General features: G+C 51.9%; 1 protein-coding gene and 1 long non-coding RNA gene across 2 annotated transcripts; one reads left to right on the forward strand and one right to left on the reverse strand.

Annotated features, from left to right (window-relative positions):
• Positions 1-777: 777 nt before the first annotated feature.
• On the forward strand, positions 778-3,760 carry LOC113892198. Its single transcript, XR_003510993.1, has 2 exons — positions 778-2,039; positions 2,420-3,760. It is a non-coding gene; the product is annotated as an uncharacterized LOC113892198 (long non-coding RNA).
• Positions 3,761-8,474: 4,714 nt separating this feature from the next.
• FAM83F (family with sequence similarity 83 member F) lies at positions 8,475-43,191 on the reverse strand. Its single transcript, XM_027540723.1, has 5 exons — positions 42,630-43,191; positions 18,633-18,800; positions 17,998-18,119; positions 16,464-17,155; positions 8,475-8,770 (listed from the first exon to the last, which is right to left on the reverse strand). The coding sequence occupies exons 1-5, from the start codon at positions 43,116-43,118 to the stop codon at positions 8,721-8,723; spliced, it is 1,521 nt and encodes a 506-aa protein (XP_027396524.1). The 5' UTR covers positions 43,119-43,191; the 3' UTR covers positions 8,475-8,720.
• Between the last annotated feature and the right edge of the window lie 17,757 nt (positions 43,192-60,948).

Consider the following 60,948-nt stretch of genomic DNA (forward strand, 5'->3'; position numbering starts at 1 on the left):
GAGCCCTCAAGTTGCATGCTCATGAAGCTGGCCCCAGTGCCAAGCACTGCTGTGTAATTATAGAGGTACTAACTTATTCAGTCCTCATAGCGACCTTATGAGGTCGGTACGGAGGAGGAAACCAAGGCAGAGAGAGGTTAAGTAACTGTCCAAGGTCACGGTTTTTAATTGGTGGGGCTGAGGAAACTTACACCTGTTGGTTGAGGTGGTTGGGAGACCCACACTGGAAGCATGGTTCCCTCCTGCAGGAGGACTTCCTGGTGGCCTCTCAGCGGGGCCACACCCATTCCTTCCTCAGTGAGCTTGTCTGCGCCGGTGCTGCTGCCTCGGTTCCCCTTTCTACCTTCCCCAGTTCTGAGGTGTACACTTCTTTCAAGGCTCAGGTCCAGCCCCTGTTCTTCCCAGGGGCTTCTGGAGCAGAGAAGCCACCCACATCGTCTTTCCCTAGATTCTCTCAGTTCCCTGTGTAGAGTCAGGCCCAGCCCAGGCCTGGCCATAGGGACTGTTCATAGCTTCAGAGCCCTGACTTAACCCTCACTTACACTCCTGAGGCTCACTGATCATACGAGGTTGGAGAGAAAACTTCTTTAAATCTCTCCCCACAACCATATGACAGCTTGTGATACAGCCTGTCTCCCCCACCAGACTGGGGAGGCCTTGAGGGCAGATACTATAACTGAAGGACATAGAGAAGATTGTCTTTGGTGTTTAAAACTCTCTTGAAAGAGTTCTTTCTAGGCTCTGGACATTTTCCTGGAATGTCTTGCCTCCGTCTCCCCTCTCTCATTCACTCTTCAAGTGTTGGTTCAGAGATCACCTCCTCCTCCAGGAAGCCTTCCATGACCTCTACCCCCAGGTTGAGTTAAGTGCTTCCTTTGGGCTGCTACACCCGCTTTTCTTCTCCATCATCACGCTTGCCTTCTGTGTCCATCTTCTACACGTGGTTATCGACACCTTGAGGGCAGAGACCAAGTCTCTCTTATTACAGTGCCTGGGACACAGGAATTTCTCAGTAAGTTTGTTTGAACTAACAGATGAACAAAAGCAAATGTTAAACCCATGTTGGTTATTATGCCCCTCAGCACAGGGCTGGGCACCTTATGTAAAAGTAAGGACACTTACACAAACTTATGAAATGAGTGAAAACCAACAACCCCAGAATTTTTGTTAGGAAGGGGGCTCAGTGGCAGCAACCTTGTTGGGGGTTGGGGAGTCCTCCTGGCGGAACAGTGGCAAAGCAGTGAAGAATCGCAGTGGTGACAGTTGGCAGTTAGAGCTGGGAAGTGGGAGGAAAGTGGCCCTGGCCAGGGGTCCACCTGACTTGCAGGCCAAATCCAGTCACTGCCTATTTTTGCACAACTCTTGAGCTGAGAATGATTTTTACATTTTTTTAAAGGGGGTGGGAAAATGAAAAGATGGGTAATATTGTGACACGCAAAAATAATACAAAATTCAAATTTCACGGTCGACAAAGTTTCCCTGGAAAGCCACCCCACTCTCAATCACAGTGCTTTCAGGCTTTACTACTGCAGCGGTTGTGGTCGTCACCGACCCCCTATCCCCCATGTCCTGAAAGCCTAGAACATCTACTCTGTGGCCATTTATAGGAAGTTTGCTGAGCCCTGGCCTCTGCCTTCTTCGTCTGCCCCAGGAGGATCGCGAGGCGCTGCGAGCGGCCGCCAGGGGTCAGCATCGCCCCGCGGAGCCTCACCCGGGAGCTGCTTCCGGACCTGCAGCCTCCCGTCCTGCGCCGCGACCCACGCCGGCCCTGGGGCTCCTCCCGGTCCATGCCCGGGAGACGCCGGCTGTTGTCGTGGCCGGCAAGTGCGCGGAAAGGGTTAGAAGGAAGCTGAGGAGGGCCAGGAGCGTCATGGAGGGTTCGGGACTGGCCCGGAGGTTCGGCGGGCCTGTCTGATGTCCTATTTCCTTGGTTTGGGTTTCATTTGTATTTTATATAGGAAGGAGTCGCCAAAAATTTTTTTAAAATTTTTACCCCAAACTAATCGGTCAAGAAAGGTTTGGGACTTTTGCACAACCAGGTAAGACGGTGGCCCTCTTGCAGGCTTGCAAGTAACAAATGCCAAGAGCTGGGGTGGGGGAGGGGTGAGAGGGCACCGAGGAGCTCTGGCCCTGAACAGAGGGTGCCACGTGGCATCTCTGGAACTTTTCTTACTTTGAGAACCTTGACCTGGAAACTTCTTCCAGGTGAACCAGCCTTTAATTCCACGTGCCAGCTGCATAGTGTGCTCACTCAGTCGTGTCTGACTCTTTTGCAGCCCCAGTAATTGTAACCCACCAGGCTCCTCTGTCCGTGGGATCTCCCAGGCACAGGAATACTGGAGTGGGTTGCCTTTTCCTCCAGAGGATTTTCCAGACCCAGGGATCCACCCTCTTCTCCTGTGTTTCCTTGCCTTGTCAGGCGGATTCTTTGCCGCTGAGGCACCTGGGAAAGCCTGTGTTGGGCCAACTACTCACCATTGAAAGTGGCCATTTTCCCAGGAGGGAGCAGGGGAAAACATCAAGAAGAGAATGTTCCATAAGGGAAATGCTCCCCCTGCCCTCCACCCTCCGAGTCACACACCACCAGAGGCATCAGCCCTTCCGGAGCTCCCCATCTATCTTGGCCATTGAGCTGAGCGCTTCACTCCGCCTGGTACCAAGAGTATCCCCGTCGTACTCGGATGGATGTGGAGCAGCTTGCTGGGTCATTTAGCTGATGCGTGCCAGAGTGGGGAAGCCTGCCCCCTCTGCTCTGTCCTCTCACTGCCAGAGCCTCAGTGAAGATGACAGCAAGCAGGATGGGTCCCCATGCTAAATCTGCGAGGGACTCCCTTGCTCATCATTCATCCTCAGGCCTGGCACGCGGTAAATATCCACTGAATGAACAGATGAATAAAGCCTTCCAGGTACCACGTGAAATGCCTTTCCTTGTCCAATCGCCCAGCTTCCAAGACTTCCAGGAGGAGATGAGCCAGGGAGTCCAGCTGCTCCTCGGGAAGTGAGGCCCCCAGGCATGGTTCTTGGCTCTTAGCGTGGGATGGGATGTGCTCTTCCCATGCTTGTGCCCAGAGGACTGTGGCCTCTGTGGCCATGCTGCCTGTTCTTGCCTTTCCTCCCTTCCTCCTCCAGGCTCCCCAGGCATTTGCTGGCTTCCGTAACAGGTCCTAGCGGGTCCATGTCGTAACATGGACATTTGTCCCTGGAGCTGCTTTCTAGTGGCTGCAGACAAGTGGCTATCAGTTGAAGAGACCATGGGATGCAGTGACAATGCCCTAGGAGGGTCTGAATAACCAGATTCGAGCCCTTCCCATGACTTGTTGGATGGCTGTGGACACATTTCCTCACCTCAAAGCCCATCTTCTTCTCTGCTTTTGTGTTAGCCTTTGCAAGAAGCACGCAGACAGGGTCATTCCTGAGCAGCCAGAGAGGCCTGGAGACCTGGGCAATTGGGAAATGAAGACTGTCCACTGAGGACACATGCTGAAAGGAGAAGCCTTCCCAGAGGCTTGGATCAGGAAGGACTCCAAAGTCCTTAAGAAATTAAATCCTGTTTGGTTTCCCTGTCCGGTCTCAGGAGTCAGGAATAAGACTGAAAGGTCAAAGGAACTTCACTGGTGGTCCAGTAGTTAAGACTTTGCTCTTCCAACACAGGGGACACAGGTTCAATCTCTGGTGGGGGAACTAAGATCCCACATGCTGTGCGTCAGAACCAAAAAAAAAGACTGAAAGGTCATGATCAACTCCAGAGCCTCTGACACCACCCACATGTATGAGCCTGACTTATTCTCTGCATCACGTGGCTGTCAAGTGTTCAATCATCAAATGAGTCGTTACTAAGGAGATACTGAGGATGTGATGGTGAGGCAGAAAGATGGTGTCCTGTCTCCAGGCACAGAATGGGTGTGTATCATTTCAGGCAGAAGCATAGAGTGGGGAGTGGGAGGCAGGGCCTCCCTCATTTCAGAGCCGGGAGGGCAGAAGCTTCACAGAGGAGGGTTGAGTCAGTCAGACCTGTCCAACTTTTCAAAGCCTTCAGGCTGATCCAGCGATGCCCTCCTCCCTGCCTCCCCACCCCCGCACCCCAGAGAACATGCTAACATCCACCCCACCACCTCCTAAGGTGCACGTCCTCTCCACCTTGGCCTGGCTCAGCTTCCTGAACCCAGGGTGCCTGTTCTGCACCACACCTCCTTCTGCTGCTGCAACAGCAGTGCAGACAATGACAGTGACAGCCGCTGGGTCCTCCAGGCGGGAAGGACGGTGGCGCACAGCCAGGCGATAAACTATACGCACAGCGCACGGCAGGGCTAATTAGCTGCTAAGGGGGCTTCGTCAGTGTTTACTCGGAACGTGTCATGGCACCCCAAGGAGCAGTCCCCACTGGCCCGTGTGGAGGAGGGTGGATGTCTCTCTGCTGTCAGCCCTGGCTGCCTTTGGAGGTGGGGATGTGGCTGGGCAACACACAGTGTCCAACGGTGCTGTCTGTGTAGGACTTTAACCGAGACTGAAGGAAGGGGGACAGATTGGGAGGAAACGTGGCAGGGTTGAGTAGAGTAAGACAGATGTGGCACACAAACACACCTGTTCTGGGGAGTCCAAGGCGGGGACAAGCTTAGTTAGGTAACTAGAATGAAGATGGAAGATGCTATTGTGTCAGTCACAGAAAGCAAAATCTTTGGCAAGTCAACCAGTCTCTCTGGGCCAAAGTGTCCTGTCAAACAAAAGGAATGGTTTTGCAGGAGGTATGCCCAGGAAAGCAGCCCAGGGAGGAGCACGTGGCCTTTTCAACTGAGCTCAAAGAGCTCTTTTTCAACTGGAACGATTTTAACCCCCAGGGATACTTGGCAACTTCGGGAGCTATCTTTTGGTGGTCTCACCTGAAGGGTGCTGTGGCTTCCCTGGTGACTCAGACAGTAGAGTCTGCCTGCAATGCGGGACACCTGGGTTCGATCCCTGGGTTGGGAAGATCCCCTGGAGGAGGTCATGGCAACCCACTCCAGTATTCTTGCCTAGAGAATGCCATGGACAGAGGAGCCCGGCGGGCTACAGTCCACGGGGTCGCAAAGAGCTGGACATGACAGAGTGACTAACACTTCCGTTGTGAAGGTGCTACTGGCGGTCAGCAGGGAGAGGCTGGGGCGCTGCTAGGCATTCTACCACGTGTAGGACAGACCCTCTCCCAGCAGAGAATCTGGGGTCCCAGGTGTCACTGGTGTTGCAGGCAGGAAGCCCTGAGCCAGAGGAGCAGACTTGGATCTGCGGTGCTGTGGGACTGTGAACAGTGTCCTCTTGGTCTGAAAAACAGAAGTGGTTAAGATCTGAATTGCTTATCACACAACTTTGTGAGGCTCAGTCTCCAGAATGGGAGGCTCCAGGCTTTGTGAGGCTCCAGGCTCAGAACGGGAAAACTTCCTGTTCACTTTGGAAAGGACCTTTCCCTGAACTTTTTCTTAGTTCGAAACCTGCGGGTGTGGGACTTCCCTGGTGGTTCAATGGCCAAGACTCTGCCATCCCAATACAGGGGGCTGGGGTTTGATCCCTGGTCAGGGAACTAGATCCCTGGTCAGGGAACTGAACTGGAGATCCTTCAGGGGGAGAAAGAAAAACAATCCTGCATGCCGCAACCAAGACCTGGCACAGCCAAATAAGTAAATAAATATAAAAAAGGAAGAACAAGACCTTTGGGTAACTGAAGCACCCAGCACAGTGACTGACATATAGGAGGTGTTCATAAGTTAAAAAGAGAAAAAAAAGTCACAGCAAAAACAAAAAACAGCCCCCACCCCCTTCTGGTCCCATTTGCTCCCTATCTCAAGGCTGCCTTCTTGGTCTAGCCTTTCTATTGGGGTCCACATAGGCACAGAGTGGTGCTGTTGGCTGAGACCATCTCAAAAGCCCCCCTGAAGGATCAGGGCTAACCAGACCCTGAGGGTGGCTGACAAGGGAGACTGGGAAGTTTCACCAAATGTCAAGGGCAAGCCCCCCCACCCCTAACCCCTGTGCAGGGGTCCCGCCTTCTCGCTCCAATGGGGCGAGGCCTCAGACCTCAAGGGCCTCTGCTCCCCCGAGGCTGGCCTCTCAGGGGGCTGTGCCGGTTGGTGGCACTCGGTCTACAGAGGCTGCACTCTGACAGTGGGCAGCTTGGCGACTGGGGTGAGGTGGGGGCCACGAAGCCAGGCCCTGCACCCAGAGCACTGTTTCTTCCCCGTTCCTCCTGGAGCCCTTCTGACGTCACCAGCCTTCTGGAAGCTGCTGTGGAGGGACCAAGGGCATGATCCATCCTTGAACTTGCCGTCCAACTGGGAAGGCCAGATGTCCCTTTGAGATTTGATGACAGAAGGGATATTTCACCAAGTGTGCACAAGTGCTGGAACCGAGAAGCTGAGAGGCAGAACGGAGGGGCTGGAGCTCAGGCAGACAAGCTGCTTTTACGACTCCAGGGTCCTCAGCCATGAGGCCAGCTCACCCGAACCTCTGTAAGGACAGGGAGAGGTGTCCCGTCACAGGCCAGCGTTCTTCCCGGGACACTGTGCTGCGTCCTCCTCAACACGTGGTCTCCCACCCCGCTTGGCTTCTCTGAAGAGAGTGAGAATCACCCTGGGCTGGCTCAGCGAGAAGCTGGGGCAGGATGGACGGCCTGGCTCAAGGCTACAGAGACTTGGGACTTCCAGTCTGGAGCCTCCTGCATGTCAGGGGAGGGGAGGGAACTGGGCCTGCTTTGGGTGGGAGACAGGAAAAAGATTTGGTGGGCTTGCTTAGCTCAGCTAGTAAAGAATCCACCTACAATGAGAGAGTCCTGGGTTCAATCCCTGGGTTGGGAAGATCCCCTGGAGGAGGAAAAGGCTACCCACTCCAATATTCTGGCCTGGAGAATTCCATGGACTGGATAGCCCATGGGGTCACAAAGAGTGGGACACGACTGAGTGACTTTCACTTTCACTTCTTCTCGTAGGGGAGGCACAGACAGCCCTTGGCACAATCACTTAGGAGCCGGTCCCTTCCTCTGGCCGCCAGAGGTGTCCACTCTGCCCACCAAGGGCACTCTCTCCACACAGACACCTTGAGCTGAGGTGTAGCCCCCTCCCCCCACCTTGTTTGCCACCTCCCCGCTCTTTTCCCCTCTAGAACAAGCAGGGCCATGTCGCCAGGCCTTGGTGCATAAGGAAACAGTTCCCAGGAAGTGTTTAATCTCACACAAGCTCAGGGAGTGGGGGGATCAGGTCCCTTGGCCCCCTACCCGCCTCGGGAACCAGGTCCTCCCTTCCTTCCCCTGCCCCTCCTCCCGCCCACCTGGGAGGCCAGGCTCCTCTCAGAGGATGCTCGGGGCTCCCCTGCTCCCACTGCCACCAAGTGCCGGTGTCCGCGCCACCGGAGCATCTGGACCCTCCCCAAGGTGCTGCCGGTGCCCAGCGTTTTGCAGAAGGAAAGAGGCGAGGACCAGAGTTTGGCTCAGAAGTAGGAGGCTGGGAGAGGCTGAGCGTGGTGCTTTCGCAGTTGCCGTAGCCCTGGGCTCTCCAGGCCCCCCAGCAACCCGGCCCGAGGCGGGGCCAGCTCAGCCCCTGTGGTCCGGCAGTTTCTCTGCTGTCCACTCCCCAGTTCTCTCTGCAGATCTGCTCAGTCACACATATGAAGAGGGGGCGGTGTGCGATTTTCAGCTGGTCTTCCTGGCCTGGCATTGTGGCATTTAGGCCAGGGCTCTTAGAAGCCAGTAAGGCTGAGGCACCTCAGTACAGTCTGGCTTTGGCAGGAGGCCAAGGCTGGTCTTTGGCCAACGTGTAACCACAGAAGGCACGTACATCCTGGCTGGTGAGGGGGACTGAGGGCAAGCCCTGGGTCCTGGGGTGGAGGGAGGGCAAGCACTCCAGAAGGTGGCCCAGCCTCCCACACCACCAGAGCATCAGCCAGGGTCTCCCTGCGTTGGGGCTGCAATCAAGGCACAAAAGGGGAGGAGGGCCTCAGGTAAAGGCACTCGGGGAACCACCACATTGGCTTGCAGCGCCCAAGGAGAACTGGACCATTCAGGATGGTGCTGCGGAGGGAAGGGAGACCCCAGCACCAGGGCTCTCAAAATGGCAGGGTCAAATTCTGCCCTTGATCCACGCAGAGTCTAGAGTAGGAGCCTGCAGGGACAGGCCAGGAAGGCCTCAGCTCCAAGCTCCAAGCCCCCAGCCCCCAGCCCCCAGCCCCCAGCCCCTAGCCATCCTCGCTGAGTCTCCCACCTTGAGTTCAGAAGCTCAAGTGAGACCGGGTTCTTGGCTCAGAGCCCTGTCCTTGTCCCTTCTATTCCACCAGACCTCTTGGGGAACCAGCAGCACCAGGAAGCCCAGGGAAGGAGAGGCCGGGGGACTGGAGCTGCTCCAGAGAGCCCATCACATTCAGGTATAAAGATGTAGGCGCACCCCACCTGGGGGCCTGCAGGGCAAGGCTAGCCCAGGGGAGGCAGCGGGCTGGGCATAAATGAGAGCAGACACTAGTGAAGCTTCCACTTCATGTAAACAAGTGGTGAGCCCGGCCTGGCCACGACAGTCTTGTGGAGGTGTGCAGTTGACTTGAGATGCTGCAGGTCCTCACATCCAGGATACAGAGTCCCTGAGGCCAGGATGGAGGCTGCTGGGTGGAAGGCCAGTAGGGTCGGATGTGCAAACTGGCGCAGAGTTTGAACTGTGTCTCCACAGGACAGGACGGGGCATCCACAGGTCCTCCGACAGCTGGCTCGTGGCTCAGGAGATCACGCAGTTGCTATTCTTGCCAGGACTGGGACTGCCTTTACCTGCAGAGACAAGGGACACAGGTGAGGGGGGTGTAGGTGAAGCACTCACTGGCTGGCCTCCAGCGCCTCTCCTGTGCACTGCCCACACCTCAAATTTGGGTGCTGGGGTCACTGTCTCCCTCCCTGGCTACTGAAACCAGCTCATAGGATCCTTAGGAAAGCAAAATGAAAGGTCCTGTCCTGATGGCCTTATGAAGACCACCTCTGGTTGGGACATCAAGGGATCTGCCATCTCTTGGCCTCAACAGGGTGGTTTGTGCATGCGTGTTCAGTCATGTCCGACTCTTTGCGACCCCGTGGACTGCAGTCTGCCAGGCTCCTCTGTCCATGGAATTCTCCAGGCAAGAATACTGGAGTGGGTTGCCATTTCCTACTCCAGGGGATCTTCCTGACCCAGGGATTGAACCTGCGTCTCCTGCATTGGCAGGTGGGTTCTTCACTGCCGAGCCACTCTGGAAGCCCCAGCAGGGGCTGGCCTGCACGGTGGCACAGACCCCAGGCTTAGAGGGCACAAGGAACACCTTTCATCAGGAGGAAAGAAGGGGGAGCAAGGCACAGCTCTCCTCTTCCCAGGCCCCTTCCATGCGCTTCCACTGCCTTTACATCCCAGGCGGAGGCCAGCTGGGTTCCTGCCCTCAGACCAGCATCCCGTTGCTGCGAGGAGCCCTCCTGGGGTACTGACTGCCTCCGTGCTTTTTCCTCTGGTTCCTCTCCACACCACCAGGGCCAGAGTCACCTCCTGGCGCTCACACCACCTTCCTGTATCACCTCAGCTGTGAATTTCATGGAGGTGGCGTTGGCCTCCTCTCCTGGGCCATTAACAAGAATGACGCTGAACAGGTCCGAGTAGAGCCCTTCCCCTGCCTAGCTGGGTGGAACCCAGGCCTTGGGACTCTCTGAGGGTCCAGCTGAGCCTCCCTGGAGGCCATCTGAGAGCAGATGGAGCACTGAGGAGGTACGAGGGGAGTCGGACAACTGTGTCCACCAGCCTGTGGCTCCAAGGGGCCCAAAGCTGGGTGGTCCTCCAGTCTCCATCCTCCTGGGTTGCTGAGGCTGCCTCTGGGGCCCTCCGTGTCACACAGTCCCATCACTTTGTCCACTGCTGCACCAGGAACTTAGGACAGTGTCTGGCACAGAGCAGACAGTGCACAGATATACATTTGCTGAAAACAATGAACAATCAGGTAGAGGCAAGCTACGTAAGTTCAGATCAGTTCAGTCGCTCAGTCGTGTCTGACTCTTTGTGACCCCATGAACTGCAGTACGCCAGGCCTCCCCGTCCATCACCAACTCCTGGAGTCCACCCAAACCCATGTCCATCGAGTCGGTGATGCCATCCCACCATCTCATCCTCTGTCATCCCCTTCTCCTCCTGCCCTCAATCTTTCCGAGCATCAGGGTCTTTTCAAATAAATCAGCTCTTCGCATGAGGTGGCCAAAGTACTGGAGTTTCAGCTTCAGCATCGGTCCTTTCAATGAATATTCAGGACTGATTTCCTTTAGGATGGACTGGTTGGATCTCCTTGCAGTCCAAGAGACTCTCAAGAGTCTTCTCCAACACCACAGTTCAAAAGCATCAATTCTTCCCTGCTCAGCTTTCTTTATAGTCCAACTCTCACATCCATAAATGACCACTGGAAAAACCATAGCCTTGACTAGACGGACCTTTGTTGGCAAAGTAATGTCTCTGCTTTTGAATATGCTGTCTAGATCGGTCATAACTTCCCTTCCAAGGAGTAAGCATCTTTTAATTTCATTGCTGCAATCACCATCTGCAGTGATTTTGGAGCCCAGAAAAATAGTCAGCCACTGTTTCCACTGTTTCCCCATCTATTTGCCATGAAGTGATGGGACCAGATGTCATGACCTTAGTTTTCTGAATGTTGAGCTTTAAGCCAACTTTTTCACTCTCCTCTTTCACTTTCATCAAGAGGCTCTTTAGTTCTTCTTCACTTTCTGCCATAAGGGTTGTGTTATCTGCATATCTGAGGTTATTGATATTTCTCCCGGCAATCTTGATTCCAACTTATGCTTCCTCCAGCCCAGCGTTTCTCATGATGTACTCTGCATATAAGTTAAATAAGCAGGGTGACAATACACAGCCTTGACGTACTCCTTTTCCTATTTGGAATCAGTCTGTTATTCTATGTCCAGTTCTAACTGTTGCTTCCTGACCTGCATATAGATTTCTCAAGAGGCAGGTCAGGTGCTCTGGTATTCCCATCTCTTTTAGAATTTTCCACAGTTTATTGTGATCCACACAGTCAAAGGCTTTGGCATAGTCAATAAAGCAGAAATAGATGTTTTTCTGGAACTCTCTTGCTTTTTCCATGATCCAGTGGATGTTGGCAATTTGATCTCTGGTTCCTCTGCCTTTTCCAAAACCAGCTTGAACATCTGGAGGTTCACGGTTCACGTATTGCTGAAGCTTGGCTTGGAGCATTTTAAGCATTACTTTACTAGCGTGTGAGATGAGTGCAATTGTGCGGTAGTTTGATCATTCTTCGGCATTGCCTTTCTTTGGGATTGGAATGAAAACTGACCTTTTCCAGTCCTGTGGCCACTGCTGAGTTTTCCAAATTTGCTGGCATATTGAGTGCAGCACTTTCACAGCATCATCTTGCAGGATTTGAAATTGCTCAACTGGAATTCCATCACCTCCACTAGCTGTGTTTGTAGTGATGCTTCCTAAGGCCCACTTGACTTCACATTCCAGGATGTCTGGCTCTAGGTGAATGATCACACCATTGTGATTATCTGGGTCATGAAGATCTTTTTTGTACAGTTCTTCTGTGTATTCTTGCCACCTCTTCTTAATATCTTCTGCTTCTGTTAGGTCCCTACCATTTCTGTCCTTTATTGAGCCCATCTTTGCATGAAATGTTCCCTTGGTATCTCTAATTTTCTTGAAGAGATCTCTAGTCTTTCCCATTCTATTGTTTTCCTCTATTTCTTTGCATTGATCACTGAGGAAGGCTTTCTTATCTCTCCTTGCTATTCTTTGGAACTCTGCATTCAAATGGGTATATCTTTCCTTTCCTCCTTTACTTTTCACTTCCTTCTTTTCACAGCTATTTGTAAGGCCTCCTCAGGCAGCCATTTTGCCTTTTTGCATTTCTTTTTCTTGGGGATGGTCTTGATTCCTGTCTCCTGTACAATGTCACGAACTTCCATCCATAGTTCATCAGGCATTCTGTCTATCAGATCTAGCCCCTTAAATCTATTTCTCACTTCTACTATATAGTCATAAAGGATTTGATTTAGGTCATACCTAAATGGTCTAGTGGTTTTCCCTACTTTCTTCAATTTCAGTCTGAATTTGGCAATAAGGAGTTCCTGATCCGAAGCTATGTAAGGGTTCATGCCAATACTAACAGCAAGAGCAACCACAGTGGCATCAGCGGATGGTGACTGGGGGACGTATGTGCCTTTACCCATGCAGATGGTGACAGAAGCCCTGGCCGGGCCCAAGAGAAACCAGCAAGGCAGGAGATTCTGACATCTGCCAACGGGACCAAGGACACCCGCTTCTTTGCTAGAGCCCAGTGGGATTAGCTCCTTGAAGGATCCTCAGTCAGCTCCCCTCGTCTGTGCCACGTGACCGAGGCCCTGGCTGGTGGTGGTGCTCAGGTTTATGGAATCAGAGTGCAGTCTGAGAACATCAGCTGAGGCCTGACCTCAGGTTTGTTGTGGTTTAGTCACTAAGTCATATCCAACTGTTTGTGACCCCACAGACTGTAGCCCGCCAGGCTTCTCTGTTCATGGGATTTTTCAGGCAAGAATACTGGAGTAGGTTGCCATTTCCTTCTCCAGGGGATCTTTCTGACTCAGGGATCAAACTTGCGTCTCCTGCCTTGGCAGGCGGATTCTCTACCTCTGAGCCACAGGGGAAGCCCTCCTGAGCTCAGGTCTGACACTGAGTGTTGAAACTCCATCTTGACAAGACAGCTGTTGAGGACGCTCACCCTGGAACTGGAGGCCTGGCCCCTTAAGGATCCCTGAACCCTGGCACTCTGAAGACTGGCATTTACCCAGCCTTCCATCCCACACAGGGGACCAGACCACCACCCGGAAAATGACACAGGCAAATCTGAAATCTGGGAGCCTAGCGAGCACAGCCCTAGGAGCCAGCCCACACTGCCAGCCAGGGTGGCCCATCCACGCGTGCATCAGGGGACCTGGGAGAGCCCTGGAAAGGGCTGACTGCACCTGCGGCTGCAGTCACGGCACGGAACTCTGGGAACAAAAGCCTGGGCTCTGGACTTCCCTGGTGGCCCACAGGTTAATTAAAACTCTGTGCTTCCAGTGCAGGGGGTGTAGATTTGATCCCTGGTGGGGGAAGCTGGGATCCCACATGCCGTGCAGTGCAACAACCAAAAATAATAATAAATTTAAAAGCCTGGGTTCAGGGGCCCTTGGAAAAGGGTGACCCAGAGGCACTCTCCTCTTCCTCTGCACCTGTGGGCACTTGGGGGAGAGTCAGCCATGTGTCCAGGCCTCTGGCCCTTCCAAACTGCCTTTAAAGACAGAGGGAAGATGCCTACCCTAACCCTCCAGAGACCACATGACTCTTTGTGTGAGGCCCTGGGAGGCTCTCCTTCATGGCCGTGGACACAGGGCCTCGCCTCTCTGCACCTCTGGGGTCTCATCTGTAAAACGACGCCATCAGGTGGGGCGGCCACGCGAGGGCGTTCAGCACCGTGTCCACCCAGCACACTCCAGGTGCCCAGCCAAAGCCTGTGCCTCCCTTCCTCCTCTTACCCTGCTGCACAAAAGTGCTGGCTGTGTCCCAGGGATTTCTCCAGGGGGACTAAGGGTGGGGGGCTTCAGGACACCACCTGGAACCTCCTCCCCTGACCCGGCAGCCCCCAAGGGCAGAGCCTTGTCACCGGATCTGCTGCTCCGAGGGCCCCTGCATGGGACAACCCTCAGACAACACTGTTTAAAATGCAGATTTCTGAGCCCAGCCCAGCGGGACCTACTCCTCTCTCTTTTCACCAGCCTTTCCAGTGACTGCGGTCCCCTGAGGTGGGGTCTCTGCCCCAGAATCCAGAGCTCCTGGATAGGCGCAGGTGGCCGGCTCAGGGAAGATGCTGACAGGCGCCAAGCGCAGGGCCAAGGAGAAAAACCGCAAGGAAAGGGCGCTTGGCTCCCACCAGTAGAGGGAGCTGTGGACCTTCAAACCACCTGGCCGCCCGCAGCCAGACCGCCAGACCCGAAGGAAGGGATTTCAGAAGGCTCTCCCGGGGGCCCGCACTTGGGTGTGCAAAACTCTGCACGCTGTTTGACAACTGTATACTTCTTATCAAGCAGTTTTACAGGCTGTCAGCTCTCAGCCTTCCTGTTTTTCTCTCTTTCACCCACTCTGTCATTGGCCCGGGCTCTCTCCCTTGACAAGAGGGCAACAGAGACAGAAAGGACGGAGTCAGAACCAGAGCTCAAAAAGGGGCCTCTGGACCAGCCTCCTCCCCAACCCCACAGGCTCAACCCCTCTCTCCTCTTCTTAACCAGGAAACAGCCCTGGGGAGGTGAAAGGATGTGTGCCGGCTTTGGGGAGCCAGGTACTGGGAGCCGACATCCATCCGATAGCTGTTCTGATGGTACTCTCAGTGTTCACAGGAGGAGAGGGGTCCGTTCCTTGGAGGGACCCTAAGGGAGCAGCTAACGTGATTTCCTCCCTGATGGCAGTTCCATGCATGCTAGGATTGCTAGTTCCAACATCAGGGACCCCCGTCTGTCGGTAACCTGACCCTCTGGCACGTGAAGTCCTGCTAATAAGCTTTTGCTGCCTGACAGGAGGCACTAAACCAGTCAAACATTTGTGAGGCTGAAGGCCACCCAAAGGGCCTTTGGGGAGGAGAATCTGTGCTTCCTGCCCTGCCTTCCAGAGGAAAGGCCTCACGAGGGGCTTGAATTCCAGGTCCTCAGGGCTGGCTGCCTGTCCAGGTATGCAGACACTGTGCTGGATGAGGCCGCCCTGCGTGTCTCCTAAGGGGCGAAGCAGGACTACTGTGATCTTGCTAGACATCCCTGGTATGGGCCGCTGCACTCTTGCCCTTCTCTGTCTGTCTCTGGTTCTCTCTCTGGGTTTCAGGCACTCGGGGGCGGAGCTGGTACAGGGCTGGTCCCTGGCTGCTTGGCTGGCTACCGGCACCCCATGAAAACACTCAAGAGAGCAGCAGCATCAGTGACTGTCCAAGTCACCCAAGCAGGGGCACCTGATGCTGAGACTCACTAAAGGAAACAGGAAGGGAGAAGATGATGGCCTTTTGTTTCTATGGAGACAGCACCTCGGGGTGAGGGGCTGAAGAAACAGAAAGCTTCTATTTCACCTCGAGTCAGGACGTGGCAAACGGTCCCTTTTGTGGTTGGGCCCGCCCCTCCCCTTCCCTTCCCTGCCAGGTGTTCACCATGGCAACCCTTCTTCCAAACAAGCGGTGCAGAGCAGCAGCAGCAGCATCTGGTGTCGGGGGAGCCAGGGAGTCCCGCGGAGATGGGACAGGCCCAGCTCCCCCTCCCTGGCAGGACATGGGCCCTGGCCTGGCTTTGTGTCCTGGCCCCACTACCACTTCCTGTGCCCTGGGACCACGTCACTCACCTCTCTGAGCTTCCACCTGCCACCTCTGTGGTTGTTTTGAGAGCCAAGTAAGAGAGGCCGCGGCACATGGAGGTGCTCAATAAATGCTTCCTGGCTGAATGTAGCTCTAGCCCTGGCACTGCTGTTGTGCCCAAATTCTCGGACACTCCAGGCCTGTCCTAACTCTAAGAGGCACGGACTGAGTACGTAAGGCTCTGGACCAGAGCTGGGGTGTCAATGGAGGGGAAGACCTGCACTCCAGCCAGGGTCAGGTCAAAGCCGGGGCCTGGAGGGGACCCAGGAATCCTGGAACGCAAGGCCCTGCCATCACCCGCCGGACCAGCCAGGGAGCCCAGTCTCACCGCTGCAAAGCCCCACAGCCTGGAGGGAGGGAGAAATCCCAACACGGAAACCCCTTCAATCCCAGAGATGCTGACATGAGAAAAGGTGCTGGCAGCGGCCCTGGCTGTCCCCACCAGCCAGAAAAGGCCACTCTGGAGACCGTTCTAGAGAAAGATAAAGGCCAGGACCTCTAGGGCATCCCAGAGAGACCTCCCTGCCGCCAGAAAGATACCACCAGCAGGGACAATCTGTCCCAGAAGTAAGCAGCGTGGCAAATGCCATTTATCAAATGAACAAAGGGAGGAGTCACGTCCAACTTTTACAAAAGAAATGAGGAAAAGTGGGTCAGGGTATTGGTGGGGTGTGTCTGTCCAGGACAACACCTGATCCAGCAAGGAACGAGACGCTGAGGAGGAGCTCTAGGTTCAGAAGCGGTTTACAGTGGAGATACTCCCCCGGCCTGTGGCACTAGTAACAAGAGCTCCCCAACGACTCCTGTGCCCAGCACTGTCCTGAGCACTTCATGTCCTCGGAGCAACTGGGCCGGACAGGCTCACTCTCCCCCGCCTTTGGAGAAGGGGAACCTGGAGGTCTGATGAGCAGTGCTGGCCCAGGCCACATGCGGGCAGAGGCCAGAGCGGGACGGGGACACGAGAATGGTGGGGCCCAGAGCTCTGTGCTCTCCTGCCCGGAGGCAGCTACTAGAGCAGGCTCAGAGGCCTGGGGAGCCCTGGGGATGGTGCTGGGGGTGGGGGGCGGCGGGACACGACTCACCTGAGACGTCAGCACTGGAGCCCTCGTTGGGCCTCTTCCCCGTCATAAACTCCGCTTCGGCCAAGGCCTTGGGGGAGAGGGCGCTGGCTGTGCCATTGGGTGCCGCGGGCCTCTTGGACCGTCGGCTGAAGATCCTGCTGCCGAAGCGCCTGCCCTCCTTGGCCAGGGTGGCCTCCCCGTTGGCGGCTTCTCCCTTGCCGTTTCGGGCAAGGGCCTCTCGGGGTCTGGACTTCAGGTCCGTGTGCAGGTGGGAGACCCCCCGGGCATCCCTCCGACTCAGCTCTCCTAGGGGCACTGGCTCCACGGGGGGCAGCACCTGCTCCAGGGTGGCCAGGTCGTGCAGGAAGCTCTCCAGGCGCCGGGCCGACTCGCCCTTGCCGCCTTCCTCCTGCCCCTCAGCACGGCCGCTGGCCTCCTGCTGCTGCCGAGCGGCCCAGCGCATCATCTCCCCGGGCGGGGGCCGGCTGCCCGCCACCAGGGCGTACTTGGGGTTGATCAGCTTGCGCGCCACGGTGGAGGAGTAGTGGAGGCCGGGCCTGCCAGCGCCTCCTGCCAGGCCCAGCTGCTGGTACAAGTTCACCTCCTCGGAGATGGCGTACAGCTCCCGGAACTCCACGTCGAAGGGCTCCACGTGCTGCCCCGTCAGGAGGAGGAGGAGGTTCCTGTCCACGTGGGAGGAACTCCAGGTGAAGCTAGAACACGGGGACAGAAAAGCAAGACACATGGTGCCCGGGGCTGCAGCCTCGCCCCGCTGGCTGCCGCCTGGCTAGCCCATCTCAACACCCCCGCCGCCCGGCCCAACCCGATCTACCAGGGAGGCCGGACGCCTTGCTGCCTTGTGCCAGCTGTTTTCCCTCCACAGACCCAAATACTCCCTCGGGTCCAGGTCTTGGCCTCACGTGCAGTAAAGCAGGCAGTGGGTGCAGGGCGAGGGCGAGAAAAGTCAGGCCTGGATCCAAACCTGCTTTCCACTCTGCCTGCCTTGTAAAACAGGGCTCGTGAGGCATGTGGTCAGAGCTGTTGTGAGGCTAAAGTCCAACAACGTATACAGAAGGTTTCTCAGTTCCTGGCACAAACATACATTTAAAAGTAGAATCTGCAGCTGCCACTACTGTTACGAGCATTTCGTTTCTTATTAGTTCTTCTCTGAATTTTTAGAACACACGGCATCTGCAAAGCACCATACTTTAACCATGTGAGAGGGCTGATGCCATTTATTAATTGCTCCATCTGCCAGGGTCTTCTTCCAGCCTCAAAATGCAACCTGCTGCTGTGGACCGTGGAACACGGCAGGCAGTGCTGAATGGTCAACAGAAGTTGACCGTCTTTCTTGAATAGTCCGTCAGCCAGAGAGTTTGAGGGAAGGGGTCGGCCGGGGGGTTATTCTTTGCCATCAGAACAGACTTAGAATATGAGCGGGTCTTAGACTTACGACACGTAGGACTGTGGAGGCTCCAGTCCAGCATCCTTCTGAATGCGAACATTTCTGACCAAGAACAAAGATTCCCCCCGCCCCAACCAGGGCCCAACTCACCTGAAGGATCCAGTGGCCACTTTGTCCCCATCTACCATAAGGAACTTTGACGACAGGGTCCCCTTGACCTTCCCCATGGGCATGTAGAAGCCCACGCCTGTCACAGAGCGGACACGGATGTTCTGTCGGGAAGAGGAGAAGGGCGCTGTCACTCAGGCTGGGAGCCTAGAAGCTCTGTGCCGAGTATCTTCTTGAGTAGAGGACAAGCCCTCTTGTCCACAGGGTCCTGCCTGCTGGCCCCTATCTGTATTTGACTCTGCTTCCTACGGCCGGAGGAGGTCAGCAAGTCTTGCTTTGGGCATGGACGGGCCCAGGGCAGCCCTGGCCTGCTCTCAAAGCTCCTCAGCAGAGAAACACAACCCTACCATCAACCCTGACAGTGACTCTGCGGGCTGAGCACCCAGGACTGGGCCAGAGCCTCCCACCTCAGCTTCAGCAGTCTTGGGATAAAATGTTAAGCTGGGTGTGCAGTTTAGGGTTATCAGTTCACGAGGCAAGGTTTCAGACAGAGGGAAGGGGGCTGGCAGTGCTGCTCACCTGGACCCCTGAACTGGGGAGCAGGCCTAGGAAGGGGCAGAGGGGGTCTCCATCCCACTTCCTTCCCACCCCCCGCCCTGCCCAGGGGTACAACTTACCCGAATACGGAAGTCAGGGAGCTCCAAGCCCTGACACATCTCCAGGAAGTAGTTCACACCTGCCTCATCCAGGATGATATACACGGGGACCCGGCGCTTGGAGGCAGCGTCCACAATGTCTTGGAAGATCTCGCCATCAGTGAAGAGGTCCATGACCACAGCAACGACCTGGGCAGGAACGGGCGCTGGTAAGGCACATGGCGACTGCACCTCTAGAGAGTCACTCTGTGGCCTGCAGAGGACCAGCGGGGCTGGGCTAAGTGGTGCCCAAGAGAGTCAGAAATGCCACCTGCACCACCCCCCCACCTCTGAACACAACTGAGCAGGAGATGGGTGCTCTGCTCTGGGAAATGAAGATGGTGCGGAGGGTGCTGGCCATGCGTCCTTGACAAATCCCCACTGCCTACCCTGGGGGTTTCCCAGCAGCTCTTCAGAAGTCATATTGGGGGAGATCTAGGAGGCTGAGGAGAGCTGGTCCTGATGCCCTTGGGAAATAAGCAGGCTCAAGAGGCTGCAGTCACAGAGATGCGTAGGATGGACCATCACCGCAAGCTGCAGATCTGCTCAGATACGACTTTCTCTGCAGACCTGAGTGCTTTGATGTCCCTGCAGCTGTGCAAAGCCCTGCGCTTCCCTGAGCACAGATCTAGGCAGAGCTCCAGTTGGCTCAGGCTCCCTTGGCCTCCAGGGGTCCAGCCATCCTGCTCCATCCTCAAAACAAGGTCCTTGCCTCTCCTGGCTGTTTAGTCACCAAATCGTGTCTGACTCTTGTGATCCCATGGACTGGAGCCCACCAGGCTCCTCTGTCCATGGGATTCTCCAGTCAAGAATACTGGAGTGGGTTGCCATTTCCTTTGCCAGGGGATCTTCCCAACCCAGGGATCAAACCCAGGTCTCCTGCATTGCAGGCCGATTTTTTAGCATCTGAGCCATGATTTCCAGAAGCCAGTCTTGATTAGTCATCCTGAGAAGGAAGGCCTTCTGCAGCCCGAGGCAGCTTGCCTTTCTTACCTCAGCTGCCTCACTTTCCTATACAAACAAACCTTGTTCCAGGACTTCCCTGGCAGCCCAGTGGTTAAGACTCTGTGCTTCCACTGCGGGGGGCACTGGTTTGATCCCTGGTCAGGGAACTAAGATCTTGCATGCCATGTGGTCAAACAAACAAAAAACCCTTTTTCCACTCCAGAGGCAGGGTTTTCTTGCTGGCCCCAAGCACTGTGTCCGTGATGCAGAGGAAGGGCATGCTTTGGGGTCAGAGAAATCTGATTATAACCACTTTCCATTTCTGTAACCTTAGGTAAGTCCTTTAACCTTGATGAGCCTCTGTTCCCTCATCTGCCAAGTGTGGATACTCGGTACCTGGTACATTTGGCATCAGGATTAGAAATAACATCTGTAAGCATCAAACACAACACCACAATAAATGGTAACCACCGTGTGATCGAAGGAGGCTGCTCATGGTTGTAAATGAATGCCCGAACCCTGAAGTCGGGCAGACCAGGCCTGGTACTGCTGACTCATCAGTGCCAGCTTCCTTGGCAGCAAAATGGAGCTAATAGTAGCACCTGTCTCAAAGGGCTGTTGAGAAGGCTTAGAGAAGTAAACTGTGAAAGCATTTAGCAAAGTGCCTGGCACATGTGAAACTCAGTAAGTGTATCCTCCGTCACCATGCCCTTCATGCGTGCTCTGCCATTATCTTTCCCTCTAAAGACCACCCCCGACACCATTTATGCAAGGCTATAGAAGGCTCTTCTTAGCACCTACATTTACTGTTTTTTAACAGTATAACTGCTTTGGGTTTCCTTGATGGCTCAGACAGTAAAGAATCTGCCTGCTAACATAGGAGACCCAGGTTCAATCCCTGAGTCAAGAAGATTCCCAGGACCAGGGCATGGCAACCCACTCTAGTCTTCTTGCCTGGAGAACTCCATGGACAGAGGAGCCTGGCAGTCTACAGTCCATGGAGTTGAAGAGTCAGACATGACTGAGCAACTCACACACACACACATACAACTGCTTTACAGTGTTGTGTCAGTTTTTGCTGTACAACAACGTGAATCGGCTACATGTATCTCTTGAGCCCTCCTCCCACCAGCCCCCCATCCCATCCCTCTAGGTCATCAGAGCACTGACCTGGGTTCCCTGTGCTAGACAGCAGTTCCTGTTAGCTGTCTGTTTTACATGTGGTAGTGTATATACATGAATACTCTCTCAATTCGTCCCGCCCTTTCCTTCCCCACTGTGTCCACAAGTGCTCTACATTTAATACTCAAGCATTCATATAAGTAGCATTTGCTGAGTCCCACTGGCAGAGGGAGGACCTAAAGACAAGTAAACCGTAGTCCCTAACCTCAAGGGGTTAATCCAGTTGGAATCATAAGACATCCACACAGAATAATATGACATAAGGGAAAACGAGATAAATGCCTTACAAGATGCACGAATGACACTCGGTGAGAGTGCAGAGGAGGAGTGGGAGGAAGAGAAGGAGGGATTTAGGGAGGGTGGAGTTGAAAGATTACTTGCAGTCAGCGGAGACAAGAAAGATTTCACCAAGGAAGCTAAAAACTGAAGAATGGGCAGCCTTGGGCACCATGAGAAATGAGCGGAGAATAAACAAGCTGGGAAGCGGGAAGGGCTGCCATGCATGGGTGTGTAGGTTGTGCACTGCACACAGGGCTGAGCAGGCGAGTGGAGCTCAGCCCGCCTGAGAGAGGCCCTTTCCTAATCTGCACACAGGTGCCACCTGGGCCACCAAAGGCCTAGGAGGCGAGCATCCAGGCAAAGGACACAGCACTGGCAGAGGCACTGAGGACAGGCGTGGCTGACAAAATCAGAGGCGATACAAACACAATCTGAATGAGAAAAGAGAAGTAATTATAGCCATATTAGGGCTTCCCTGGTGGTTCTGATGGTAAAGGGTCTGCCTGCAATGCGGAAGACCTGGGTTTAATCACTGGGTTGGGAAGATCCGCTGGAGAAGGAAATGGCAACCCACTCCAATATTCTTGCCTGGAGAATCCCACGGACAGAGGAGGCTGGCGGGCTACAGTCCATGGGGTCGCAAACAGTTGGACACGACTGAGTGACTAACACTTTCACAGACATATTCACTTTTTAAGAAATTCTTACTATTCAAGAAAGGGTAAAAATGTTCAAAAGAATAGGACCATTCACACATTGATGAATTTGAAAATGAAAATGACATGGATAAGTCATAAAAGTGAACTAAACATATCAACTATAGTTTAATTTTTTAAAAAGCATAATCAAGTAAGGTTTATTCTAAAAATGTAAGGATTATTCAATATCAGAAATATATTAATTTATAACATTGATAGTGTAAAAGAGAAAATCATATATTACCTTGTTTTAAAAAAAGTATCTGATAACACTAGTTATGATTAAAATTCTCAAAAAACTAGGAATAGAAACTTCCTTATCATGATAAAGGCTAGCTACTAAAAAACCCGTATGAAACATACTTAAATTTGCATTCCCTTTAAATCCTAAGCAAGTTGAGAATATCACCACTATCACTGCTGCTGTTCAACAGTACTCTAAGTCCTGAACAATGCCATATGCCAAGAAAAAGAAATGAGCTGGAAGCATTAAGAGAGACAAAACTATCAGTATTTAGAGCTGATATTTTTATTAAAAATCCAGGAGGATGCAGAGAAAAACTTTTAGAAGTAATAGGAGAATTTGGCAAAATTTTCCAGATATAAGGGAAACAAAAAACAATAGCATTCTTCTAATATAGCAATGATCAATTTTTCTTTAAAAAAAAAAAAGGAAAATAAGATCCATTCAAAATTATAATTTAAGCAGGTAATATTTAGGAATGAATACCTCTATGGAGAAACTTAGAAAACTCTGGTTAAAGGACAGTTAAAATTATTTGGGTAAATAAAAAGATAAATCATGTTCATCGATAATATGATTCAATGTTTTAAAAATCCAGTCCTCATATTAACAAGATCTAATACAGTTCCAATGAACAGGCAGTAAATTTTTTTTTGAGGTGCTCAGATATTTCAAAGATGTGAGGAAGAATGAAGATCCACAACAGCTAACTCAATCTTGAAAAAGAAAAGCTAAAAGGGCACACCTGTCCCACTGGATGGTAAGACGCACTGCAGCGTCAGCGGATGAGAAGGTCCTGAGGTGGGAAGGGACTGGCAAATAGACCGTGGGACAGAACGGAGAGGCCAGAAATACATATGGGCCTACACACACGCGTAAACTTGAAGTCTGGTAGAGGTAGAATCACAACTCGGTGGAGAAAGGATGCTTTTTAGCACATGCTATTGGGACAATCGTCATACTAAACAGAGAAAAACAAAGTAGATCCCTACCTCATACAATATACAAAGGTGGATTTCAGGTAGGCTGGACCATCTGAAAGTGGAAGATAAAGCTAATAAAGGAATTCATGAAATGTAGGAAAATGTCTTCATGACATAAGCAAGAAAAGATTTCTTAGGATTCCAAAAGCATGAATCATAAGACAAATAAAAATTTTTTAAATGCCTTTAGCAAATTAGGGATTTTCTGTTCAAAGAAAGATGTCAATAGACAAAGGGAACTGGAGGTGACAGAAGATACCTGCAACGTCTACAACCAAAAGAAGTTAATAACATACAAGAGATTCCTGCACATCAGCAAGAAAAAGACAGAAAATTAATTAGAAAAATGGGCAAAGGCTATGAATAGGCAGTTCCTTAAGGAGAAAATACCTGAATGGCTAACAAGTATATAAAGAGAAGCAGACATCATAAGTAATCAGAAAGATTCAAATTAAAGCCAAGAGATAGTAATAAGAGTAAATGGAACTTTTAAAAATTTTATCAGTTCAGTTGCTCAGTTGCTCAGACTCTTTGCGACCCCATGGACTGCAGCATGCCAGGCTTCCCTGTCCATCACCAACTCCTGAAGCTTGCTCAAACTCATATCCATCGAGTCAGTGATGAATAAAATAAATTAAAAAAGCAAAGAGATAAGAGAGAGATGACTTTACAATATGAACTAAAAACCAGAATGCTGGACAGTTCTAAATGTTGGTGTGAGAAAAGGGGACCCTCATTCACTGTGGGTGGGATGGAACACTGGTACAGCTGTTCCTTAGGGCAATGGGCAGAGAGCTTCATGGATTTAAGACTGTGTATACCTAGAAGACTAAATATTAAAAAAAACTAAGATTATGGCATCCGGCCCCATTACTGCATGGCAAATAGAAAGGGAAAAGGCGGAAGTAGTGACAGATTTCCTCTTCTTGGGCTCCAAAATCACTGCAGAAAGTGACTGTAGCCACGAAATTAAAAGATGATTGCTTCTTTGCAGGAAAGCAATGACAAACCTAGACAGTGTGTTGAAAAGCAGAGACATTACTCTGCCGACAAAGGTCCGTATAGTCAAGGCTATGGTCTTCCTGGTGGTCACATATGGTTGTGAGAGCTAGACTCTAAAGACGGCAGAATGCCAAAAAATTGATGCCTTCGAACTGCGGTGCTACAGAAGACTCCTAAAAGTCCCTTGGACAGCAAAGAGATCAAACCAGTCAATCTTAAGGGAGATCAACCCTGAATATTCACTGGAAGGACTGATGCTCACGCTGAAGCTTCAGTATTTTGGTCATCTGATGTGAACAGCCAACTCACTGGAAAAGTTCCTGATGCTGGGAAAGATTGAGGGCAAAAGAAGAGGGCACCAGAGAATGAGATGGCTGGATGGCATCACCGATGCAATGAACATGAACTTGGGCAAACTCCAGGAGATGGTGAGGGACAGGGCCTGGTGAGCTGCAGTCCATGGGGTCACAAAGAGTCAGACATGACTGGACAAACAACAGCACACCTAGAAGCCAGCCGTGTACTCTTGGCCACACACCCAGGGCAGCCTCTTGGGGCTTTGTCCAGGTCTATCAGGGGCAGGAACAAAGACACTCACGATAGCTTTGGGACAGCAGAGAGCTGGCAACAACTCAGATGTGCATCTCTAGAGGAACGGGTGGACAAATGTGAGGGATGCTCAGGACAGAGTCCTCTACGGCAGGCAGAAGCAATGGATGAGTCACACGTGTAGAACTTGGAGAGCTCTTCTAAAATGGATGTGCGCGTGTGCGTGCTCAGTTGTGTCTGACTCTTTGGCACTCCATGGACTACAGCCCGCCAGGCTCCTCTGTCCATGGGATTTCCCAGGCAAGAAGACCGGGATGGGTTGCCATTTCCTACTCCAGGGGATCTTCCCAACCGAGATGCATCTCCTGTATCTCCCACATTGGCAGACAGATTCTTTACCACTAAGCCACCTGGGAAGCCCTTACAATGGACATTTGGATTTAAAATGTTAGAGCATGTGATCTATAGTCCAGTACCATTAATGTAAATCGAAGTACACTACATAAGATAACTCTTCATGTTTTTCAAGGATATACACTGAATAGAGGAGAGAGGCTGCCTGTGGCAGGAGAAAGGGATGGGAGGGAAGCAGAGAGTAAATTCAGAGGGGCCTTCCCTGGATTGATGACGGCAGCGGACCATGAACTGAGCTTCACAATCAGGTCTGCTCCTGAGAGCACAAACAAACAAAAAGCAGTTGGCCAGAACAGCTCAGGGTAGGTGTGGGGCAAGGACAGCCGGGACCTGGCGTGCTGCAGTCCATGGGGCCACAAAGAGTCGGACACAACTTAGTGACCGAGCAACAGCAAGGACGACAGGGTGGGGCTGGATGGCGGTGGGCTTTGGTTTTAACAGGCCGCGTCAGGCTTCATCCAGCAGAACACAGCTCCCAGCGTCTAGCAGGCTAGGGATATGTTATCTCCCACGTGCTGCCTGAGGTCAGAGTCCACCGTCTGCTCATTTCCAGACTCTCTGCAGTGTCCAGCTCAAGGCGGACTCTCAGTATGTCGCCGGGGAGGGCTTGACTGGCTCAGGAAAGCACATCAGGATTCACTTGTGTTCTTGTTTTGTAATTGAAAGAGCAGGGAGCCAGCTCACCCTCGCCCCGACCCAAAGGAGGAGGTGCGGGGAGAGCATGGCAAACCAGAGGGAGAGATGTGTCCTGGGGGGAGGGGGGGGGAGCCTTGCTTTGGGGAGGCTTGGTCTGCGGTGCCCTGGTGAGGGCCAGCCATCTGTGTCACTACCAATTAAGCAGTGAAATATCTGTAGTGGGAAAAAAAATCAATTGCTCGCTGACTCTTGCAATCTCGTTGTGGAGGAGAGGTGATAATTACCCTCGGCTTTGGTCTCGGAGGCCCGGCTTGACATTCCGATCCACGGGCGGCATGAGGCCCACGAAAACCAGCTCCCTACTCCCGCCCAGCGTTTAATGTGCCACGTGGTCTTCTGGGTCAAACCTGACTTCAAGGCTCCCGGTATAAATGGAAAATCGGGTTTTAAAAGAGGGACGTGGATTTCGTCAAGAGGGAAAAGTCATTCCTTCTTCCCGGCAGGCTCCCAGCCTTCTTTACCTGGTTACCCACTGATGCGCAGCACCTGGGGGGGAGAGGTTAATTCGAGGCAGCAGGAGTTTCTAGACGCTGTTGCAGGCGGCAGCAAAGAGGCTCTGATGCTGTAATACTTCTCATCGGGCACTTGGTTAGCTGTCTCCTCCTTTGATATCTGGCCTCAGTGGTGGAGCGGGGAAGCAGGGTGTGTTAGGGAGCCTTAGAATTCCCCTCCATCTGTCATTTACCTTTAATTAAACTGCCAGCTTTTCAGATTCTCTTCCTGGACGCCTTAATTACCATTAGATTAACAAAATGAAGGGAAAGGACTCCACCTGCCATGCGCACTCCACACGGCTCTGCTCAAGACAGCGGGGACTGGCGCCCCTGCGTGTGTTGGGATGACCTGGTCTGGATGCCCACTGCACTGGTGGTCTCTGTACCACAGAGCCATGCTCACTGGCCTGCCCTGGAGGGACTTCCAAAATCAACATCCTCTCGGTCACCCTGGCCAGAAGCCTGAATCTACTGGTCTCCTTCCTCCTCCTCCCTGTGACCGAATCTGATCGCCACCAAGTCCAACAGGTCCTGCCTCCTCTGTGCACTTCCTCTGGGTCAGCTCCTTTCTGCTCTCACTGCACGGCTGTCCTCACCTGGCACCCCCTCGTTTTAATGTTTATTTATTTGGCTGTGCTGGGTCTTTGTTGTGGCCTGTGGGATCTTAGCTGCCTGGCCAGGGATCGAACCTAGGCCCTCTGCTTTGGGAGCATGGAGTCCTGGCTGCTGGACCACAGGGAAGTTGTCCCCCTTCTCATTTCTTAGTGAACTTCTGGGATAGTTTCCTAATTAGTCTTGCCTTTTCCATCGCTGTGCTCCAATTCTTTCTCCATACCAGTGACACTCCCCCTCCCCCCAAGCAACAGACTGATAAAGTGGTGGGTCCTACAGTCAAACTCCTTAGCTTGGTATTGAAGGACCTTATGATGGCCCCTTCCTCCTCTCCAGCTTCACCTTGGACAGTCTCACGTCTGCCCCCTGCTTTCAGCTATGCAGGATGACCTGCAGTTACCCTAACACAGGGTTTCTCTACAGTGGCACTTCTGGGCACAGTATTTCTCGCTGTGCGTGTGTGTAGGTGGGGGAGGGTGCCAGGGCGGGAGGCGGGGCATGCCGTCCTGTGCATTGCAGAATGTTTAGTAGCAAGCCAGTGAACGCGAAGTCACTCAGTCGTGTCCGACTCTTTGAGACCCCATGGACTGTAGCCTACCAGACTCCTCTGTCCATGGGATTTTCCAGGCAATAGTACTGGAGTGGGGTGCCATTTCCTTCTCCAGTAGCATCACCCAAAATGGTGACAACCAAAAATGCCTATAGATACAGATAAATGTTTCCTGAGGACAAAATTGTCTCACTCTCTTGACCCCCCCCCACCCCGCTTTGAGAACCACTACACATAACAGGGGAGAAGGCAATGGCACCCCACTCCAGTACTGTTGCCTAGAAAATCCCATGGATGTAGGAGCCTGGTAGGCTGCAGTCCATGGGGTTGCTAGAGTTGGACACAACTGAACGACTTCACTTTCACTTTTCACTTTCATAAATGGCAACCCACTCCAGTGTTCTTGCCTGGAGAATCCCAGGGATGGAGGAGCCTGGTGGGCTGCCGTCTATGGGGTCGCACAGAGTCGGACACGACTGAGGCGACTTAGCAGCAGCAGCAGCAGCACACATAACAGGTAGTTTCCAGTTCTCCTGTTCCTTCCCCTCCCGTACTCCTGTGAAACATCTATGCATCTTTCAAGATCCAGGCAAGAATTTCCTGAACGTTCCCCACGCCCTGCTTCCTGCCCACATTGTGTCCTGGGCAAACAATAGAGGTCCTTGACATTTTATTGTAACATCTGCTCAATGGCTCTGTTCTTTACTGGGCTGTGGGCTCCCGGATGATAGGGGCCATCTGATTTATCTCGAAATCTCCACCCTGAGGGGACATCTCAACAGTCAGTTCTCCATGACTGTGGAATGAATGTCTAAATGGAGGGTGTTTCATGTCCACTGTTTTATTTGTGGGGTGTGGACCTAGCTTTGTGGTTATCTCTTTAATTTCATTAATGACTATAGATACTGTGGTGGAGGGGGAAAAGAAAAGAATGCTAGCAGGATTCTTGGTTAGATCATCTTGCTGGAAGGCAGAGTTGGCATTCCTCAAGGGCACAGAGAAGGGAAAAGAAACGGGTGCCTTCTGGGACTGCTGCCTGAATGCCGGTCCCAGGTCTGGTCTGCCTCCACTCCACCTACCCAAGGTCTTGACAGAGCAGCCAGCCGGTGAGTGGGGACAGTACTCAACCAAGGGGTAAAAGTCCACACCAAGGACATCTGGGGGCAGAGGTGCCCCAGCACGTACAGCCAGCGCTTCTGTGCAGATTACGAAAGGTACCCGTCCTCCCTGTGGTGGAAGCAAGCTAGTAAACAGAGCATGGGCTACAAGTCAGCCCTGTAAAGCCACCAAGGCCAGGGCAGCGCACAGGCAGCATGTCCGCCCGTGGCCCCTGCACTGGACATTCCAGACATGCAGAACCTCAGAGCTAGGAGGAAAGAGAACGGAGCCCAGCCCCGAGGTTAAGTCTCCCAGCTGGTCTTTGGCAGAGGTGGGACGGAAGCCCAGGCTCTGACCCCAGACCAGTGCTGTCGCCCCCAGATGACGCAGTCAGGGCAGGCTCTGGGGAGGCCTGCTCTGACTAGTACCTGAGGTCACCCCTGATCATACAAAACCAAGATGCACACATAGAGCCGGACAACACCACCCTCTCCTTCACTGGTTTCCCCAGGCCTGCTGACGTGGAGCCTAGGCACTGGGGGGGTGTGGTTGCCACCGCTGTGACAGATCCGCCCATCTCACTGAGCTCCATGGTGGGGATAAAGCAAGAGGCCACAGGTCAAGCATGCTCCTTGCAGGGATGTACTGGTCACTTTTTCCTGGGGAGGAAGGGAGGGAGCCCACCGAGGCACAGGGGCAGTCCCAGTCCCCGCAGGCCCACTGATGACCCATGTGAGCCCGGGGCCTGACTTTTACCTCCCATGTCTGCCCTGCCTGCCTCCTAGGGCTGTTGGGAGGTTCAGATGAGATCATGCCTATAAAATTCCATGAAAAAGCCATATGGTTATGAGGGACAATCACCAGACAGGGTTGTTGTTGTCTAGTCACTCAGTCATGTCCAACTCTGCGACCCCATGGACCACAGCACACCAGGCTTCCCTATCCTTCACCATCTCCTGGAGTTTTCTCTGACTCATATCCATTGAGTCGGTGATGCCATCCAACCATCTCATCCTCTGTCACCCCCTTCTCCTCCTGCCCTCAATCTTTCCCAGCATCAGGGCCTCTTCCAATGAATGGGGCCAGCTGCCCACACCTCCAGCCTGAAGGTGCCTTGGGGTAGGAAGGGCAGCAGGTGGGCAGACTGGTCAGCTGCTGCCTCCCGGGAGAGCCATCTGTCTGGCAGTCCAGGGGAGTCAGTTCTGGGGGGACCACCCAGCATCCGGCTCAGACAGCCCAGCTGTGTGGAGCACCTTCTCTGATCTGCCCAGGGAGCCATCAACGTCTCCAGAGCACTGGCTGTCACATTGGAGCATGTAAAGAGCATCACCTGGTGTGTGGCTGGGTGAGGTGCACCCACTGGGTGAGCAGATTCCAGGGTCCCATCCTCAGCAGGCCCATGAAAGTACATTTTAACAGCACCCCCCAACCCCCACCCCGCCTGCCTCAGGTGATCCGTGCAGGTGGAGGATGGATCACGCTTGAAGTAACGGCAGGTATGTGGAAGAGAACCTATTCTTTGGAAGCAGAAGGTCTCACTGGTTGCGTGATCTTGAGTGAGTCACTTAATCTAAGCCTCAGTTTCCTCATTTTAAAATGGGGAGGTGGTCACTTCACAGGGTTGCTCTGAGTTTTAAATGAGATAAAGCAGCAGCGCAAGGAGCACAGAGCCTGGCCTGCTGCGAGTAGAGGGTCCATGCCGGCAGCCCTTTCTCTCCTCTGAAGGAACTCAGAACAAAGGGGCCTCACTTCGGAGGTGGCCGGGCCAGCGTAGGGGCGCATGCTCCCAAGAAGCCAGGCGTGCAGAGCTGCCCACCGGCCCCAGACATCATGGCAGAGATATTTTCCTCTGCTTGATACCATGTCCAGCAGACCCGGCCCGGGGTGGTGATGAAAGCCCAGGCAGCTACACTTCCAGGAGTCAGAACATGAACTGATCGAGGGGAAGGGCAGCTCAATCAAGGGACGAGTGAGTCTGTACAGTGCGCAATCCTTTGAGCGATGCTGGGAGACTGCCTTACCTCACCGAGCAGGAAACACACCTCTAGGAAAACTGTGGCCCTGGGAGTTCCCTGTGGGGTCCAGTGGTTAGGACTCCAAGCATTCACTGCTGGGGGTCCACGGTTCAATTCCTGGTTGGGGAACTAAGAGTCTTCAAGGCACATGGCATGGCCAAAAAAACACAAAAAACCCTGCTGTCCCAGTGGAGAACACCTTCAGGTGGGGCTCGGGACCCAACCGGCTGCTGTTGAGTGCACCGCAAAGACTTTCTTTTGTCATGAAGGCTGCAACAGGCCCCATCCAATTTCTGCCTCGGTGGGATGTGAACAACTGGACGAGAAAGCTTTACCTTAAGCATTCTGGGTGTGCTCCCTGGGGCGAGAGAGGAGAGGAGAGGAGAGCTCAGGAGAGGAGGTCCGCACGGCCACCTAGGGGACACCCACAGACACCTTGCATCCTCCACCCCCTGGACTCTAGATTCATTTCTTGAAATCCCCACAGTCCAGGAGCAACCTGGAGCAAGTGGAGGAAGCACAGACTAGACTCAGGGGTCCGACAGAGGTGGTGAGACAGTAGGCATTGCTTGTCCGCTGGGAACTCTGCCTAAAGCGAGGCTGCCTCATGGTTCTTGTGAGGCCAGGCGCGAGCTGGGGGCTCAGCGTCAGCTCCATGGGAGAACAAGTTTCCAGAGGCCTTCCACTCTTGGCAGGTGGAGCCAACAACCCAACCCGAACTATGCTGCTGCCCGGCCCAAACCCTTGGCCTGAGGTCAGCCTCGCCACAGCCCCTCTGTGTGCTTCTGGCCCACTTGCTTCCTTGATGACAACCTCCTCTGCCTTCTCCAGGCACACCCCGCCGGCTCCAGCCCTCGTGCCTTCATTCACACTGTCACCGGCCTTCTTCCTGTGGGAACAGGAATGCCCTTTCCATGTCGAGGTCCTTGCTTCCCTCTCCCTGGGCCGTCCCAGGGTCCCCAGCTCCCGGGCCGTGTGTGCCTCTCCCAGGAGGCCTGTCTGAGCGCATGGCGGGGGACAGAGACCTGACGGGCTGTGTTACACAGGAAGCATGGGTCTAAACAGAGCACCTCTGCAGTAGGGAGCTTCCCTCGAAGGCCTGACAAAGCAGCCTGGACCAGAGCCCTGGCCCACCGAGAGGGCAGAGCCAAGACCTCTGGGGTGGTATTCTCGGCCTGGAGGCCAGGTGTCTGGGCTTTGTCCCCTGAGGATTCCCGGCTGTCTGCGGCCATGTTACTTTGTTCCAGGCTCACTAATTAGACATCATTAAACACCAGGCTCCCTCCTGCACTGCCAGCCGCTGGAGCCCAACTCTGCCAGCCAGGCCTCTTGCTCTCGCAGACTCCCCGGCCTCTGGGCCAGCTCTGTTCCCGACTCTGCTGTGCGCCACTGGGACTCACTCCCCCTCCATCTGAGCCTTACAAGGTGCTCTTGACACTCATTCTGCAAACGAGGTGGATGAAGGGGTGATGGAAAGGAGACTTGGGCCTGGTCTCCGGAGACAGAAAACAGACTGTGCCTGTGTGAGCAAGGTCAACTAATTCAGCCGCAAAGCGGCATATGTGATCCACCAGGGAGTACACAGAGCAATTCTTTTTAGGATCCTAGGCCAGCTTTTCACTGCCCCACGGCATGCTTCTGGGATGACTTTCCCTGCTCTAAGTTGGTGTTAATTAGTGAAAATTATCTAATGCAAGCTCATTTAACATTAGCTTAAAGCTAAACATAATTAGGAAGATAAATCAGCTGCTAAAAAAAAAAAAAATCCAATGAAGATACACAGATGATTTTTAGGATCAGCTGCTGGTTTGGGTTACTGGCCTGGAGGTCTGAGCATCACACAATATGTGGGGAAGGCAGGACTCCAAGAAGTACCTTCAAGCTATTTCTTGATTGATCCATCAGGGCAAGATAACTGGAGTTGGCAGTCTGCCCAGGAGGTTCTGTGAGGTGGTCAAGCTAACCTGGTGGCCACTGCCAGGTAGTGAAGCTTCCTGGGAGGGCTTCCCCAGAGGCAAGTGGAGGGTGTGGGGAGCAGGGGAAGGCAGGCAGGAGGATCTGGGCGATGGGAATAGTGTAATCTGTGCACTCCCAGCCCTCTGGTCTTGCATACCCTGCCCTCTGCCCACCTGCCCTTCCATACTGGCTGCTGTAGCTGGCAATTCCCAAGAGTTCTCTGTGCCCCTGGAGCTCAGTGAGACTCAGGCTCATCTCAGTTCCCATTCGGCTTCACTATTTACCCACTGCCGTGAGACAAGGGAAAGGCAGGTTCAACCCCTGGGTCGGGAAGATGCCGTGGAGGAGGAAATGGCAACCCACTCCAGTATCCTGCCTGGAAAATCCCATGGACAGAGGAGCCTGGGGAACTACAATCCAAGGTGTCGCAGAGTCGGACACAACTGAGTGACTAAGCATGTGTGACTTTATGCTCAGTGGCTCAGCTGTGTCCAACACTTTGCAACCCCATGGATTGTAGTCCTGCAGGCTCTTCTGTCCGTGATTTTCCAGGCAAGAATACTGGAGTGGGTTGCCATTTCCTACTTCATGTGTGACATTATCATCTGTAAAATGGAAAGTTCCTGGATTGTCGTGAAGGTTAAATGAAATTACGTATTTCAAAAGGGCTAGTGTGGTCTGGTATTCAAGAACTCAACAGTTTATGGCTTCCCAGGTGATTCAGTGGGTGAAGAATCTGCCTACAATGCAGAAGAAGTAGAAGACAAGGGTTTGATCCCTGGGTTGGGGAGATCCCCTGGAGAGTTCATTTCAGTCGCTCAGTCCTGTCCAACTCTGCGAACCCAGGCATGCCAGGCCTCCCTGTCCATCACCAACTCCCGGAGTTTACCCAAACCCATGTCTATCGAGTTGGTGATGCTGTCCAACCATCTCATCCTCTGTCATCCCCTTCTCCTCTTGCCCCCAATCTTTCCCAGCATCAGGGTCTTTTCAAATGAGTCAGCTCTTCCCATCAGGTGGCCAAAGTATTGAAGTTTCAGCTTCAACATCAGTCCTTGCAATGAACACCCAGGACTGATCTCCTTTAGGACGGACTAGTTGGATTTCCTTGCAGTCCAAGGGACTCTCAAGAGTCTTCTCCAACACCACAGTTCAAAAGCACCAATTCTTTGGCGCTCAGCTTTCTTTACAGTCCAACTCTCATATCCATACATGACCACTGGAAAAACCATAGCCTTGACTAGACGGACCTTTGTTGGCAAAGTAATGTCTCTGCTTTTGAATATGCTGTCTAGGTTGGTCATAACTTTCCTTCCAAGGAGTAAGGGCATGGCAAGTATTCTTGCCTGGAGAATCCCATGGCCAGAGGAGCCTGGTGGGCTACAGTCCATGGGGTCGCAAAGAGTCAGACACGACTGAGACGACTGAGCACGCACACACAACAGTTAATGGCTGTCACTACCCTCCTCCCCGTCCTGCGTTCATTGCCTTTCTCAGGGCCCACGTTTTATGAGTCTGTGTATTTCTGTGTATTTCCGGAATGTGGCGCATGCCAGGTGCTCAGTGAAACCTGGGGAGTGAATGAGCAAATGCGGGGAAGGGAACCCATACTCACAGTTGGTCCTCCAAGACCCACAGAGAGGTGGAGAGCCCTGGTCCCTGCACCTCCCCCACCTTCTGCCAACTCACTGCTAGGACACAGAACAGAAAAGAGCTTTTATCTGGAGCCTCCCTCAGGCCCCACCAGGGCTGTGAAAGGCCCAACAGGGTGACCACTGGACAAGCTGGGTCAGGGTGAGTTAACAGATTATTGGAAACTTGGGCCAGAGAGACCACTAACTAGAAAAGCCACTGGCTCTTTTCTTGGGCTAAGATTCTGGGGTCATTAGCAAGTTCACAGACTCCACGAATTTCAGAAGAGGAAAAGGAAAACAGGGGCAGGCAGCGGACCAGCTACGGCTGCATGGTCATGGCCCCTGGGGAGGAGGGCGGCAGAGGGGCTGGGATCACTAGAGTGACTCAGCCTGGGGTGGGGGGTGGTCAGGACAGCACCAGAACAGCGGCAGGTGGTCAGCCAGGACCTGCCCCCACTCGTGGTCGTCTGCCCTGCTCCTCTCTCCCCCAGACTGGAAGCCTGCCCCAGAACATGCTCTGCCCTGTACACTCGGAGGAGAGGGTGGTGGATTTGACCACCAGCCAAGGCGAAGCAGTGAGGTAGCATCCTGATGGGGTGGCGTGGGGGTGGGGTTGCTGGTGGGACTCCCATCAGGGTCTCAGTTTGACTGTGGGGACCCAAGTCCAGGGAGGGGGGTCAGAAAGTGGCCAGTAAGAAGTCCCTGGAGACCAGGTCTAATCTCTGGTTTGGGAACTAAGATCTCACATGCCTCGAGGTGACTGAGCCTGCTTGCCGAAACAAAGAGCCCATACGCCGCAACTAAGACCTGAATACAGCCAAAAATACATTAGAAAAAAAAAAAAAAAAGGTCCCTGGGAGGGAATTGTCTGGTAGTCCAGTGGTTAGAACTCAGCGCTCTCACTGTTAAAAGGCGTGGGTTTGATCCCTGGTTGAGAAGCAAAGATCCCACAAACGACGCAGTTTGGCCAAACTAAATAAACAGGTCCCTGGGCGCTGCCCACACCAGCTTCCTGGCGATGTGACCTGCCCCAGTGCCACAGGCAGCAAGAATCTTCCTCTTTCCTACTCCCACCGAAGTAGTCCCGTTCTTGTTTGTTTCCAGAACCAGTTGGTGAGCTTCCCAGAGCCTGGGTGGCAACAAACATGCTTAGCATCTGGGATTTCAGTGGGAAGAGGTGGCCATGGGGACAATTCCCAGAAGCAACTGTGTGTGTAGCAGAAGGACACAAGCTTTGAGCTTAGACCTGGGTGAATCCCAGCTAGACTCTTAGCAGCTCTACAGCCTCCCACTTTCCCTGAGCCTCTGGGAAAAGCCCCTTTCCCGTGCCAGGTGCTGAGGACTCGATTAATTAAAGGAAATAACATGCAGAGCACCTTTCAACAATGTTAGCCCCTTTTAACATAAACCCCTTGTATCTGCATCTCTCACTCTTCTTTTTCAAAATGCTGTCTCATGGTCTTGCATTAGAGTCTCAGAGCAATCATATGAAAGTAAGCGAGAAGAATTATTCCCATTTTACAGATGCAGAGGTAGAGGCCGAGCCAATGTCAAATGATTTGCCCAAGGTCAACTGGTGGCGGAGGAGAGAGACAACCAGGGCAAGAACGAGGCTTCCAACCGTGTACCCCTTCCCCCGGTGTTGCCCTGGCCTCCTGAGACCAGTGTCCAGCAAAACTGGCTATGCCACCAGAAGCCCAAGAAGTCATGAAGAAGGCACGCCCCTATCGAGGCCCCACCTTCTACTTGTGATCCCCCTGGGAGACACCCATCTTCAGAGTTTCAGGGACCTAAAGTGTCAGATTTCAGAGGAACCAAGCCTCTCCAAAGACAGAAACAGCCTGTCCCGTGCCTCACCCACCCCACCGCCGTGTCCCCATGCCACCTGCGCAGGCTCTAGTTCTTGAGAAGTCTTTATGGACTGATCTCAGGCTTCCTGAACTGGCTCTTCCAGGTGATTCTGGAGGGGAATGCCCTCGGGGATCCCCGGTTCAGGGCACCCGTGGCGGATCCTACAGAAGAACCCTGGCTGAGAACCTGGCTGCCACAGCCCTGCAGGAGAGCTGCCCTGACAAACAGCCATCAAATCAAGGGCAGCAGAGAAGTGTGGGGCTAGGGGGAGGGGAGGGCCGTTGGAGCTGCTCCTCTGATGAGAGGAGGAAACAGGAAGCACACCTGCACGGGGCCTCCAACCTGAAGATGAGAAGCAACCCCTGCCTGCCCGAACTCTGATCTCCTGGACTGATCTCCTGGCTGGCAGCCCCGAGTCCTGGGAGGAAGCCCAGCCACGCTTCCCTCCCAACTCTGAGAGGGGACTTGTACCGAACTTTCTCGGTATCCTCAGCTTTCACACTGTTTCTTCCCTGTTTTTCAAAACCATCTGAAATCTAGGTAATATCCTCCAACTGTGCAGGTCAGAAGTCCCAAGGAGGCAAGTGATTCAACCCAAAGTTAGTAAGTAGACAGATCAGGGCAGAAACCAAGACCGTTCAGCTTCAGAGCCCATTCTTTGTCCTTGAAGTGAAGCTGGGTCTCTGTTGCTTCCAGGATCAGTGATGGAGCATAAAGGAGAGAGACTCAAAACTCAGCAGCCACAGTGCCCAGGGCTTGGCAGAGATGCCGGACAGGCCTAGACAAGATCCTGGAAGGGCTGTGAGGTGCTCGGTCCCTGGAACTGCAGCTGTGTCATTACCAGCCTCGAGGGGGCAAAGACTCTGGAACTGCTCTGAGCCTTGGAAATAATGCCACATGGAATGGTCCGCGGCGGGAAGAAGGGTTAGGCGGGCATATGGCGTATACTGGACCGCAGGTCACAGGCTGCTCTGAGAGGCCTTCTCTTGTTTTGCACAGCACAGGTTTTATCTTATTAACATTTATTTCTTCCGCTGTGCTGGATCTTAAATTACAGACTTGCTAACTCTTAGTTGCCGCATGTGGGAACCAGTTCCCTGACCAGGGATGGAACCTGGGTCCCCTGACTTGGGGGCTCAGAGTCTTAGCCACTGGACCACTGGGGAAGTCCTCCAGAATCAGGCTTTTAAAAGGCAGCTCAGGAGCTCTAGCTAAAACCTCTGCCATGGAAGGGAAGGAGAACAGGGTAAGGTATTAGGGAGAATTGGGACCAGCTCTCAAATAAGGCAGCAACGTGGCTAACGAAGGTATCATCAGACCCAAATTTCACAAACCAACAATATTTAAGTCCATATACATGTAAACTGCGTTTTTGTTTCCTCTCTTTTTTCTCTGTTCATTGTTTATATCCCAGTGCCCAGGACGGTGCCTGGTCCAAAGAAGATGCCGTGTACTATTTGCTGGATGTACCTGAACGAGGAAGAGCTGATAGAAGCTAATGGGGCAAGACAGTGGCAAAGGCGGCCACCCGCCAAACTGAGCCTCCTGGTGAAGTGAGCCACACCCCCTGGGCACGTGTGCCCAGCAGCTCTCGCCTATCGGCTACCCAGGCCTCTAAACAAGCCTGCTCACCTGGCCAACCGCACCTTCTGCTCTGGGGCCCTTCCCCAAAGGCCTCTGCGTCCCCCCCAGTTCAGAGCACTCTTCCCTCCGCTGCCAGGTGGCTTGTTATGAGGAGGATTAACGGAGACCCTTAGCAATGCGCAGTTCAACTGGAGCCTCTCCAGACTTCCCTAGAGGGATGGAGAGGGGCTGGGGGCCAGTGGGAGATAGTCTCCAATCAGTTAAACAAACCACTGGTCACCTGTGCAGCTGGGGCTCCACAAAGACAATGGAGGGAGGGTAGGAAGGAAGTCCCGGCTCTTCCAAAGCTTCTGGTCTCCGAGGATCAGACGGGCTCTCCTCAAGCGAGCCCTGTGCCAGGCACACAGGTGGCACAAACAAGGAGCCACGTCTGGGAACAAAAAGTCACTCATGGATTGAAAACTTGATTGGGTGCCAAGGAAGCATCAGCCTCTGAGCCAGGCCCTGAAGTGGGGGACAAACCACTGACAGGCAGAGATGGGGGTACAGCCAGGCCTGCTCCCCACACCCCTCTGCCTCCCACCAACCAGGTGGGCCTACCCCTCCCGGCTGCCACTGGAACGGAGAGGAGAGGCTTTGGTTCATAATAGCTGCCTGGCCCTGCAACCCGCCCTCTCCGGGGTTGGGTTTATGTTTATGTGGGGTCACTGGGAGTTCTGATCGCTGGACCTGGGGGAGCTGTCATCCCCTCTTCTGAAGACAAGTCATCACATCTTTCTGGACCTCAGAGGCTGCCCCTGGGAAAAGAAGACACTACTGACATGGTTACTGATACTGATACTGACATGGTTACTGAGGTTCAGAGGAAATGCTGGGGGAGGGGCTTGTGGTGAGCAACCAGGAGCCAGGTAGCTGGTACCTTGGAGTGTGGGGCCCAGGAAGGCAGGGGCCAAGGGTCAGTCTTCGAGGTGGTTAAGCTTTCCTCTGCTCCCGAGGCACAGGCAGGACTCTCTAAACCTGCCCGGTAGCCTAAAAAATGGGTGCCGTTGGTCGGAAGGTGCCAAGAAGGGTGGATGCGCCACACGGTCTCATCCTGTCTGCTGCGCTCAGACTCGCCCGCAGACAGGCGGCAGCATCAGAGGCCCTCCCCTCACACGGCTCGGGGGCTGGGTTAGGGCCCCCGCCACGCCTTCTGTCAAGCACTCATCAGTCTGTATTAAAACGATGGTTTAGTAGACTGTTAGGCCATTTAAGAGCAGAGGTGTGTTTTATATGTCTGTTTTCTACTAAAGTGCTTAGCACACCTTGAAATATTTGTCCAACATCCCAACTCGCTATCCTTCCTAACTGCAGTTGTTTGGTCCTCTGAGCTCTGCCCTCGTGAATAAGAATCAACCATTTCCCTGTCTTCACGTGGTCTCGCTTTAAGTCCAGGCCCCCTCCCCGCTCCCTGGGTTACAGTGGTCATAGCAGCCCAAGTGGCAGCAACCTCCTTGGTTCTCTCTGCCAGCGGGAAACAGGCCATGAGCTCACTTCTGGGTCCCAGAAGACACCCTTTCTGCCTGTACTTTATTAAAAAATTTTTTTTCTTTAATAAATTAATTTGACTGCACCAGGTCTGAGTTGCTGCATGTGGGATCTCTAGTTGTAACATGTAGGATCTAGTTCCCTGACCAGGGATGGAGCCCGGGCCCCCTGCGCTGGGAGAGCAGAGTTTTAGCCACGGGACCACCAGGGAAGTCCCAGCCTGTACTTCAAGCAAAGTACATCATTCAATGACCCTAAAAATAGCAAATCACGTAACGGGTATTAAACCAGCAGGAAAAACCCCCACGCCACAAGGAAACAAGGCTGAATGTCTGAACACCGGTGCAGTCAGGAGGGCGTTCTGCCATTTGCAGAGGCCCAGTGAGCAGATAACTTGAGACTGACCAACTCAAAGGCTTCCTCCCATTCCACATGGTCCCCCTGCACCCCGGCTGGGCTGTTTCCCCACTGGCCACCACTCTCTGCCCGTCCTCCCCACGCCCAGTCATATTTTCAAAGTGTCCTTTAATCAGGCTCCTTTCTCCACATCCCTGAGGCGAGGCATAGGCTTAAAATTCTTGCTGGTCTGTGCCTGTGGGCAAGTCATAGCCACTCCCCTTGAGCCTCCGTTTCCTTTTTGTCCCTGGGGAATAAAAATGACAGCCCCTCATGAAGTTATTGAGGGTTAAACAAAATAAAATCCTCTGGTGCCCAGTTGGACCTGTGAATTATATCCTTCTGCCGCTCCCCAACCATATCTGCAACCGTCCCCTGCACCTCTGCACATACATCATCTTGGTCCATCCCACCCGCCCTCACAGCAGCCAGACTCTCCCTGGAGACAAGGAAATTCCCTCCCTCAGGGTGAAAAGGTGGAGAAGGCAATGGCATCTCACTCCAATACTCTTGCCCGGAAAATCCCATGGACGGAGGAGCCTGGTAGGCTGCAGTCCATGGGGTCGCTAAGAGTCGGACACGACTGAGCCCGACTTCACTTTCACTTTCATGCATTGGAGAAGGAAATGGCAACCCACTCCAGTGTTCTTGCCTGGAGAATCCCAGGGACGGTGCAGCCTGGTGGGCTGCCGTCGCTGGGGTCGCACAGAGTCGGACACGACTGAAGCGACTTAGCAGCAGCAGCAGCAGCAGGGTGAAAAGGATGGGGAAGGCTCTCGAGTAATAGTCATGGAGGGTGCCCCGTGCCAGTTGGCTGAGGGTGCGTGGGGTTGGGGGGTGGGGATAGGCAAAGGTAAGAAGGTGTGGCCTTCAGAGTAGAAACTGGGGATCTGGGTGTTTCCATGACCAACCACGTGACCTTTGGGCAAGCCCCTTTCCTTCTCTGTGCCTCAGTTTCCTCGCCTGTGAAAGAGGGTCAAATTTTGCCCTGCCTACTTCACAAGATCTTTGTGAAGAAGGTGCCGCACTCAGGTGACTGGTCATGATTAAGAGTCAGGGTCCAGAGAGCCTGAGGGTTTGGGGCACAGACAGCGCCAGAAGCTGCTTCTTCCTGGGGCGGAGGGGGTTGGTCATCTGCTTTGGACCCAGTTTTAGGACCCCTGCACCAGGCCCCCCACATACTCAGCTGTCACCACAATAGTTCTTCCCTCCTGTCATTCAAAGCTACTTGCTGTTCTGAAGCACAAAGCTTTCTCTCCTGAGTCTCTTAAGGAGAAACAAGAGTTTCTTAAGTTTCCTCTTCCTCCATTCCGGTTTCCTCTCTCCCTTTTCAACCCTGCAATTTACCTCCTTTAGGAAGCCCTCCCAGATTGGGCATATCCAGCCTCAAAGTCTGTTTTCCTTACAGCATACCCCTCCTCAGCAGCATTTAACTCTTGGAGGGCAAAGGCCACAGCTTATATCTTTCTATGGCTAGTGCCTGGAACTCAGGAAATAATAACTGGTTTAATATGTAAATACTGGATCAGTTCACAGTTGTTAAAGTTTCTGTTGTTAAATATTTAAAGAGTTCAGAACACTCCACTACCTAGGAGACTCCCAACATCCCACAAGGGACTAGAGGTCCCAGTGGGCAGGGCTCTGTCTCTCCCTTCTTGTAACCTGTTGCCCAGGTGTGATCAGGCTAGTTCCATTCAAGATCCTTGGTTTAATCTGTTGCATCATCAAACAGTACTTTGGTTAAGAGGAAGCACTTCAGTGTTTGAGTTTTGGCTTGGCAAGCAACTTAACTGTTTTGAGTCCCAAAATAAGGAAAATACCCATCTCACTCAGTAGTTGTGAAAATCATTAGCACCGTGGCTGGCACACATTAAGCACTTATAAATCAAGGCTTATTAGTGTTACATCATAGGACTTGACCCCTGACCCCAGCTCCAGCCTGCTACACAGTATTGTCGCCCACATCCTTTCTCCTCCTCTGTTCAAACTTGCCTTTCTCTTCTGCAGAAGGCAATAGACAAAGAACTCTCAGGCAGACAAGCTGGGATTCTTTAGAGAGGGAGGGTGGAAACACAGACAGTGAAAACTTAACCCTTCCTTCTGGCAGCCAATCTAGCCAACCATCTGCATCATGCCTTCCAGAAGAGGAGCCCCACCACTGGTGTCTCAAGTTCAGCCTCCAGGGGTAACAGGACTCCAAGCACAGTCCTTGAGTTGAATTAGAATAGTGAACCCAAGCCACTTCTGTTGTATATTCTGAACTGGGTTCCAAAGGCTGCTGATGTCTCATAAGAAATCTCAACGTAGGGGAACCAGACTTAGCAAATAAAAACACAGAATGTCCTCATTAAATCTGATTTTCAGATAAACAGTGAATGACTTTTTAACATCAGTATGTTTCATGCAATATTTGAATCATACTGTATAATGCTAAAAAATTTCTTCTTGTTATTCTGGAATTCAAATTTAACAGGACATCTCATATTTTACCTGGAAACTCTGCCCAACAAACTAGTGGCCCCACCAGTATTCTAACCAGCGACTCAGCAAACGTCCCCTCCTTTCAATGCCCAGGCAGAGTAGGGAGATGGGATTAAGTGGGAGCTTTTTCCCTGACCTGCTGAGTTTAGGGAGCTGCCCTGTCAAAGTGCCTAGCACAGCGTCAGGCACAGAGTAGGTGGTCAAGAAACATCCTTCATTTATTCCAGGCTGCTTGAGCCCTAGTGCTGGGCGCAGAGCCAGTGTGAACGCCAGGGGCCAGGCCAGCTTTGACTCTGGGTGGGGGTGCCTCCTAGGAGCAATGTGGCTGGGGTGGGGGTGGGGAGGCCACACTACACATCTTGCGATTGCCTGAGGATCAAATGAGATAATGACCAGGGACAAGTTTTGTTAAATCCCTGGGAAGCACACAGGTTATTATCAAGACCTTTGGGTGGGCCATTTTAGCGCAGGGCTCCACAGCCCCCACTCCTGCCTAGAGAGAGAAACCAGACAGGCCCATAGACGCGCTGAGCGGAGGGAAGCCAGCGCCGCTGGACACTGTAAAAATGACAAGCAACTGTCCAACACCTTGTCATTCGCCAAACACATCTATGCTCTCCTCTGCAGCCCCACGGTGGACGGGAGGATTCTGCGCCCCTTTTCCTGAAGGTGGTCAGGGCTGCCAGCCCCAGGCCTTGCCTCGAAGGTGGGGGGCGGGGGCCTGGTCTTAGGGGCCGGTCCTGGGGGTCCCCATCAGTGTGCGTGGCCGGGGCAGGGGCGGGGGCCTACCTTCTGGGCCTGTTGGATCATCTGCCTGACCAGCTGCTTCAGATGGGGCGCCTTCTCGTCCTTGGGGGGGTGGGTGAAGAGGGTGACGCGGCTCACGCCGCGGTAGAAGCCCGCGTCGGTCCAGCCCAGGTCCAGCGGGGGCACCTCGGTGTCTGAGCGGTCGGGCCAGTAGGCCAGGGACTCACCCGGCTCGGCCGAGGCCTGAGCCGGGGTCTTGGCCTTGGCCTTGCTCTTGCCCCGGGCGGCGGCGGCGGCGGCGACATCCTCGTAGGGGCTCCAGGCGGCGCGGAGGGCCTGGCGCTCCTGGCTGGAGAGGAAGTCCCGCAGCTGCTCCTTCTTGACCCGCTCGCGGTAGGCCTGCTCGCCGCCGCCCAGCAGCGCCTCCAGCGCGGCCCGCCGCCGCTCGCAGTAGTAGAAGGCGGCCTGCGCCTCGGTCACCCTCTCGTTCACGTGCGTCTCGTCCAGGCAGCTCAGCTGGGACTCGGCCATGGCGCCCCGGCCCCGGCCCAGCCGCGGCACCCGGTCCCACCGCCGCACCTGAAGCCGCCGAGGGGCGGGGCGCCTCACCTGGCCGCGAGGGCGGCCAATCCGGCGCGGGCCCGGGCGCGGGAGCGGCCGTCGGGCGGGGAGGGGCGGCCGCGCCCTCCGCCTCTGCAGGCGCGAGCAGCGGCGGGCGACCTCGGCTGGGCTCCGCTGGGGACGCGGCGAGGCCTAGGCCTGCGGGGGCCCAGCCCGGGGCGGGAGCTCCAGAGCCGGCAGGAACTTGGAGCCGGGCCGTACTTAGACCCACGTGCGGCCTCTGGCCCGCTTCCGCCTCCTGGCCCTGACCCTGCAGTGAGGGACCTAACCCTTCCTGCCACCGAGCCGGCCAGACGCATCCCAGGTGCGCTTCCATTTTTCCAGCTGGTAGGGCCTGGAGCACGTGGTCTGGCCAGGGCGTTTCTGGGGTGGCCGACCTGATCACTACTGCCCCGTTGTGGGGGGCGGGGCGGGAGGCCTGTGCGAGGCCATACTTATGGGAAGGCCGAGGAGGGGCGGTTGATGTGCAAAAGCGAAATGCTAATAAAACCCCCAGATCCCCCTACCCACATGTCACAGTTCTGAGAGTAGAGGCCTCCAGGGGCTGAGTATTCATTGGAAGGACTGATGCTGAGGCTGAAACTCCATCCAATACTTTGGCCACCTGATGCGAAGAACCGACTCATTGGAAAAGACCCTGATGCTGGGAAAGATTGAAGGCGGGAGAAGGGGACGAAAGAGGATGAGATGGTTGGATGACATCACCGACACGATGGACATGAGTTTGAGTAATTGTGATAGACAGGGAAGCCTGGCCGTGCAGCAGTCCGTGGGGTCGAAAAGAGGGCACACAACTGAGAGACTGACCTGAACTGAGGAGCTGTCAGTCCAACACCTTCACAAGGACAAAAATTTCTTTAAAAAAAAAAAAAAAAAGCCACCCAAGCACAGCGAGGATGTAAGCACCAGCAGTGGAGCTTTCTCATTTTATTTTGAAGTGGTGTCTGAGCACGTGTGTGTGTGTGTGTGTGTGTGTTGTGTGTGTGTGTGTGTGTTGGGCAAGATAGGCAACCAGGGGCCTGATTACTATATTAGTGATTTAAAATATGTTTGAGCTCAAGGAAAGGACACAAGCATACATGCACACTCACACACATAACCACCACCAGCAGCAGCTCTGCTGTTTCCCACTGGATTAAGTATAATCTTCTTAGTCATTAACATATTATTTTGTTCATGCACTGCTGTACAATTTGATTCTCCACGTTCAAAATATTTTCAGATCATAGCAACCAAAGGTTCATGGTTCTCTCATTTTATAGCAAAGCATCTTAGCGCTGGAAGCAGCTTTAGAAACTAATTCAAACCCCTCATTTGACAGATGAGGAAATTGAGGCCTGGAAACCTGTGGTTTGCCCAGATCTCCCTGAAAAGTAGAAGCAGCACGTGGGGAATATTATGTTCTCTGTGTCTCGGATATCTTTGCCCTACATCACAGCCACCTTTGCCCTTTCTACTTCTCCAGTGAAATGACAGAAGGTTACTGGGGCCATGGTTTTAACCCTGGGGATTTTGAAAAGCTTGCCTAGTATTTCCGGGTCTTCCTTTTGATGGCCTGGAAAAATGAGGGTTATATTTGCAAATATATGCAAATTTTGTGGCCAGTCAGTTCTAGCATGCTGTATAAGGTCAAGAATGGTGAGCAGAGACATGTCCATCATCTCACCTGTGTCCTCTGCTACTCTTGGGAATTTGAAGATCCCACTCCTAGGAACACTGAAATATAGACAAATTTCACCTTTAGATGGGAGAGCCTTTAGTTTGTTTTCTAATAACTTGAAGCTCTACAAGATGCCAGACTCTCTGCCCTGGGGATACAGAGGAGCTCAGAGCAGTGGGAGGAACAGAAAAACACACAGGAGGATAACACAGGTGTGATGAAAGTGCTTTTAGTAAACTGAGTCAGCAGTGCACTGGGAGCAAACATTTACTCAATGCTTACTATGTGCACACAGTGGGTGCTCAGTACAGATTTCTTTTAAAAGAATGAAATTAGGGTCAAAAGAAAGGGTGTGGGAAGCTGTGGGGACTTTTAGGAAACAAGAAATTAATCTGCCCAGTGGGATGTAGGTAAGAAGGCTTTTACCCAGCAGGAAGGGGTTTTGAGTGGAGCCCAAAAGGAAGAGAAGTCAAGGGGGAGAAGGGGAGTGAAGACATTCCAGGGAGAGGGAGTTGGGATTGGATGCGGTCGGAGCGTCATGCTGGCATAAGGCGCATTTGGGTTCAGGCTAAGATACTTAACCCTCAGAGCCTTAAGTGTCCTCATCTGCAAAGTGGGATAACAATGCTGACTCCTGTGACCTCCCAGATTGTTTTAGGGACTAAATAAGATCACATATTTGCTTTAATCAGCACTTGTGACTGACTAGTAGAAAGTAGTTTATAACAACACTTCTAAAACTTAATTGTGTGCAGTAGTCACCTGGGGGGGATCTTGCTAAAATGCAGGTTCTGATTCAGTTGGTCTGATATGAGATCTGAGAGTCTACATTTCTAGGAAGCTCCCAGGTAACGTTCGTAATGGTGGTCCATAGACCGCATTTGGCATAGCAAAGATTTCAGAAGCCAGTGAAGAAGAGTGCAAACTTTCATGTCAAAGAGTCCTGGAATGGAATCCCACTTTCCTGGTATAAGCTGTGTGTCCCTTTCTGAGCCTTGGTCCCATCAATGGTATATGGGCAGTAATAGGTCCTACCTAACAGAGCTGTAGGAGAAGGAAATCTAGTTAATCGATACTCACCACTTAGTGGAGTGTCTGGCACAGCGTAGCAGCCAGTAAAGGGTAATTAGCGTGGGAAGAGGAGACTGGAAAGAGACAGACCTTGGGACCAAATTGTGGGGACCTTGACTTTAGATCTTAGTCTATAGCTAGGGGAGCCATTGGAGGTTATTATGAGACTAATATGGTCATAAAAAATTGCAGCAATTACTATATGCCAGGCACTGTGCAAAACACATATCATTCAAATACGCTCATGTAATCCTATTAGAAAAATTTTTATTATCCTCATTTTACAGGTGAGAAAACTGAAACAGAGAGGTTCAGTAGCTTATTCTAGGTCACCCAGCTGCTAAGTAGAAGAGCCAGGATTCAAACCCAGACCACATGACTCCGGGCTTGCCTACCTACCCACCTTGCTGTACTGCCTCTGTTGAGAATGCTAGAAAGGGACATTTTAAAGAAATAGAATTTCCCTTGTTTAATAGTTTATCCATTCAACAAAAATTTGCAGAATGCATAGCATTGTGCTGAGGGTCAGAAACCACTCATTCATTTACCAAATCTTTATTGAGCCTTAATAGACACCAGGCTTCCCTGATAATTCGGTTGGTAAAGAATCCACCTGCAATGCAGAAGATCCTGGTTCGATTCCTGGATGGGGAAGATCTGCTGGAAAAGGGATAGGCTACCCACTCCAGTATTCTTGGGCTTCCCTGGTGGCTCAGCTGGTAAAGAATCTGCCTGTAATGCGGGAGACCTGAGTTTGATCCCTAGGTTGTGAAGATCCCCTGGAGAAGGGAAAAGCTATCCACTCCAGTATTCTGGCCTAGAGAATTCCATGGAGTGTATAGTTCATGGGGTCACAAAGAGTCAGACACGACTGAGCGACTTCCACTTCACTTCACAAACACCAGGCTGTTTTAGGGACTGAGGGTACAGCTTTGAACAAAACCAAGTCCTGGCCCACGTGGCGCTTACATTGAACTAAGTGACTTAGATATGAGTTGTGTTCTCAAGGAGCGCAAATATCATGTGACAAAACTTGAAATTGGACAGAAGGTTAGAATCAGAGTAGAATATTCTAGTAACAGTTCACATTGGGAAAAGGCTTTCCTAGATCTAACTGCTATGAAACGCACAGTGGTCTTCTCAGGATATTCCCCTTTGCATACTAATGACATTTATTCACCAAGTGTTTTCAGCAGTCGGCGTATACTAGGTAGCATGCCACTGAGAATGAACGAGAGGAAGCAGATGTGATGGCTTGTTGCCCTGGTGGTTCCCTTGGTTTAGCTGGGAGTCAAATACCTATAGTCATCTTTACAAGGCAGGGTGATGTGACCCAATGGCATTCACAAGAAAGGTTACAATGGAGGCGCTGTTGAGTATAAGGCATCTTGTGAAGGAGATTACTGTGAAGTGCTGCATTCTAATAACTTGAGGCTCTGGGAGGCGAGATGTCCTGTTCAAGGCTGTTGTTGTTGTTTAATTGCTAAGCTGTGTCCGACTCTTTGCCACCCCTGTGGACTGTAGCCCGCCAGACTCCTCTGTCCACAGGATTTCCCAGGCAAGAATACTGGAGTGGGTTGCCATTTCTCTTTCCAAGGGATCTTCCTGACCAAGGGATTGAACCCATGTCTCCTGCATTACCAGGCAGATTCTTTAGCACTGAGCCACCAGGGAAGCCTTATTCAAGGTTATCAGCCAGTAAGTGCAAATGACGGTGCGCACATCCCTGAGGCCTGATCCCCTGCAAGAGTTTTTAGACACCTTGTTTTTGTTTAGTCGCTAAGTCATGTCCAACTTTGTGGCCCCATGGACTGTAGCACACCAGGCTTCCCTGTCCTTCACCATCTCCTGGAGTTCACTCAAACTCGTCCATTGTGTTAATGATGCCGTCTAGCCATCTCATCCTCTGTCATCCCCTTCTCCTCCTCAATCTTTCCCAGCATCAGGGTCTTTTCCAGTGAGTTGGCTCTTCGCATCAGGGGACCAAAGTGCTAGAGGATTAAATACCTTACCAGCTGGTCTATGGCCATACCACCCTGAACACACCCGATTGCATCTGATCTCAGAAGCTAAGCAGGGTCAGGCCTGGTTAGTACTTGGATGAGAGACCTTACTAGCCAGGAAACCGATTCTTTTAGGCACAGTCCTGATCTACCTGGTGTCTGTGGACACCCCATATGACAGTGACACCCTAGGAAAGCCCCTGGTCCTCTACCGGCCCCTCCAGACCTGTAGAGTGTCCGGTGTTTCCCTGAACTAGGTGGGGCCCACTATGGTTGCATCTCTTCCAATTTCGGGAGCCACCTTGCCCAAGGTGACCGCGCCTTCCTGAGAAATTATGCCTCCTCCGCCCATTCCCTGCGGGCCTCCTTCTCCCCTGGCAGCCGCCTCCCCCTCCGCCTGGGCTCCTGGCTCTCACTCGCCTTCCCTCTCCCCGCACACACTGCCGGTCGGGTGTGCAGTCGAGATCTGACACCTTGGCGTTCACATTCATTGTAGCTGCGTTCATCCCTGCTCATGTCTATGTTCCCAGGCCCGCCTGTGTAATCCGAGTCCCAGAATAGCCCACTCATGATATATTCTTAGATAAGCTTCCCAGGGCTGACTTTTCCCCACCCTGCTCTGTGGCAATTTGTGTCATGAGCACCTGTTATAAAACTTTGGGGGCTTTCTCACGCCTCTGTGAGATTCGTGCTTACTGCCTGTTCCCGGAGAGGATGAGAGAGGAAGAGGAGGCGGTTACAGCTGGGGCTGTGAGGAGGAGGGTTTAGATCCTGGGGCTGAACCAGCTGAGCAGTTTCACCTCTGGCCTGCTCTGCGGACTGGAGAAGCGAATGCACCCAGGCCTCTCCCCTGCCATTCAGGACCCATCTCAGGCTTTCAACTGTTGGTTCAGGACTGATTTGTGGCGTACTGATTCTGGACCAGGCAAGTACCTGCCCTCCCCAACATCCAGACTTGGTTGTATCTGCAGCCTTGGAAACATACAGGCTCCTATTCCCAACTGATTTGCACCTGCCCCTTCTTCCCGACTCTCTGGCCTCTCTGCACCTCCCCACCACTCCTTCTAGGCTTCCTTTGTCCATCCCTTCAATGTTGGCAGCCCTCAATGCTCAGCCTTGGCCTTCTTGGTTTAGACCTCAAATGCTCCAAGGGCGCTCCCACCTCCCTAGGGCTTGGATGACTCTCCCACTCTTCTCTCACTCCAGGACTTTCTCCTCTGCTCTAGACCAGTTGGTCAGGCTGGTCTATCTGTTGGTCACATGCTGTTCATCTCTGCTCAGACATCCCTCAGGCACCTTCAGTGTCTCAGTGGAAACTTGCATCCTCTTCTCCATCTCCCTGTTCCCTCTACTTGGGTCTGTCTCCTCCAGATGGTCACCGCCATCTGCCTGGTGGCCTGAGTGGGACACATGGATGCATTTGGCTTCTTCCCCCATCTCAGGGCCACCAGGCCAGGTGAGGCTCTTCTGGGATGACCCTATCAGCCCTTTTTGCTCCATCCTTGTTGTCACACCCCCCCCTCCACATTGTTGCGAGAGTTTTATAACTGATCTTCCTGACTCAATCTCCCCCCGCCACATTCTTTCTAAAATGCAAGCATATATGTCATTTCCCTGCACAAAACTCTTCCAAAGTGCCTTATTGTCCCTCCACCAAAGGCCAAGCTTCCTGTTAGGTTTCTTCTGCTTCCTCAATATGTCGTGGCTTTGCTTGGAGACTTTCTGTAGCTGAAATGCTTTTCTGTCCAGTCCATGAGCTATTCATCTTAATCCTTTTGTCTTCTGCCTGGTCATTTCTTCCACGGCATCTCTCCTGGCCCCGGAGGTCTGGGTTAGGGGCACTCACTTCATGCTCAGCCCCCGTTTAGCACTCAGGCTCCGTGTGTTGATGGCTTGTCTCCCCCAGCAGGTGGTAGATTCCTGGAGGGCAGGACTGTCTTATTCAGCATAGTACTCCCAGCCATTACAACTTGAACACTGGACCTTCATCCCCATTTTTCCCTTTTCCACTGCTGTTTTACTTCAAACTGACAAGGAATTCCTTCTTTTTAAAAATAATTTTATTTATTTATTTATGCTGGAGAAGACTCTTAAGAGTCTCTTGGACAGCAAAGAGACCAAACCAGTTACTCCTAAAGAAAATCAACCCTGAATATTCATCGGAAGGACTGATGCTGAGGCTGAAGCTCCAATACTTTGGCCACCTGATGTGAAGAGCCGACTCACTGGAAAAGACCTTGATGCTGGGAAATATGAGGACAGGAGAAGAAGGAGGCAACTGACAGAGGAAGAGATGGTTGGATGGCATCATCGACTCAATGGACATGAGTTTGAGCAAACTTCGGGAGATAGTGAAGGACAGAGAAGCCTGGCATGCTGCAGTCCGTGGGGCTGCAGAGTCGGACTAGACTTAGTGACTGAACAACATTGGCTGTGCTGGGTCTTTGTTGCTGGGCAGTCTTTTCTCTAGTTGACGGGGGAAGGGGATACTCTCTAGTTGCAGTGCGAGGGCTTCTCACTACAGTGGCTTCTCTCGTTGCGGAGCATGGACTGTAGGGTGTGCAGGTATCAGTAGCTGTGGCCGGTGGGCTCGATAGTTGCAGCTTCTAGGTTCTGGAGCACAGGCTCAATAGTCGTGGTTCATGGGCTTAGCTTCTCTGTATCATGTGGGATCTTCCATGATCAGGGATCAAACCTGTGTCTCCTGCGTTGGCAGGTAGATTCTTTACCACTGAGCCACCAAGGAAGCCCAGGAATTCCTTCTTAAAAATGGGTAAGATTTTTCTCCCTTGGTATAGAAGAAGTAAGGATATAAGATTAAGAACCTGGAAAGAAAAGGTCAACTCAGTTGAATGTGAGTTGTTTCAGCCATTCAGTTACACAGTGTGACCCTGTGTGTGGGGAGGGGGGCGGGGGTGGTGGGGGGAGGGGAGCGGGGGAGTGTATGTGAGAGAGAGAGACAGTCCATCCTAAAGGAAATCAGTCCTGAATATTCATTGGAAGGACTGATGCTGAAGCTGAAACTCCAATACTTTGGCCACCTCATTCAAAGAACTGACTCATTTGAAAAGACCCTGATGCTAGGAAAGATTGAAGGCAGGAGGAGATGGGACGACAGAGGATGAGATGGTTGGATAGCATCACCGACTCAATGGACATGAGTTTGAGTAAACTCCAGGAGTTGGCAATGGACAGGAAGCCTGGCGTGCTGCCATCCATGGGGTGGTAAAGGGTCGGACATAACTGAGCGACTGAACTGAACTGACGGTATACTTTAAAGATGAGGTCAAATTTTTGCATCCGCATCCTCCTGGGAGGTGCAGACTGAAGGGGAAGTGGGGTGGGGGGCAGGACCAGGAAGGGGACAGAGGGCAGAGTCCTGGAGAGGGCAGAACTTCAACCTAAGTCCTGCCTAGGAAGAGGCCCAGGAGTTCATGCTTTTCCTCCTCTGGAGACTTCTCCCCTTGCCCAGGTGTTCCTGTCCCTTGTCTGAGTCAGCCCACTGTGGGTCCTGAGATGGATGCAGTGATCTAGAGCAAAAACTGGTCACCGGAGAGATAGCTGTGGTAGATTATTTTAAGTTCTGACTCAGAATTCAGTCCAATAAATACTTAGTGCATGCACTCTGGTGAGATACTGTGGAAACACAAAGGTCATCGATGCCTCGTGCTCAGGCGGTTTCTGCTGGTTTAATATCGGAAGAAGATTCCTGACCATGAAGTAGGTGGACCAAGACAACCTTAGGTTCCCAAACCAGGCTTTCACACCCTCCCCACCCCGACTCCCACTCCCACCTCCCACCCCACCCTCTGCCGGCATCTCTCCCTGCTCAGGCAGAGGCACCTAGCCTGACCAGAATGGTCTGATCCCAAGGGCTTCACGCCCAGAGTCAGAGGGCGGTGCGATCACTAGCAAACATGTTGCCTCCGCTGTTAGATTAAGTTTTCAAGGTTGGGAACTATTGTGCTTGCCTTTGTGTTTCCCACAGTATCTTGCCAGAGTGCATGCATCAAATATTTATTAGACTGAATTCTGAGTATTGTTATCAGTGAATTCAGTGATTCTATCAGCAAACATACGTGGAGCCTTGTGTTACAGGGGACTCAAGAAAAAAACACAGATCCACTCCCAGCTCAAAAACAGCCCAGAGAATGAAGGGATTTTCAGAACCTGTCTCCCTTGCTGTCCTTGAAGCTGCGAAGGAGGTAGAAATTCTACATTATTTCAGGCCGCCTGAATATATTAAAAGCCTTTAAAAATATTGACAAGGTTAATAGTAGGCTAGAGATCATCATCCAAATAATTATTTAATTTCTAGAGACAAAGCTTAGGATTCAACATTTTTTCTAAGCATTTTCTAGGCACAGGCATCCATTTGCTCATTTCATCTTTACATTGTATGTTTCAACCTGTTCCTGATATAACTGATAAAGCTGAGACTCAGGTTTAGCAACCCAGTCAAGGTCACAGCTAAGGATTCAAACCTGAGTCTACTTGCCGTCAAGTTTGTGGGACGCAAGGGACAGTTGGGTTTTATAAGAGAACTTATAATACGGGTGTCCAATAGGGGGGCTACTATTTAAATTTAAAGTAGTCAAAATTAAATCAAAGTTATCAGAAGGCTGGCTGAAGAGTAATTACTCCCAGGAGAAGCAGGGAAATTGTGTTCTTCTCATTTGCATCCCAGCTCTAATATGGACCTGGCACTGAGGGAATGATGGACGGATGAGTGAATGAATGAATAAGTGAGTGAGTGAATGAATGTAATGCTCAAGACAAACACAGGTGAAACAACAAATTAGTTTGGGTCATGGTGTAAGTGTATATATAGGTGTATGTATGTATGTGTATAAATTGAGTATTTGGAAAAGACCCTGATGTTGAGAAAAGATTGAGGGCAAGACGAGAAGGGGATGACAGAGGATGAGATGGTTGGATGGCATCACGGACTCAGAGGACATGAATTTGACCCAATTCCAGTAGATAGTAAAGGATGAGGAAGCCTGGCGTCCTGCAGTCCATGGGGTCACAAAGAGTTGGACATGACTTAGCTACTGAACAACAACAAATACTCATGTATCACAAGCTGCAATCAAGATTGCCAGGAGAAATATCAACAACCTCAGTTATGCAGAGGATACCATTCTAATGGCAGAAAGTGAAGAGGAACTAAAGAGCCTCTTGATGAGGGTCAAAGAGGAGAGTAAAAAAGCTGGCTTAAAACTCAGCATTCAAAAACCTAAGATCATGGCATCCAGTCCTATCACTTCATGGCAAATAGAAGGGGAGAAAGTGGAAGCAGTGACAGATTTTATTTTCTTGGGTTCCAAAATCACTGTGGACAATGACTTCAGCCATGAAATTAAAAGATGCTTGCTCCTTGGAAGGAAAGATATGACAAAGCTAGGCAGCATATTAAAAAGCAAAAACATCACTTTGCTGACAAAGGTCTGTATAGTCAAAGCTATGGTTTTTCCAGTAGTCATGTATGGATGTGAGAGTTGGACCATAAAGACTGAGCACCAAAGAACTGATGCTTTTGAACTGTGGTGTTAGAGAAGACTCTTGAGAGTCCCTTGAACTGCAAGGAGGTCGAACCACTCAATCCTAAAAGAAACCAACCCTGAATATTCATTGGAAGGACTGATGCTAAAGCTGAAGCTCTAATACTTTGGCCACCTGATTTGAAGACCTGACTTATTGGGAAAGACCCTGATGCTGGGAAGGATTGAGGGCAAAAGGAGAAGAGGGCAGCAGAGGATGAGATGCTTAGGTAGCATCACTGGCTCAGTGGACATGAATTTGAGCAAACTCTGGGAGATAGTGAAGGACAGGGAAGCCTGGCATGCTGAAGTTCATGGAGTCACAAAGAGTTGGCACGACTTAGCAACTAAATAACAACAACATGCTCAGGTATAGACATGTGTATAAGTGTGCATGTGTACGGGCTTCCAGGTGGCTCAGTGGTAAATAATCTGTCTGCCAGTGCAGGAGACACAGAAGATGCAGGTTTGATCCCTGGGTCGGGAAGATCCCCTGGAGGAGGAAATGGCAACCCACTCCAGTGTTCCTGCCAGGAAAATCACATGGACAGAGGAGCCTGGCAGCTACAGTCCAGGGAGTCACGAAGAGTCTGACACGACTGAGCATACACGTGCATGCGTATACATCAAGGACGGGGAGAGGGACGGGCTGGAGATACAGGTTGCCTCAAGTTCTTGAATCTTTGAATTCCAAGTTGAGTTTGAATTTAACTCTTGGCAGTTGGCAGCCGAGGAAGGTGCAGGAGATGGGAAACGGTGGATGCAGATGATGCTTGAGATGGACGTGCCTGGCAGAGGGCACAGGATGGCCGTGGTCAGCTCCAGTGACGCTTGGTACTAGAGAAGGACCTCTGCTCGGAGGCTGGGGAGGCTTTATGAGGGAAGCCTCAGGAGGGACGGAGGTGCCTCTCACTTCCTCTTGGGAGCAGTTCCTGGAGGGCAGTTCCTGGAGCAGCACCCCTGGTAGGTGATGGGGGAGGGGAGCTGCCACGAAGCACTTCCCATTCCCAGTGGCTGGGGAACTGGGGTGTGTCTGAAATATTTTTAGACAAATTTTAAGACAGCTCTGACCCCAACCGAAGGACTTGGGCTGAAATTATTTATTCACTTAGTATCTACTCACCCCTGTCTTTGGGGATTGGAACCCCCAAAGTCACAGGGCACAGGCTCTGAGCACACACACCCCTCTAAGGCAAGACCAGAAGAGCACGTGTCTGGAGACGGTTCTGCAGAGAGAGAGTTACTCCAGGCTGAGGAGGGAATCAAGGAAGACTTTGTGAGGTTGGTGACATTTTCCCTGGCCTTGCAAGCTGGCTAAGAGACAAAAGTAAATAAAAAGAAAAAGGAACTCCAGGTGGGAACCTGCAGGAGTATAGTCGTCAAAGAAGGAAATGAAGGGCAAGGTTCAGGGCAATGTCCTGTCTCCACATCCCCACCCCCACCATCTCCAGAAGGCTGCGTGACCACCAAGCCTGGCATGGCAGGGGGAAAGTTTTCCTGTGGAGAAAGTGCCAGATCAGGGTAGCAGAGAGTCTGGAAGCAGGAAGACGGCCCAGAGGAAGGGATGGTGGTTGCAGGACACCCTAGCCTCCTCCTGGCCTTCTCCCTTCAAGAATCATTCCTGGGACTCACTGGTGGTCCAGTGGTTAAGAATCTGCCTTCCAGTAAAGGGACCTCAGGTTTGATCCCAGTTGGAGAACTAAGATCCCATATGCCTCAGGGCAACAAAGCCTGGAGCGCTGCAATGAAAGATTGCAGCAACTAAGACCCAGTGCTGCCAAGTAAATAAAAGTATATGTTAGAAAAAAAAAAAAATCACTCCTTCATTTGGCCAGCACCCTCAGTCCTTTGTCCCTGGTGGCCACCATCACGGGGCAGCAAGCACCTGGAAGAGGGCAAGTGAGGCCCAGGGAGAGGTGCTCCCCCAGAGTTAATTTACTATGTCAGCAAGTTAGCAGTTTGATAAGCACCAAGAGACTTACCCCGACAGGACTGAACACAGGGCAGACAAGTCTAAAGGCAAAGAGGCCATTGCAGCAGCATGTCTGGGAGTGGGGTGAGGTGAGGAAGCCTGTCTCTGCCAAGTTGGTGGTGGGGGGGCGGTGAGGGGCTGCCCACCGTTTGCAGGGCCCTCACCAAACAATTCCCTTTAACTTGTTTCCTTCTCATGACAACTCCAAGTTGCTCTGTTCAGTTCTCTAGAATAGCTCAGAGAGGTCAAGTAAGCTGCCCAGGCTCAGGACTCGTCATAGGCAGAGTCTGGACTGGTCTGTCTGACTCAAAGCTTGTGCCTTCCCGACTTTTCCACCTTGGTACAGGAGTCCTTAGAAGGAAGGTGGGACTGGGCTGCATGACTCAAGGATGGTGCTGTCTCTGCAGGGCTGAGATGGTCTAGAGGCCCTGGAACAGAGCCAGCAGTCAAAAAGCCACTTGCCCTGACCAATCTAGTGGTTCTCATTCTTTGTGTATAAGGTATAAAGTCCTCATTCTGCCCCCAACCAGGGGACTCTGCAGTGTGGGGTGATCTGACTCCAGCATCCTGGGGCACATTCAGACACGACCCTTTCTGCTGTGTGTGTGGTTGGAGGAGAAGGATTGAGGATGGCCAAGACTTAGAACTGGACCAGGAGGCAGGGTCCGAGGAGGAAGGGAAAGACCGATCAGCTTCTGGGGGGTGGGATGGGGGCACAGGAGCCACCTGTGACCACAGGCTTTGGGTGGAGGAGGTTGTGGTGTTGGCATGTAGCTGGCAGCCACAGGGGTGGAAGGAATGCCAAGGGGTGAAGCAGCCTACAGTGTTTGGAGCTTCAGGCGGGCAGACCTGCAGGATGGCAGCAGGGTTAGGAAACTTCAGCTGCAGGAGCCTGGATTCTGGGAGGGGGGTTGGCATGAACAAGATGGAGTCGGTGGTAGAGGGCTGTATGGAGCTGGGTTCTGAGGAGGTCCTGGCATCTGGGCCTGGGTGGGGAGTCTGTGGCAAGGACCAGGGAAGAGGGAGGGGCCAGGTCTCAGAATGAAGGCAGGACCCACAGCAGATCCCAGAGGCTTGCACAGAGCCCACACTGTAGGAATCACGGTTGATCCCCGGGGAGGGCTGGGCGGGTGATATGGCTTCAGCAGGAACATAAGGGCCAGTAAAGCCTGGGAGTGGGACAGCATGCTTCAGCAAGCTGGGGACCCTAAGGGAACTTGTTTAAGAAGTCTGATTTCAGAAAAGCACCCGGGGAGCCCCATGGACTTATGAATATTGATTTTAGAAGCTAAGTTTCTGCCAACAGAAGGAAGAACCTCTGTAACTTCTATGTGTCCTAATGAAGACACAGGCTTGCTGGTTTCTGTTTTATTTTAAAGGCAAATAACTCAATCCACTCCTTTTCTGCACTCATCTTGAGTCATCCTTACCTAAGAGGCATCTGATGATCAGTGTTTATTTAGTTTATGCTGCCTGCATGAGTCAGTCATTTAGAGCCAAGAGAGACCCAACCCCTCCTTCATTTTACTGATAAGGAAACTGTGGCTCAGAGCGATGAAGAGACCTCCCCGAGGTCCAGTGGCCCAGAGAGAGTGAGGCGGAGTCCAGGCTGCCAATCCCTGGCCCATGCTCCCTTTCCTTTGCACATCCCAACTCATCTGGACTTGCCATGGTAACCAGGCTTCCTCGGCGTGGGAAGAAGCAGAGGCTGTGAAGCCGTTACCTAGCAACTACCCATAACCAGGTCAGAGCAGGGGCGAGAGGCACCCTGAGCTGCTAACCCTGGGGAGTTCAGACCTGTCAGAACGGGGTCACCCACATCAGGCCATGGCCACAGATGACCCTGGACAGAGCCACACCTGGAGGTCCCTGCCTGGGGGAGTCTCAGGACCAGAGAGTTGCTGGGACTATGGTGCAGACCCAGGCCGGCTGGGGCCCCACCCTCACAGCTGACACAGGGCCTTAGTATGTACAGTTCTGGTTTCTTTGAACAGCATGGAACCTGTCCCCATTGACATGCACGTGAGAATCCTTAGAGGAGCGCTGATGGCAGGTGTGTGTGTGTATACGTATGTATGTATATATGTATGTGTGTACCTGCATGTATACATGTGTATGCATGTGAGTATGTATGTGTATCGGTGTATATCCATGTGTACATGTGTATATGTATGTGTGTATATATGTGTATGTATATGGGTGTATGTGTACCTGTGTGCACATATGAGTGTACACGTGTGTGTTTATCTGTGTATATGTATCTGTGTGCATACACATGTATATCTATGTGTGTATCTGTGTGTGCACACGTGTGTACATGTGTGCATGTGTATATGTGTGTATGTGTATATATGTGTGTGTATCTGTGTGTGTGTGTGTGTGTGTGTGTGTATCAATGCAGGTATTTCAACCTGGAGGGGGAAAAGCTAGGAAGCCATATTCCCTCATGTTGCCTTCTTGTTTCTTAATTAAAAAAAATAATAATAAATGCATTTTATTAACATTTTACTAGACCATGATGAGTTTTTTTTTTTCCTTTTGGCCACACTGTGCAGCATGTGGGATCTTAGTTGCCTGATCAGGGATCAAACTTGTGCCCTCTGCAGTGGAAGCTCGAAGTTTTAACCACTGGACTCCAGGTCCTTAATTATTTCAAGAAATGTTTATGAAATGGCCTGGTCATAAACCAGGTGGATCTTCTTCTAATAATCCCTGTAGTTGGGTCTTGACAACCTTTGCCCTAAGAAGCTGAACGGTTCTATGAAGACCTAAAAGACCTTTTAGAACTAACACCCCCAAAAGATGTCCTTTTCATTATAGGGGACTGGAATGCAAAAGTAGGAAGTCAAGAAACACCTGGAGTAACAGGCAAATTTGGCCTTGGAATACGGAATGAAGCAGGGCAAAGACTAATAGAGTTTTGCCAAGAAAATGCACTGGTCATAACAAACACCCTCTTCCAACAACACAAGAGAAGACTCTATACATGGACATCACCCAGATGGTCAACACCAAACTCAGATTGATTATATTCTTTGCAGCCAAAGATGGAGAAGCTCTATACAGTCAGCAAAAACAAGACCAGGAGCTGACTGTGGCTCAGACCATGAACTCCTTATTGCCAAATTCAGACTTAAATTGAAGAAAGTAGGGAAAACCACTAGACCATTCAGGTATGACCTAAATCAAATCCCTTATGATTATACAGTGGAAGTGAGAAATAGATTTAAGGGCCTAGATCTGATAGATAGAGTGCCTGATGCACTATGGAATGAGGTTCGTGACATTGTACAGGAGACAGGGATCAAGACCATCCCCATGGAAAAGAAATGCAAAAAAGCAAAATGGCTGTCTGGGGAGGCCTTACAAATAGCTGTGAAAAGAAGAGAGTGAAAAGCAAAGAAGAAAAGGAAAGATATAAACATCTGAATGCAGAGTTCCAAAGAATAGCAAGAAGAGATAAGAAAGCCTTCTTCAGTGATCAATACAAAAAAATAGAGGAAAACAACAGAATGGGAAAGACTAGGGATCTCTTCAAGAAAATCAGAGATACCAAAGGAACATTTCATGCAGAGATGGGCTCGATAAAGGACAGAAATGGTATGGACCTAACAGAAGCAGAAGATATTAAGAAGAGATGGCAAGAATACACAGAAGAACTGTACAAAAGAGATCTTCATGACCCAGATAATCACGATGGTGTGATCACTGACCTAGAGCCAGACATCCTGGAATGTGAAGTCAAGTGGACCTTAGAAAGCATCACTACGAACAAAGCTAGTGGAGGTGATGGAATTCCAGTTGAGCTATTCCAAATCCTGAAAGATGATGCTGTGAAAGTGCTGCACTCAATATGCCAGCAAATTTGGAAAACTCAGCAGTGGACACAGGACTGGAAAAGGTCAGTTTTCATTCCAATCTCAAAGAAAGGCAATGCCAAAGAATGCTCAAACTACCACACAATTGCACTCATCTCACACGCTAGTAACGTAATGCTCAAAATTCTCCAAGCCAGGCTTCAGCAATATGTGAACCATGAACTTCCAGATGTTCAAGCTGGTTTTAGAAAAGGCAGAGGAACCAGAGATCAAATTGCCAACATCCGCTGGATCATCGAAAAAGCAAGAGAGTTCCAGAAAAACATCTATTTCTGCTTTATTGACTATGCCAAAGTTTATTGTGGATCACAATAAACTGTGAAAAATTCTGAAAGAGATGGGAATACCAGACCACCTGACCTGCCTCTTGAGAAATCTGTATGCAGGTCAGGAAGCAAGTTAGAACTGGACATGGAATAACAGACTGGTTCCAAATAGGAAAAGGAGTTCGTCAAGGCTGTATATTGTCACCCTGTTTATTTAACTTATATGCAGAGTACATCATGAGAAACGCTGGACTGGAAGAAACACAAGCTGGAATCAAGATTGCCGGGAGAAATATCAATAACCTCAGATATGCAGATGACACCACCCTTATGGCAGAAAGTGAAGAGGAACTCAAAAGCCTCTTGATGAAAGTGAAAGTGGAGAGTGAAAAAATTGGCTTAAAGCTCAACATTCAGAAAACGAAGATCATGGCATCCGGTCCCATCACTTCATGGGAAATAGATGGGGAAACAGTGGAAACAGTGTCAGACTTTATTTTTCTGGGCTCCAAAATCACTGCAGATGGTGACTGCAGCCATGAAAATAAAAGACGCTTACTCCTTGGAAGGAAAGTTATGACCAACCTAGACAGCATATTCAAAAGCAGAGACATTACTTTGCCAACAAAGGTTCGTCTAGTCAAGGCTATGGTTTTTCCTGTGGTCATGTATGGATGTGAGAGTTGGACTGTGAAGAAGGCTGAGCCCCAAAGAATTGATGCTTTTGAACTGTGGTGTTGGAGAAGACTCTTGAGAGTCCCTTGGACTGCAAGGAGGTCCAACTAGTCCATCCTAAAGGAGATCAGTCCTGGGTGTTCTTTGGAAGGACTGATGCTGAAGCTGAAACTCCAGTACTTTGGGTACCTCATGTGAAGAGTTGACTCATTGGAAAAGACTCTGATGCTGGGAGGGATTGGGGGCAGGAGGAGAAGGGGACGACAGAGGATTAGATGGCTGGATGGCATCACTGACTCCATGGACGTGAGTCTCAGTGAACTCCGGGAGTTGGTGATGGACAGGGAGGCCTGGCGTGCTGCGATTCATGGGGTCACAAAGAGTCGGACACGACTGAGCGACTGATCTGATCTGATCTGATCTGACTCTACCCTTACCCGGTTCTTCCTGTAGGCAGAGCCCTGCCTGGGTTCCCAGGTTCTGTCTCCTTTCGGGTCCCCCAAAAGGCCTAAGCCAGTTACCATGGTCTTGTCCCTTGGAAGCAGTTGGTTTAAGAATGGCATGTGGGACTTTCCTGGTGGTCCAGTGGCTAAGACTCCAGGCTCCCAGTGCAGGGTGCTTGGGTTTGATCCCTGGATGGGGAACTAGATCCCACGTGCCTCAGCTAAAAAT

This window comes from Bos indicus x Bos taurus, chromosome 5 (assembly GCF_003369695.1).
Source record: "Bos indicus x Bos taurus breed Angus x Brahman F1 hybrid chromosome 5, Bos_hybrid_MaternalHap_v2.0, whole genome shotgun sequence".
Classification (NCBI taxonomy): Eukaryota; Metazoa; Chordata; class Mammalia; order Artiodactyla; family Bovidae; genus Bos; species Bos indicus x Bos taurus.

Coding starts and splice junctions, on each gene's coding strand:
- FAM83F (XM_027540723.1), bottom strand. CDS start 43,118: ATGGCCGAGTCCCAGCTGAGCTGCCTGGACGAGACGCACGTGAACGAG. Junction 18,801..42,629: donor TGATCCAACAGGCCCAGAAG/GTAGGCCCCCGC, acceptor GTTCCTGCCCAG/GTCGTTGCTGTGGTCATGGA. Junction 18,120..18,632: donor TCCCTGACTTCCGTATTCGG/GTAAGTTGTACC, acceptor TCTTCCCGACAG/AACATCCGTGTCCGCTCTGT.